A 72,089-nucleotide genomic window follows, 5' to 3' on the forward strand; every position below is an offset into this window, starting at 1 on the left:
AATACAGAAAACGTTTATTATTTATCATTCTTTCTATGCAACACGACTTTTTACCTAGTTTTTATACAGTTGTTATTGATCACTGTTGAGACACATCAAGCAGGCTCTCTACCATCAGAACAAAGAATAAATGTCAGTCAGTTTTAGGGATGTCAGCTGTGAACAGACAGTAGACTGTTCTTTATTTCTGCCCTAATACCAGTTTTACTGTTTAACAGTTGGGTTGGACTTGCAGTAGTCGAAATTGTCGTCGCTGCAGAACCAAAAGTCCAGGGGGTACGGCTGGATCTGATCCAACTCCTCCTACGTCGTGTTTTAATTGGTCTGAACTAAATCAGACTCCACACTGCCTCGCTATACTTGCCCGTCAGATTCAAGTAAAACATAATTAAGTGCGAATGTGAAAGTAAGTACATAACACACATTTTCTCTATCTTATGAAATTCCAGGATTTAGTTGATAAAACACAGTTATGTGGGTTATTTTGACCGGTCATAAGTGCATTCTAGTGTTTAAAAACGTTCAGTGTTTTCAACTAGAATTCGTCTATCATCAGTACAGTTGAGATGTAGGCCTACAGAACGGACTTTGTACTGGAATGTGAAAAAAGCTTTTCGAGTTTTGATAAATGAGTGTGAACGTCGTGAACCATGAGCGGTTATAAAGGCTGTGTTGTGGCATTCAGGACGGAGCAAAAAAACAGAAACACCAGCAACACCTGCGGGTTTCCCACAGAGAAAAATGCGACAGGGTAGACCAATGAAATAAATAGTAGGCGGAAAACGTAAGAAACACATACTAATTTAAAGACCAGTAGAAATGTGACGATTTTAGATCAATGAAAAGAAGACGTGGGCGGAGTTGGATCAGGTCCGGCTCCACCCCTTTTGGACTAGTGGTTCTGCAGCGAGTGATAGTTGGGGGCAGTAGTCAGCTCCCAGTGTGCTTTTTATCATAAACACTAGAGGGCAGTGTAGTGCGGTTTTGTAATGTGTAGTTTTCTCCTAAACTGATCTCATTCCCAGAGTTGTGTAAGCAAATGCAGGGGATGACTAAGAAACTGCTGGAGCATTAACGTTTTATCATTTAGTCCCTGCATGCTTGGTTTTTAACGACTAAGAATGGCCAGGTTTAGGATAAGAATATCTACGCCTGATGAGTAATGGAGACAGACTGGCTGGTGTTAGAAGGCTATACCAGGCCTACATGACTAATATGTGAGAAGCAGACATCAGATAAGAAATACTTTGAAATCAAGTGATGAGTAAAATATGAAAAAAAAATATAATGTAAGGCCACATGTAACTACATGAAAATTGGCCTGTTAAATGTTTAGAACAACTTCCCATATGCAAAAGTATCTGGACACCTCTCCTAATTATTGAGATCAGGTGTTTCAGCCACACCCACTGCTAACAGATGTATAAAATCAAGCAAATAAATTATAATGTGCAGCGTTGACGCCATATACCGACTAAACGGGTCGTACGCTTGCTTGCTTGCTTGCTTCCTTCCTTCCTTCCTTCTGCTGCTGCTGTTACTGTTACTCTTAGCTTTTTAAATTTTATTTGTAATCTTTCAAGCTACCTTCTTTTGCTGAATATTTAATAATTGCCCTAATTCCTTAATAACTACCCTTCTAATAACAGTTTGCAGTTAGTGTTTCGGTCTAACTGACTTGTCTTTTCCCTGAGGACGCTGAGAATGGCGGTCGCCGCGGAATGTGAGCTGTGAGCTCCAAACGCTGAACAGAGAGCTGCAGCAGCTGGTTCGGCAGAGCAGGGTTCTTCTGGAGCGGCAGGCCGAGCTCCACCAGCGGAAAACACGTCTGGAATCACCCCGGGAAGTTGTGTAACTTACTGCAATTTTGGGGTCCGGTGTTGTACCGAATTCCGACTACCCGGCAGACGACTCCCCCTCGTGTGCATGCGCTTCACATAAACATGTGGACGTTACGGACTGCACTCAGGGTTTCTTAGGTTATTTCTGTGTGTAAATAACGCTTTATCTTTAATTTTCCTTCACAGCAAACAACACAGCAGGATCTAAAGCCAAACAAAGACTCTAACCTGATGGTTTAGTTTAATATGAAATAAAAACGATTGTTGTTGTTGCAGTACTTGAGAACTGGTGGGACTGAATGTCTTTCAGTCATAACGATAAGTATTACGACACATTAAACACAGCTTTAAACCTCTGTCTGGATCAATAAAGTTCACATCTAATGACCTGACGTTGCAGTATTAGCTGACTTTTTTTTCTCGTCATTATTCAGCAACGAGACTTTCATTGCTTTCATAGCTAGGACAAATTAACGAATTAGTATACATTACTGCATAAAATAGTTGCCTATAATTAAAATTTGTAGTAATAACAATTGTAATGGTAGTAATTTAAGATTAATTTTGGTTGAAAAGTCAGCAGCTTTTACATAGTCAGAAGGTGTGTTGTGAACCTGTCAAAATTATGCCCCTCTTATTTCTGGGGATGCGTTATAACTGGAATGATTAACTTGCTGACTTCTGGTTCATAGATTACAGCATATAAAGCATATGTCTCTAAATTCAACTCGGGGGCCAAAATTATACTCCCCCTCTGATCTCAGCACTGAAAGGTCTGAATGACCTCTCCTTTATTTTGCTAGCATGTCCTGGGCTGTAGATTATGTCCTGAAATGCATTTTACTCTAGATTCAACAGGGGGGGATTTTATTGGGGGGGAGTAGAATTTTGGCAGTATTATTTTGACACCTGCCAAAATTATACTGCCCCTCTGATCTCAGCACTGCAAGGTCTGAATGACATCTCCTTCATTTTACTAGCATGTCTTGGCTGTAGATTGTGTCCTGAAATGCAATATAAATATACTCAGATAACCCTGAAAAATATAATTTAGTAATGTTGTAGCCTAATATATATTTGTAAGTTTATTTTGCATACTCATTCAGTGTTTTCATATTGTATTTATGTTTAGCTTCACACAGCGCTTTGAAACTTGAAAGACATCACTTGTAACATTTAAAGAAGACATTGAATACTGATCAATTAGTCAATCTGTCTGTATGTCTATATCGAAATTATAGCATCTCTTTTACATACCATCATCTTACATGTGTTTGTGTGTGTATATATATGTATGTGTGTGTGTGTGTGTGTGTGTGTGAGTGTGTGTGTGTGTGTGTTTCTTGGGGGTATGAAGGACAGAGAAACAGACAATACCTCAGGAGAAAACCTTTTATTATTTATACTATATATGTTTGTATGTAAAACACCCAGACAAATAAAAAATCTACACAACTGCTTAATGCAAATAAAACATAACATCTCCCGCTACAAATATCCAAAAGAACATAAAATAAAAATGTAAATTATATTTTGATAAATTTTTAAATTAGCTACTTAAATATGCTCAATATTTACACTATGTTTACAGTATTTACAGTGTATTTTACAGCTGTCACTGCATTTTTTCCACTTCTACTAGTTCTACTTGTAGTTTAATTTCTACTACAAGCATCACAGATGTAGTCCTTGCCCTCTGGAGTCTTTTTAACACAGCTGTAATGAAACCACCGTGGACAATGCTCACAGCCAATCTAAATGTTTGAATACAGACATATTCATCAGCATTGTTGGTTATTAATCTAACTAACATATAATAATCTGTCAGATCTGAATTTGACTGTAAATGAAACAATACAATTTTATGATAAAGTAATTACCCAGTTCATGTCTTCTTGGATATTTTGCCCAAGAAGACATTTGCGTTCAAATGTATGATTTATGACCCTGATTTATGACCCTTCTGATTTATGACCCTCTGATTTATGACCCCTCTGATTTATGGTTCTGTGATGGACAGATTGGTAGGATTGACAAGGGGCCCTCTCTCCACTTTACCCCACCCCACACCTCCCCCTCACCTCCCTCATCACCCCCACCCCACCCCTCACCACTCCTCTCCCCAAAGTTTTATGACTGGTCTTGAGACAAGCAAAAGGTGATGGTATTTGGGTTTTTTTTTCCCAACCCCACTGCTGAGTTGGGTGAATGAAAGGTGTGAGTTTTGTGAATCAACATGTCTGAATGTATTTTCCTAAACTCGTTGATGTAAAAAATATATCCAGAACCAGCAGACAGTGTGTCTCCAAAGAACCATCAGAAGGTGTGCCCCCCAGAGGACCACCAGACAGTGTGTCTCCAAAGATTTTACTGCTTTGTGAGTTTTAAGAAGTGTTTAATACACTTTTAGGACTAATTTCAACTTTAAACTTTAAAACTTGTAAGACCATATAGAAGTTTTAAAAAGTGTTTATTACAAATAAACGTCTAATTTCAACTTTAAAAAACTGGTAAGATGACTTTGTGTGTGTGATAGAGGTTTTAAAAAGTGTTTAATACACTTTTAGACCTAATTGCAACTTTAAACTTTAAACCTTGTACGACCATATAGATGTTTTTTAAAAAGTTTTCAATACACTTTTAGGCCTAATTTCAACTTTAAAAACTGGTAAGACGGCATTGTGTGTGTGTATGTGTGTGTGTCGGGTGGGTGGGTCGGCTTGGGAGGGTGTGTTTCATATGACACCATCATTACATCTATCCAGCCAAACCGATCAAACACAAAAAAACCATTTAAAGTAATAACTAAAAGACTGTTACAATTTGTATTAAACAGGAATGTTCTTGGTCTAAGTAACTCTGAGCTTGAAACAATGGAAGCCATCAGAAGTATTGAAGGGTTATTGCAAATGTTTGATGGTATGTCACTGTTGTTTATAGCATTATTTACTTATTTGCTCATTTGCAGCTCTTGATGTTCATTAAAAAATATTTCTTGCATTTCTACAGAACCTGGTAGCACATGTGAAAACCATCTTGGTGAGACAAAGTTTATGTTTTGATTTTTGATTTTGTAGCAGAATGATATGTTATACTAATTCAGACTATTTGTTTTCTGTAGCAGGGTTGAACCGTTTAGTTGAGTCGGTTGGTCTCCTAACACCACCTGGATTTGACACTGTCCCAAGTACGTCTAAAGCAATTGAACGCCGTGTTGCAGTAGATAACAGTGTTGAATTGGTTGAATTTAACCCCAGCGCTACAAGCAGTCCAGGTGAATCATCGCGGGGGCAAATGAATAAGGCTCTTCCGTGTGTAGACAAGCCAAATACAAAACAACGCAGACTTGAGGAAATCCAGAAATCAACTGGTAAGAAAATACAAATTAAACACTATTTACTATATTTTAACATTAGTGATTATATGTAAATGTATTTTTACTTTATCTGTCTACAGATTTGGTGTATGTGAATACAGTGTTACCCAGAATTGATCCTGATCTGGATGTAGCCAGCTGGTCTGAAGACTTTTTAAACAACAGGAACATAAACAATTTTTCAGAAAATGAGGACAAAACTACCGTGGCTGTACCAAAAGTTGGATCTCTAAATAAACCAAGAGACACTGATTCACTGTCAAATCAAGAACATGAAGACCAAGACCAGGTAGGCCGCTGTACCATATTTAATAATTCTGGGGAAAATATAACATTGAGACGGCTTAATCAAGAGATAAAAAGATTGTCAATTGAACAACATAGACAAGCCGCTCTTCTTCGTCGGGGTGACAAAGACAAGGAGAAACTAAATGAAGAAATTTCTAAATTAGAAAAAGGGGTTCAGGAGTGTGACATAATTATTCAGAAAATAGTTGGTGATCTTAACACACATGCTAAATTGATAAAAGACAAGGCTGAATATGATAAAGTAACAAGAGAACTATTGTTTAATTTAAATAGATTCTTGCAGTTAAAACTATCACCATGGATTCCAGTTCCTGGACCATCTTCCAGGTCATTTTTGTTATTGGTTAAGGCTTGGGTTTTGTATTGTTTTTTATTTATTTTTATTGTTTAAGGTTGTTTTGTAATGTTGTGTTGACACTGTCACGGCTGGTTTGTATTGTGTTCAGTAGTTTTAAATAAACTAACTCATCGGCACAAAACTTGAATGTAAACACATTAGCGTTGTTTTAAATACGTAACGAAAAAATCTCTAAATTAAACATATAAAATGGCGTCTAATAGGTCTTGGGAGTCAGACAACAACCAGTATGTTAGTCAGTGTTGGGGGCAGTTGTCACCCATTGAACAATTGCAGTGTCTAAATGATGAGTATGTGACTGGTATTGATGAACTTATTAATGAACAGCAAGACACGGACACCTTACATAACGTACTTAGTAGTTTACAAATTACACTTGGCAATTGGTCACCAAATACAAGTCATACAGTACAATCCCCACCAACAAAACGTTGTAGAATCGGTGATTGTTGCAGCAATTTTGTGTATAACGACCCTATATATGAAGCGTGGGACTTGTTCACCATCGAGCAAATACATAGTCTAAACGATGAAATTATGATAACTATAGCATCCCTAGAAAGTGATGCACAAAATAATACACAACACATAAACACAGAACAGACAGGTACTGGCATGCAAACACATAGCTCCCCATCACTTGATCTAACGGCTCCTAACTTTGGTTTATCAGACGATGATATTGCACAGTTAGTAAGAAATGGGGGAGTTGTTGATGATTATACTGTAGTGCCTAGAAGTAGATTTAACAGCGTTGTGCTACACAGGACTTTGAACTTACATAATGCTCCATCTACAGATATGGATTCATATGCAGCCTATATACACAATATGTTGTCAGACATTGTATCTTTCTCCAGAGTGTTGGGTGATGATGGTAGTGTTATTGATATCACACTAAGAGTTAGTAGTTTAACATCTGACATAAATGCTTTGTTGTCTTCAAGAGATGGTTACAGTGTTGACAGATTTTCAGACGGTATTGAAAGGGTTATACAGAGTAACAGTAGCATTAAAACAAATGATAGTTTGGTTTTGACTGTTTCCATTGTAATGAGTAAAAGTGGTGGTGTTCGTCGTAAGGTGCGTAACCTTGCAGACAATCAGGTAATTGATAGGAATAGACTGAATCTTTTCTGCCCAACAAACATCTCAAATAACCTGTGTTTTCCAATCTGCCTCGCTCATTTTCTAAATCCACAAGCACCCCACAACACATTATGACCTATAGCCAAACAAATACAGACAAATGCTGGCTACACACATGACCACAGGGTTGGGTTTAATGATATTGGCTGTTTCGAATACAAGTATGGTGTTAAAATAGTTGTTTTCTACAAAGCTAGTTCGGGTAATTTAGAGAAGTATCAAACAAAAGACAAACCACACACCAAGACTGTGTTTCTGTATCTTCATGACGACCATTATTACTTGGTCAAAAATTTTAAAGCATTCATGGGCATGTTTGTAAGTTTTGTTATAAGGGTTACACCAGTGCCAGAGATCATAGTTGCAAATACAGTTGCGATGTGTGTCAAGATGTGTGGTGTTACAAGAACCCCAGACGTTTCAAATATTGTGACGACTGTTCACGCTACTGCAAGTCCGAATGTTGTTATATTCAACATAAGAAACAGAAACAACAACCTACAACATTAGTAATGGCATCCTCATGTGATCTAACCAAGTATTGTAAAAAATGCGGCTGCCGTTATCATGTTATTTTAACAAAGCCAAAACCCCACAGATGTGTGTCAGGACGTTGTGTTCATTGTGGAGAAGAGTTAATATCGGACACCACACATGAATGTTACATACAACCAATCAAATTAAAAGAACCCTGCAATTCATACATCTTTTTTGACTTTGAGACACGATTTGAAAACGGTAAACATGAGGCTAATTTTGTCTGTGCTATTACATTTGACGGTAGAGAGTTCACAGCTGAAGGGTCTGACTGCATAGAACATCTTGTTAAAGAGTTTAGAAGACCTAAATACCAGGAATACACATGGTTGGCGCACAGTGCTGCTGGATTTGACAATATCCTGTTATTGGAATATTTTTCTAAAGTGGGGATAGCTGTCAAAATTACCATGATGGGATGTAGGCTGATCTTCATGTATGACGAAACATTCAAACAACGCTACATAGACTCATACTCATTCATTCCAATGCGATTGGCTAAAACAGCATTAGCGTTAAATCTACCATGTTCAGAGAAAGGGTACTTTCCACACAAATTTAATCTAAAGAAAAATGAGAGCTATGTGGGCGAGTATCCTGACAAGTGTTTTTACGGTTATGATACTATGGTTGACAAAGACAGAAAACAGTTTGATGAGTGGTACAACACAGTCTCTGGTGGTGTGTTTGACTTCCAAAAGGAATTGTACATTTATGGCCGGAATGATGTCGTTTTACTACGTGAAGCGTGTATTAAGTACGTGGCGAGTTTATTCAATGTACAAAGTTGGATCCGTTTAACTATACAACACTAGCATCGTGTTGAATGGCTGTGTACAAAACACATTTTCTACCCAAAGACACGTTAGCGCTGGCACATAACAATGCGTACGTTAACCAACACAAGACATTCTCAAATGTTTCTGTTGAACGGCTTGAATATGTTAAAAGATGTCAAAGGTGTTGTGTGGTGAACTGAGGAAACAGTTTGACACCAAGGTTGAGATACTTGTTCGTGCATACAATCTAAATGTGGAAGTAATGTGGGAATGCCAGTGGGCGCATGCTAAGAGGGAAGATTTGTGTGTTAAGGCATTTATGTCTAACTATACAGCCCCCGAAATACTGAAACCAAGAGATGCTCTTTTTGGTGGTAGAACCAATGCATACAAATTGTATTACAAGGCAAAGGAGGGTGAGAAAAACAGATATTTGGACTTCACTAGTTTGTATCCATTCTGTCAAGCTAGAAAGAAGTACCCCATAGGTCACCCTCAAATATTTTTCAAAAAAGTTCGACCTTTTGAGAAGTACTACAGTCTAGTTAAAGCAACTGTACATCCACCAAGAAAAGTCTTACATCCTGTATTACCATACCGCGTTAATGGCAAGTTAATGTTCCCACTCTGTCATACTTGCGCAGAACAGGAAAACCAACACCAAACATGTAGGCATAGTGATGAAGATAGATCTCAGGGACACAGATAGATGAAGTGATGAAGATAGATCACAGGGACATGGGTAAGTGTTGAATTGCAGAAAGCTGTTGAGAAAGGGTATGTGGTGACAAAAATCCATGAGGTTTGGCATTTTCCAGACAGTTCAGAGACATTGTTTTGTGATTATGTAAAGACATTTTTACAGTACAAGCAGGAGGCCAGTGGTTATCCAGTACAAGCAGTCACTGAGGAAGAGAGGGCAGAGTACATCAGGGATTATTTTGAAAACAAAATTAGACAGGATTAGTCTTAACCAAGCACGACGATCTATCAACAAATTGCTGTGGGACCGTTTTTCAATGAGGGAAAACTTACCAGTGTCTGAACTGTTGACTGTTGATCTTTGGCGATGGATACGATGTTAAACATTTTTCTTTTGTGAAACCACAGCACTGATTCAGTGGTGCTATTCTGCCAGAGACAGTTGTCCAACACGTGACATTAATGTGTTTCTCGGTGCTTTTACAACTGCACACGCTCATTTGGAACTGTACAATCTGATGGATAAATTAGGTGACAGACTGTTGCACAGCGACACTGACAGCGTTATTTTTGTTTTGCGTGAAGGTGACTGGGAATCACCGCTGGGGCCCTATTTAGGGGATTTGACTGACGAGACGGTGGTGATGACGATTACATTACAGAATTTTGCTCAGGAGGTCCCAAGACATATAATTATCATACAGCCGGCGGTAAAACATGCATCAAAGCAAAAGGAATCACACTTAATTTTGAAAATTCTAAAGTTATTAGACTCGACACTCTCATCGGCCTTGTTGACCATTATGTAGTTCATCGTGATAATAGTCATCACATACTTGCAAAAATAGAAAACATAGTGTACATTTATGATTGCTGGCAACCCCTTTATGATGAAATGTTGAAAATAAGAACTATTCATTTTGTTCATGGGGGGCCAACGATGCTAAATGATGATGCCCTACCACCGCCTAACAGAAATAATTTGTTAATTATTGACAATGTTATGAAAGATGCCGGGAATAATTCTGAGGTGGAAAAGGTATTTACACAATATGTACATCACCGAAATTTAAGTGCCATTTACCTAATACAAAATTTGTTTTTTCAAGGAAAATCTAGTAGGACTATTAGTTCAAACACAAACTACCTCATATTATGTAAGAATCCTAGAGATACCAATTAGGTTGGTGTATTAGGTAGACAAATGTACCCTGGTAATACAAAATTTTTCATGGAGTGTTTTCAAAATGCTGTAGGCAAACCATTCGGCCACCTCATGATTGATTATAAAGCAAAGATTCCTGAAGACTTTTGTCTCACAACGGATCTGCTTTCAGACGGTCCTGTTGTATATATGTCTGACCGGCTTAAACTTTTATTTAATGCTAAACCATCACAGAGATGTGTTATTTTGCAGGCTGCATCTGATGAACTCATCTTAACCCTGTGTGAAATAGCTCTTAATGTGCTTACTGATAACATTCCTCTTACACCAACGCAACATTGTATGTTAAAGAAGAAGAAGACGACCATAAAAATATTTGCTGATAAAAGGGGCAGAGTTTCACAAAAGAGAAAGTATTTAATCAGAGAGGGGGATTTCCTCTACCATTGCTAAGCATCGCAATACTGTTTATAACAAGCTTGATAACTGCCAAATAAACTCAAGAGATGGAGTACGCTGAAAAAATGTTTTTGGTACCGCAACACCAGCTGGATAAGTTAAAGAGTGAGAACTCGGGGGGGGGGCATTCGACAAATTGTTTAAAATTACTTGGATGAATCTATCAGAAACATCTTGTGCAGAAACGACCTTGACATTCATGACAAAGCCAAGCTTTATACAACTCTCTTACAGAGATATTTAACCATCACTAAACAGGGTGATATGGAGACCAACACTTTAACATTGTCATTACCATCCACAGATAATGTTAATAAGGAAACAAATATTATTGATCAGACTGATGACAAAATAGAAGTAATCAGCGATGTTATTAAAAATGTACCCTTGCGAAGCAGACGGAAGTACATTTTAGATAAAATGTCAAAATCAAAAGATGTGTCATCCTGGAATGAATTGGGTGAATTTGCGCTGAATAGTCACATTGTTCCAGGTTCACATATTCTGGACTTGGTAAAAAGTATAACAGCTCCTCACAGCGTTCGTGACAATTGTAGGCCTCAGGGATGGGGCGAGTTTCTTGAGGCTTTTGCTGTTTTAAATATGCCCCTTTCTACCATCCCAAACAAGCATGTCAGACAAAAAATTGTTTTGTTAAAAAACAAAAAGTCTGCTGGTTATGCTATGCCTAGGGGGGACATTTCACGATCGCCCGATGAAACCGGTGAAACCGGTGAAACCTTTAAATCACCCATCATTGACAGAAGTAAATGGCTAAACTTTTTTTTTGTGTGTATATGTGTATCTTGATTGTTCACAATGTTGTGTACATATTTGTTTTAGAATTGTATTATTTGTATTATTTTGTTAACGACATGCTGAATACTGATGTTGAATATTGTGTTGTATTTTGTAAATAAATGACACAATGCTGAAATACATTTTTGTCTGTTTTTATTTTAACTGCAACAACAACAACAAAGTGGGGTGGGTTTACAAACTACACATTAAACATTTGTCCTGATTGAACATGCTGGACACATTTAAACAACTTGTTCTTACAAATACATGGATAATAATTTCTTTACAACTGTTGAAACCATACTGATTTTTTATCAAATCTAAACAGTATTTAGACATCACATCTTCATAACTTAACCCTTTGGTGACCACAGTGTTGGTCGCAAGTAGTTGAAGCAAAGTCTTGTACTTGTCTAGTTGAGTACCGCTATGTTATGCATGATGTTTTAAGAAAGTCACTAATCATTTCAGGGAACCTCTCTGATGTGTTTCCAAAACTGTCAAAAAAGCATCCAACAAGATCTTCAGTTATGTAGACAGCAAGCCAGTGTTCACCCGGAAGGTCTGATGGTATGCGTATTTATAATAGCCATTGTTGGTAATTTTCTGATGGCGTTTGTTGGCAAATGGTCGCATGCTAACACCCCGAGAAAATGTGTGTTGACAGCTACTTTGTCCATAACAGCGTTTAACTTTAAAGTATTCATTAGTAAAAATCAACCAAAACTTGTCTTCGATTAGACACTTCAGTGATACTGTCAAAAACAGCATATACAATCAAATTTATGGTCTGTGGAAGGGGATGCCTGAAACGAGCCTCCAGTCTTATATTCCCAGATTTGACCAAAGACACATGTTGACTACATTCTTCATCAGGTGTAAGATTAAATGCATACAGAGTGTAGCCCTGTAGGAAATCCGTTCTATCAAAAGGCAATGCCTGGTTTTTCAGATGTGTACCAGATGCTAAAGCCAACTGATATAATTCACGCACAGCAGAACCAGACTGGAAGTCGGGTTGATGTGGTTTAGCAGGATACTGTTGCCCATCTACATAGACAGCGAAAAACTCTAAATCATAATGTTTGAATGCAAATGGGTTTTTATTGTATGTACCTGTGAAAGCATCATTGTCAACCATTGCTATTATCATAGACTTTGGTAGTGTTCCCAAGAACAAATTCTCTTGATTAGAAACTCCCGTCCCTGCTGGTATAGAGAAATTTTTTAGACACACTCTGTCAACTGGGTATTTAGCAGTTGTTGACAGGAACGCCTGTGCATGACCTAGCCTTACAGCTGGTGATACAGACACTTTTTTGACAAATAAAGATGCCGAGAGAATGCTTACTTTGTAAGCTAATGCATCATGTCGCATTAGACAGAATTCATCCTTACAACGGGTCATGCAGATTTTTATGTCAACGCCGTTAAGCATCAATTTCTCCTGAAAAAATATGTCACTATGAATCGGTGCCAGCAGTTCTACCAAATTACTAGCATTTGTAAATGCAGCCCTCTTTGTCAAGCCTAGATTGTTTCTAATGGGTTTATCTCATCCATATGTCCAGCAGTGTCCAGATAAAAGACCATAATTGGAACCTGCAAATAAAATATATATTTTGTCTTAAACAGCACTGCAGGCATTTGAACCAGCTTTCCAACAACCAACAGCTTCAGTGACAAACTGCCCAGATATGTGATCAACCAGATTTTCTCTTATTTCATGCAACTTTTCCACAATGTATGGCTCACTCCGTAATTCACAGACAACTGTTTCAGCACATCCTTGAATTTTTTGAAGAGGCAGATATATTCCAAAACACTTTAGAAGCCGCGCGATAGCATGTTTCAATCCAGGCGTGAACAATGTCTGTGTTATATCATCATAGACACGTTTCCTTCAGTTTGTCGTTTATGATGTGTTGTAACATTACAATGACAGCAGACTTTATACGTTTTAAGCTGGTAGCACATACTCAGCCATCCACATCTTCGGTTAGTGTTGGTATAGGCCTGTATTCAGGAGCTTTGATGAGTGTTTCATCATCTTCCATGCATGCTGGTACCGGTGAAAAAAAACAGTGTATGCAGGAAAGTCATATTTGCACATGCAAACACAAGTGGTCTAACCAGTAATAATTTGTTGAATTATGCTCTAACATTCATTATCAGTCCTTCCTTTATCCTTCATCATTATTGGGGTATCATGCAGATGGATGCAGATGGACCCAATGGAATTGCCTATTTTAATAAGCAACAAAAATGTACTATATATAATAAATATGGATCATATTCTTATGAATAACATTATTTGTTTTGTGTTTAAATATTGACATAAAAAGCATGAGATTGCAAAATGAAGTGTAATTGTGTTTTGTTTACTCTGTTTTATGTTTGAATATTTTGCTGTATGTAAGCTATAGCCTCTTGACATTGAACCCCCCAACAAGTCTGACCAAATTTGAACCGTCAAGTTTTACTTTAAAATACATGGTTTATTGGTGTCAGAATGTGCAGTGCATAACATTGATTTCCTCAGTGAACAAAACCTAATTCTCAGTCACAATAAAAAATTCATTATGTTTTTGTTTTACAGTTTGCCGAATGCATCCTGAGAGACAAGGCTATTTCCTTTTCCACAAGTGTCAAGGGTGTGGAGGACATAAGTGTAACGCTATTGACGAGCTGAGCCAACTGCGCCTGCTGCTCCGCTTGTTGATGAGCCAGCGATTCCAGAGAGTGAGTTACTCCGGAGAGCACATGCTGATGTCGTCCCAGAAGCTGTCCTTGTTCAGCGAGAGCTTTTTGCAAAGCTTCCTGGTCCGCCGTCTGCATAGAGGCGAGGTATTCTGTAACGCTCGGACAGAAAACCAGACGTGTGCGGATGGTGAGTGCAGGTGGTTTAATATAAACCAAGCGGCTGTAGTCAAAAGGGGAAAAACAGAGATCGTAGTCAAAAAACAGTCCGAAAGTCAGAACACAGATCATACACACAAGCGAAAGTACCAAAGGAATAGGCAATAGTCAAAAACGGAGTCAAACGAAGCAAAAAGGTCAAACACGGTAAACAATCAGAACAGGAAGAAAAACCGCTCAGTAGTCTCAGAGAAACAATACCTCGCAGTGATTCTATCTAAAGCCCGGGCTTATCTACTCTAAACTACCTGTCATATGATCATCAACACAGGTGCAAGCAGTCAAAACTCAGGGGATTGTGAGCGCTGATAGGAGCGCCTGTGAGAGTCTGAAGTCACATGAGACTCCATAGTATCCTGGGAAATGGAGTTCACATCCGAGTCGGATTCCGAGTGCGGCTTCTCAGTCACATGATCTCCCAGAGAATTCTGGGACATGATGTCCGTTTCCTCCATAGAGGGAGCTGAATGCATGACAATAAGAAGGAAAATAGCCACTTTGCTCCTTCAAAAAACGGATAAGGGTACCTCTAGGCCTACTAGTTTAAACTAGTAGCAAGCAGTAATAATGGAAACAAGAATCTGAAACGGTTTAATACTTCTGTTATTCTGAGGTTGACTAAACACCCCTATTTATCAACAATGATAACATCTATGTTTATGTTGCCACATGGCATGATGTTTTATTAGATGACCAGAATGATTTGTGTTACTTCTGAGGAGAAAGGCAAAATGCCCAAGACATGAACTGGGTAATTTATCATAAAATTGTATTGTTTCATTTACAGTCAAAGTCAGATCTGACAGATTATTATATGTTAATTAGATTAATAACCAACAATGCTGATGAATATGTCTGTATTCAAACACTTAGATTGGCTGTGAGCATTGTCTGTGGTGGTTTCATTATAGCTGTGTTAAAAAGAAGTAGAGATTAAACTACAAGTAGAACTAGTAGAAGTAGAAAAAATGCAGTGACAGCTGTAAAATACACTGTAAATAGTGTAAATATAGTGTAAATATTGAGCATATTTAAGTAGCTAATTTAAAAATTAATCAAAATTTAATTTATATTTTTATTTTATGTTCTTTTGGATATTTGTAGCGGGAGATGTTACGTTTTATTTGCATTAAGCAGTTGTGCAATTTTTTTATTTGTCTGGGTGTTTTACATACAAACATATATAGTATAAAGGTTTTCTCCTGAGGTATTGTCTGTTTCTCTGTCCTTCATACCCCCAAGAAACACACACACACTCACACACACACACATACACACACACACACACACACATATACACAAACATATATATATATATTAGGCTAAAACATTACTAAATTATATTTTTCAGGGTTATGTGAGTGTATTTATACAATAATAAATAATGAAATAAAATTCTATACCTAGAACCTAGAGTAAAATGCATTTCAGGACACAATCTACAGCTCAGGGCATGCTAGTAAAATTAAGGAGATGTCACCTTGCAGTGCTGAGATCAGAGGGGGAGTATAATTTCGGCAGGTGTCAAAATAATACTGCCAAGATTCTACTCCCCCTAATAAAATCCCCCCTGTTGCACCTAGAGTAAAATGCATTTCAGGACATAATCTACAGCCCAGGACATGCTAGCAAAATAAAGATGTCATTCAGACCTTGCAGTGCTGAGATCAGAGGGGCAGTATAATTTTGGCAGATGTCAAAATAATACTGCCAAAATTCTACTCCCCCAATAAAATCCCCCGAGTTGAATTTAGAGACATATGCTTTATATGCTGTAATCTATGAACCAGAAGTTAGCAGAATAAGTTAATCATTCCAGTCATAATGCATCCCCAGAAATAAGAGGGGCATAATTTTGACAGGTTCACGATACACCTTCTGACTATGTAAAAGCTGCTGACTTTTCAACCAAAATTAATCTTAAATTACTACCATTACAATTGTTATTACTACAAATTTTAATTATAGGCAACTATTTTATGCAGTAATGTATACTAATTCGTTAATTTGTCCTAGCTATGAAAGCAATGAAAGTCTCGTTGCTGAATAATGACGAGAAAAAAAAGTCAGCTAATACTGCAACGTCAGGTCATTAGATGTGAACTTTACTGATCCAGACAGAGGTTTAAAGCTGTGTTTAATGTGTCGTAATACTTATCGTTATGACTGAAAGACATTCAGTCCCACCAGTTCTCAAGTACTGCAACAACAACAATCGTTTTTATTTCATAATATTAAACTAAACCATCAGGTGAGAGTCTTTGTTTGGCTTTAGATCCTGCTGTGTTGTTTGCTGTGAAGGAAAATTAAAGATAAAGCGTTATTTACACACAGAAATAACCTAAGAAATCGAGTGCCGTCCGTAACGTCCACATGTTGATGTGAAGCGCGTGCACGCGAGGGGGAGTCGGATTCTGCCGGGGAATTCGGCACAATACCGGTCGTGACATCCATTCCTCTGGACCCACGGCTACGTCCGCGGCTAACGCCCTAGTAACGAGAGAGAGAGAAAGAGAAGGTCTCCACCGCCTCATCATCCGGACTTCACCTTCAGTAACCAGTTCGGAGCTCTCAACTTTCCGCCTGCCGCAGTGCTTTGGACAGAAATACACAGCGGTGTTTTACTCCATCTTCAGACATCTGAAAGTAGCTGTCTCTGGAGGCAGATCCTCACCTACAATAATGCGATGAAAATATCTAGTATAAGTGTCACAAATGTCACTTTTTCCACCATAGATCGACTAATTAACCCTAACTTTGTCTTCTAGTGTGCTGGATGGTGATTTAAATCTGTTATTCATTTCAAACATCAAAAGTAAAATAGACTTGATAAGAGCATATATGACATCAGTGATGACATACAAGCCCACACTGAAAGAGCAGCATGGATCCGTCCATACTAAATTAGATCAGTTTCTAATCTTCCTTTTCCTAATATCTAACATCAAACAAGTTGTATGAAGTTTCGTTCAGGTTTTTCTTCTAACCATTGTACTGAGACCACATTGGTTCGCCTTGTGAATGACCTCAGGCTCAGTGCTGATGCACAAAATTCTTGGGTCTTATTGGATCTTAGTGCAGCTTTTGATACCGTTGATCACAAGATTCTAATCCACCGCCTCAAATCTTTTGGGTAGGCCTCTCAAGTAAAGTTTTAGAAAGGTTGAGCGTGCTGCAATATGATTTAAACCAATCTCTCCTCTGTGATTGAAAATAAGAAATCTTAGATTATAGTACAATTTCGAAATTAACTAAGAACCAAACGGCTACAGAACCCTAGATCTGATAAGCTTAAAGCAGCAATGACTATGAATTTCTTCAATAAAAGTAGAAACAATCAGGCAAAAAAATTAAAAATCCATAGTCAACCTCCACAAACCTGCTGCCCTACAAAGCTAACCCAGATCTTGAGTACAGTGCAACTACTGCAGAGAGGCTGGAATCGTTTACCTTCAATAAACTTTGCTGGTTAAAATTATTTCCTCAATCTACTACTTGCATATTAGATCCACTTCCTACAAGATTACTCAAAGAAATTTGGCAAAACTAACCAAACCTCTTCTGTAAATGATGTTTAATTAAAATTGTATGTCCATTTGGTATTTCTTAACATGATCAGTCATTATCTTGTCTATTACTGTAAAACATGATCACTTGTCTGTAAAAGACTTGGAGCAACCACTGGTATGAAAAGTGCTCTATAAATAAAGATATTTAAATGTGGCACTGTCATAAGATGCCTCCTTTGCCGCGTCACTTTGTGAAAATTCTGCCTTGCAGGACCTGTCATGGTCCACTGTAAGCGCTATTCTTGTGGAAAAAGGAAACATCTAAGAAACAGCAGCTCAGCCACAAGGCGTTTGACCCCACAAACTAAAAGCGGGCTGTTGAGCGCTGAAGCATGTGATGCACAAAAATCTTCTGTCCTCCGTTGCATCCCTCAGAATTCCAGACTGCCTCAGCACAAGAACTGTGCGTCAGAAGCTACATAAAATGGGTCTCCATGGCCAAGCAGCTGCACACAAGCCTAAGATCACTGTATGCAGGGCCAAGCGTTGGCTAGAGTGGTGTGAAGACCGCCCCCGCTAGGGTAATGTTCATGCTACAGCATACAGACATCGTGTAAAATTTTCTGTAAAAGTTCTGTACTATATGTTGATAGTAAATTATCTGGCCATATTCTTGTTTCTGCACTCATCCATTTTATCAGATCCACTTAACATATTGGTGCACTTTGTGCAATTACAGAACGTAGTTCATCTGTTTCTCTGCATACTTCATCCCCCTTTCACCCTATTCCTTAACGGTCAAGACCCCCACAGGACCACCAGAGAGCAGATATTATTTGGGTGGTGGGTCATTCTCAGCACTGCAGTGACACTGATATGGTGATAGTGTGTTAGTGTGTGTTGAGCTGGTACAAGTGGATCAGACAAATCTGTGCTGCTGGAGTTTTTAAACATCTCAGTGTCACTGCTGTGTCTGATCCACTCATACCACTCATAGCCTTCAACCACTCTGAATGACATTGGTTACATCTTAATGATTGAATTACACAGACATTTTGAGGGTTAAAATGAGAGTTGGAAATGGTCATATAAATGTGAATTATGTCTGTTTTTTGGTGCATAAAAATCACCAAAACGTCATATGTAAGTTGAATAAAATACAGTAAAATGTAGGAAATGATCCTGCTATAATCCAAGTAAGTTGTTCTTTAACCTTTATGTTCCACATTATGATGTTAGGAGTTTAGTAAAACAAGCATTTTGTGATTTAAACTTGCTTAAAGTGCCCATATCTTTATATTTCTTATTTTCTTCATTTTCCAACCTCTCTTTATCCCTTAGAATTAAACAGGCTGCTGTTTTTACTGTGCCTTTAAGGCTGATATATATATATATATATATATATATATATATATATATATATATATATATATGTAAAAAAATCTCTGTTCTGATTAGCTACCCTGTATTGTGCCTTATTTAAAAAGCTTTCCAGATGGAACAAGTCCTTAAAACTTTTACTGTGTGGGGTTAAACTGCTGTAGCATGAACAGGCAGATAAATGTAAATGTGTTACATTTTGTGACATCACAAACACAGTTACTTCAAAATGGGATGCTTTTGCTGTTGAGTTTGCATGTACGTACTGCGGTATGTTTTGAAACTTTATCCATGTTAACACACCACATCAAACCCCTTTTAGTGTGCAAAAGCAAGAACAATTTGATTTTCCTCACCATGAACTTTAACATTATAAGCTACGGTATTACACACACTTTTTGACAGATACAATGAAAAGAACGAGAGGTGGGTGATCATTCTAAACACTGTTATTTCATTGCCCAATCCTTTCAAACAGAGAGGATAAATAAAGCTTGGCCTTCGTTTGATGGACAGCAGTTCGTTTGGCCTCGAATCACCAGCAGTGTGGGGGTCCCTCGTCTGCACATTTAAATTGCAAACGAACAATTTGTGGTGCTGAATAGTTTCTGTGATTCACTGGTGGAATTGGCTTTGTCTGACAAATTCATTCATCTGCTGGTTGCTTTGAGACACTTCTTTCCCATCATTGGTATTCCAAGTCACAAAACTGCTGTTATCTCCAGAACAGAGCACTTTTTCTGGTATTATGCCTGAAGTTTTCCTAAGAACACATTCAAAGTGATTCTGTAACTTCAAATGTAACAGACTTAATTCAGTTTTAACAATAAGCTACAGCCTTTAGATTTCACCATCATGCTTTCTTACTAATTCAATGCAATGTGGATTCCAAATAAAGAAAATTGTATATGTTGTACATTCTCTGTAGGAAGGGGGTATTTTTGGCATATTGTACGTATTAAATCACCATATTAACCAAAATACTTAATCTTCCTCAGCCAGTAATGCAATTAAACAAATAAAAGAATCATGATTTGCATTTCATCTTACTGGAAAGGTTTCACCAAGATTGAATTTAGCAGGATTTGTGAATGGAGTCGACCTGATCTTAATGTGATCTCATTCCATGTTTGGTGCTGAAGATACATGCATACCACAACAGAAAAAGGCACTTTATGCAGCACATAGCTTAACATCATCAAATCTGTAAGTACACCCATAAAAAAAAAGGACGATGCCTTGCATACTTAAAAAAAGATGGTTCTTCAAGGGTTCTTTAGTAAAGACAATGGTTCTATATAGAGCTATGAACACTCAAATAACTATTTGCATGCTTAAGTGGTTCTATGGATTGATGGACAATGTTCTATATAGCACCAAAAAGGGTTCTGCTATTGTTACAAGCTTGACATCGAGCCTTCTTGGTACTATGCAGAATCATTTTCAAAAAGGTTTTATATAGAACCATATACAACACATTCTCCATCAGTCTGAAGAACCATTTCACCATGCAAAGAATCATTTAAGCATGAAATGGTTCTATACAGAACTCATCATTTTAAATAGAACCATTGCATTTACGAAAGAACCTTTGAAACACCATATTTTTAAAAGTGTAGAACAGAACCATTTACAATTACAGTGTTTCCAGAGCAGCTTACAAAAGAGCATTGTTTTATTATCATTATTAATGTAATTAATAGTATAGTAGCATGCTTTATTTCATGGGCTCAAGAGTGTGATGTAGTATGTAAACATTGTTAAAGATTCAAAACATGCTGTTCAACTTGCCAGTAGGGCTGAAACATTAAATCAATGCAATTTTCAATTTTCCTCTTCTTTTAACAACAGTCTGTAAACGTCTGGGAAGTGAGGAGACCAATTGAGTTTTGGGAGAGGAATGTTGTCCCATTCCTGTCTGTTGTAGGATTCTAGCTGCTCAACAGTCCTGGGTTTTCTTTGCCAGATTTTTCATTTCATGATGTGCCAAGTGTTTTCTATTGGTGAAAGGTCTGGACTGCAGGCAGGTCAATTCAGCACCCAGACTCTCCTTCTGCAAAGCCATGCTGTTGTGATGGATGCAGTACGTTGTCTGGATGGGAGCATATGTTGCTCTAAAAACCTTTATATACTGTTCAGGATTGATAGTGCCTTTCCAGAAAGCTGCCCAGGCCATAGGCATTAATGCAATCCCATACCATCAGAGATGCAGGCTTGTGAACTGTGCGCTGAAGACAAGCTGGAAGGACCCGCTTCTCTTGAATCTGCAGGACATGGTGTCTGTGGTTTCCAAAAAGAATTTCAAATTTTGATTCATCTGACCACAGAACAGTTTTCCATTTTAAATGAGCTTTGGCCCAGAGAAGACGGTGGCGTTTCTGGATCATGTTGACATATGGCTTCTTCTGTGCATAACACAGCTTTAACTTGCATTTGTGGATTGCATGGTGAACTGTGTTCACAGACAGTCATTTCTGAAAGTGCTCCTGAGTCCATGCAGTGATTTCTAGTACAGAATCATGTCTGTTTTCAGTGCAGTGCCACCTGAGGGCCCGAAGATCACGCGCATCCAATATTGACCATCAGCCTTGTCCCTTGCTTATGATTTCTCCAGATTATCTAAATCTTTTGATCTTTCTGAAATTGTTCCACAATTTGTAAATGCAGTTTTTCACAGATTGGTGAACCTCTGCCCATCTTTTCTTATGAGAGAATCTGCCTCTCTGAAATGCTCTTTTTATACCCAGTCATGTGAGTAAGTTGCAAATTGCTCCTCCAGCTGTTTTTTCTTAGTACCACTCACTTTTCCAGCCTTTTGTTGCCCCGTCCCATCTTTTTTGAGATGTGTTGCTGCCATTAAGTTCAAAATGAGTTCATGTTTTTAATGAAATGGTAAAATGTCACTTTCAACAGCTGATATGTTTTCTATGTTCTATTGTGAATAAAATATGGTTGCAATCTGTTTTTATTTACATTTATTTACATTTTATACAGCACCCAACGTTTTTGGAATTGGGGTTGTAAATAGCCTGTCAAACTAATGCACGATCAGCGGTGCCATATTTATTGCTGGCTATATATTTGAGAATACTATATATGTAGTCACACTGCTAACCTTTACTTAGTTGACTGAAATATATATGAAATATATTCAAAAGAAAAGATGCAACAGTTCAACAGGGGCCTCTACCAAAACAGGTGGAAATAGCCTTTTATGGCTGCTGTGCACAGGGATCACTAAACACAGGCTGGGAGAAAGAGAGAAAGAAACAGTAGTTACACATTAAAAAAAGGTTATGAGCCCTTTTTTAAGTTTTGTAAATTGTGCTATACTCCATCCACTTAAGCTGGGCTGGTTATGTACTCTTGGACTCTTGGCGTCATTAAGATTTGAACTGGCCAACTAGACAGTAGAGCAGATCCTCTGACAGCTGTGCCACTTGAGACCTTATCCTGAACCTCTTTTTAATTAAATACACAGTTGTTCAGTGTTCATTAGTTATTTAACTTCTCTATCTGCCACTTCTGTAGCATATGGTCACTCAGACAATAATTTCTCTATACTTACAATAAATATAGTATATTTCATTCAAATGTTGAGCCCCTGCCAATAGGCTTCTATTATATACATGAGTTAACAGTTTTTAAACAGAAACGCGTCAAAAATGATTATGGTCATCAACCATATGCTACTGACAGAGATTAAGCACAACATTAAAGTATCTCTTTAACATCTTAAACTCTCGGCTTATTATTCCGTTATTCATTTTAAGACTTTTGGTTCACTACTTTATGAAATAGCCTGTAACTACTATGAAATCAATGAGTGTGTTTTCACGCACTTAATAATCCGATAACTGCAGAAAATCAGATTGTCAGTAATTTATTTCATGTGTTTATATAAACTTGGGTAATCAGATTATGGGAAAGCTCCAGGTCTACATGAGTCAAGCAGTAATTGGATTTCTGCTTTGCAACCCACAAGTAAACTCGCAAAAGACATGAGGTAAAAGTACCGTAACTCTGAGCTCCCTTGGTAATAGTTGTCCTGTTGTTGCCTCCATTTTTTTCTCTTCTTTTTCTTTTTGTTGCAACTTCTGAAACATTTTGGTGATGGCCAAAATACAAAGAGAAAAATGAATTATCTGAAAAGTGCCCCTCACAATGAAATACGATATTTGTCTTGTTGGACGGCATTTGGAAAGTTGAATGAACCCACCTTAGTAGCCTGTAATAAATCCAATTAAACATGCCTAATTAAGCTCTAATTATTTGTGATGAAACCTGTAGGTAGTCAGTGTTCATTAAATACTGACAATACCCACAATCGGAAAAGTGTGTTGTAACCTTTTATCATAGATGACAATAAAATATCATAATATTGCATACCCCTAGAATTAACTGTGTTTCAGTCTGCCAGACTTTTATAGCTTCTGTTACAGCAGCCACTCTGATGGTTACAATAAACCCTGGTAAGTTGTGACGTTTACAATCACTCTACTTTCAGCTGAATTGTTCATAAATGGTAGGTGCTGGATGAATGTTGGATTTAATTAGTTTTTTAGGTTGCTTGTATAAAACAATATTAATCTTCCTCAAATCATTTTAAAATTACTTAGCAAAAGCTAAAATGTGTTGGGTTGGGCCTAGTAGTGGACAGTACACTGGTTCACACAGTATACCAGTTGAAAATCTTCCTCAGGTATGAGTTTTGTCAAAACCGTTGTGCCAGTATGCCACAAAAAAGCACAGGTAACACAAAATACAAGAAGTGTAAAATAAGCTATTTTTAGCACAGATACATTAGTCATGTTAAAAAGGAAAATGAAAATGCAGCAGAGCTTTGATCACCTCTGTCTAGTCCATTTCATCTTTAGTAGTCCACTTGTTTTCAAGACAGCAGACATAAAAGAATGCCTGTTTTTGGGGGGTTAGCCTTAGCCTAAGATGGACATCAAAGCACATCTTCTGCATCAGATGAAGCTATAGTGAATCAACTGGTACTAGTAGCAGGAATGACTGGAACGGAAAATTCATACAAAAAGCTGGTGAATAAGAAGCCATATTTAGCACTATTTTTGGCCTGCAGAACTAGTGTTAAAATCAATACTGACATACTTGTATTTGTTTATTGCTCAGTTTTGTTTTTCGCTATTAACTACAAAAATAGTTTTACTTATTTGGTTTTATTTGCAAATATATAAAAAAAGACTTATAAGAAAAGAGTTAGAAACGTTAATTATACAATGATATAAACTTTTGACCATAATGCCCACTACTGGTTGTGCCCCCTACTGATGATACCCACATACGCTCAGTGAAGTTCGTTATAATGTCATCGATCATGGTAATGGTCAAATATTATTTTGTCTACCAAGTTCCCAAGGCCGTACAAGACAAAACGATTAACAATTAAGCGACTAAGCACAGCACACCAGCGGAAATTGTAGAAAGACAAAGTACAGTTTGTAAGAGATGTTTAAATGAAATAGATTTAGCTAAATAGCTAACTAAATAGTTTTGGTTCATCTTTGGTATATTTGTGTCCCACATTAGTTTTCATTTTGTGAAATATGTACAAATGATTGGGTACTCTTATTTTGATATTACGCATCTTGTAAAGGATGTGAAGTTCTCGCAGCCTACAATTCCTGCAGAACAGAGGCAGCAGTTTCAGGGACTGCAATTTTAGAACCCTATGTTTTTGCAACACTGCCCCCTAGCGAAGTGGATGACCAATGCTCCTTTCTGTCTACCTGACTACTTACAGTTTTAAAGGCTCATTTCACCCGAATACTACCTCATCTAACTTATAGTTTTAAAGGCTTATTCCACCCACATACTACTACTTCATCAAACCACTTACATTTTGAAAGGTTTGTTCCATTCAAATACTACTTTGCCTCAAAATTAAACTCGTTTACTAAGAGTTGCATTTTGTGTAATTGTGTAAAAATAAAGCAATGCAATGCAATCAATTGCACGTATTGCTTTTACAGTCACTAAATCTCAACCAGATTACTGAGACACGAGAAAGATTTTGGAGCCATAATGTATTTTTAATATATTAACAACAACCACCAACAAGATTCAACAAGTAAGACACACACACACACATGCAAATGGGTTAAAAAGCGACATCTAAACTTGTGGTTTCTTAATTTGGAGCTGAATAGACCACTGTAGTCGTGTCGTCATTTAGTAGTCTGCGCCATGCTCTTATGCCCATATTAGTCTAAGCGCCATTTCTCTATGGCCAGAATGAATGGGGTTTTTGAAAAATCGCCTCTATCGCACCTTGTGTTAAATAAAAATGTCCAGAACCTAATACGTTTAGTCCTATGAACATTCGTCTCTCAAATACCACTGAAACCTCTGAATTACGAGGTCGTTAAAGAGTTGAAATGTGGATATTGCTACATATGAGCTAATGCTACTGTGCACTAAATTCATGTCATTAGACTGGCAGTCTTCTTAAGCAGGTTTTGGCTTACATTTCCATTTACAGAGGGCAGATGAAAAGAAGTTAGAACAAAATCAGCAGGTTTCCCTGCAGTTCTGTGTTCTGATCAGATCTGATGCTCACTGAAACGACAGATCTTTCCTTTTAGCTTGATTTGAAAAGATCTACAAACGTACCTGCACTCAGGCTAATCCAGTACAGACTCATCTTAATATTACTGCTGACCCCCTGATAAACTGAGGCTATCAGAATATCCTAATTATTATTTTAATGCTAGTAACATTTTTGAGGACAGCTTCTTTTTCGCCAGCTTTTTGTTCGACTTTTCCTGTTCCACCTTAAATGGTGCAGCCGTCACACTCTGAACTGCTGCGCCATTTAAGGTGGAACGGGAAAATTTGAACAAGCAGCCGGCGAAAAAGAAGCTGACTTCAGCTTCATGGATGGGTTGAAAGGCATGATATGACTTTATATTAACTTATTTTTGCTGTTTCTCAGAACCGGGTCAGTATTTTGTCTCGGTTGCTAATGTTTGTGATAGTCACAGCTGCTGCTCCTGTAAGGTGGAACGGGAACATTCAAACAAGAAGCTGGTGACAAAAGAAGCGTAATTCTCGTAGTTTAACATGGGTAGTATTGGTAAGGAGTTTTAGCCTCTCAAAATATCCTACCTAGAGGTTTTATTTACGGATATACCGTGCTACGGTAGAAGGTTTTGATCAGGTAGCACAACTCGTCAGAGCATCGCCACAACCCGCCTTAGTTTCGCGTAGTTTAGTGACATCAAATTGATGCCTAGTAGCTTTAGCTCGCATGTTGTATTATTAGCATTATAGCTCTTTAACGACCTCGTAATTTGGAGGATCCAGTGGTATTCAGGAGAAAAATGTACACAGGACAAAAGGTATCGGATTCTAGACATTTTTATTTAAAACAGAGTGCGATATAGGTGATTTTTCAAAAACCCAATTCATTCTAGCCATAGAGAAATGGAGCTTAGACCCGGAGTTCATAATATGGGCATATCGAGGACTACAGAATGACACACGACTACAGTGGTCTGAGACTCGTGCAAAAGAGAGAGTGATGCGAGAAAACCTAATGTTACTTACATTTGACGTTTCAATTTCAATACTCAAACCCCACTTTGTATATTAGGTAATTACACTACTTACCAATTGAATGGTCTCCCTTATTTCTTCAGCTGGTTATCTATTACTCTGTTAAATTCCTCCACTTTACCGAAATAGTAAAAAGACAACATATTCACTGCTCGCTTAACAGAAATATCGCTAACACTTTAAAAAATGGTACATTCATTGACATTACTACTTTTTAATTAAGGCATCGACCAATCTTTTATGGCATTATGTAAAAACAATTACATTCTCTACTCTTACCTCTGGTGATAAAGTCATTATACATAGGTCTGTAAACACATAGTACCATGGTAGATATACTGCTTATATATGCTAAGTTTTGAAAGTGCAGGAGCAGGAACAATCACAAATACATGTTCATTTTGAAGCAATCTATCATAAGCTAACATAACTGTGTATAGTGCCTTTTAGACTATGTAGTTTGCTACTCATACTTTGGCTAGTTAACATTAACTTTGCTGTCTAATACAAAACACCAGAACGTTTTAATGTTAATTATATAAAACTTGATTTACCCTTCCATACTCACACTCCGACTGTCAACATCCATCTTTTCCACGTTAAATATGGTCCTTATATACTTATATACTCTACTCCTCGCAGCGGGGTCACGGGCGCTGGTGCGGATGCTAGAAAAAACTGGAAACTTGGGAAGTGTGAAGTGGAAGAGAAGAACGGCAAATTGAGCCCCTAGCTATTTTGAGTTGGGTTTTGTAACTCTTTTTCTTTCTTTATAATGCATGTGTTTTTTATACATATTCTAATTCATGTTTGAAGCTACAGTTTTAATGCTAATTAGCTGAAAGCTCTGTTTAAACGTGGATCAATTTCACACTGTGGTAGTGCTAGCTACTGCAAGTTAGACTTTATATTGCTGTGGAAGCTGAAACAGTTCTGACTATCTAGACTCGTATATATGCGAAATGCTGTATTGCTGACTTTGTTTTGTGGCATATTATGCAGGTTAAGCTTAAGTTTGTGTATGGATAAGTAAGATGCGCTGTTATATGTATAGTTCTTAATTCACTTAGCGCATATGAGCTGAGAGACTGCTTGAGCAAGCTAAAATATAGCCTTGTTTCCTTATTACAGTATGAAGTGTTCATATTCTCATTTTAATAGAGAAATTGAACTTTATTTTGTTTTCTTAGTGAAAATGTTTTTCTGTTTTTGTTTTTCCATAGCTCTTACGGTGTGTTTTTGATATCACACGGCATTACAATCTTCATAAACCATCAGTCAGCTTTACTACTTTCTGGCTGGGTGGCTACAGTAAGAGCTTCACCCTCATTGATCTTAGTGGCCTGCCATCTACCTCAAGGACATCTACGCTGAAGGATCTTCATCATACAGTGAGCTCTTCATCATGCAGCATTGCATATTCAGTGGTCACTCCTGCAGTGTACGGCGGGACAGCAGCCTAAAGGACTCAGTGTTACAATCGGACATGGACACAGTTACAGCAATTCATTCAATGAGTTAAAAGCGTCAGAACTGTAAGTAACATTGGCAAGGTGAGGAACTTTTCAAGGCAAACCACATTAAATGAAGTAAATGTTGAACATTTCACACTTGCATCTCCTACTCAAGTGAAAATACTGAAAGTAAAATACATCTGCAAGCATAAATGGACATTTAAGATTAAGGACATCATTGCAAGTGTCTAAGGTTTGTTTTTAATTCAGCTACAGTTATCTAAGACACAGCATTACAATGCATTTTCCAGTACTAATGTATAAGTGTTGTATAATTGTATAAGTGAACCTTTTTACCTTTGTCCTGTTCAAGCCTGTCTCTTCCATTTCACAGTAGATGTAAGGCAAGATGACTGACTCAGCAGTAGATTATTCAAATGTAGGAGAGTTTGAGGAGCAAGTCAAAGATCCAGTGGTTATGTCTCTGAAAGCTACAGAGACATCTGAGAGGCACTGCTGTAAAGGAGCAACTTAAACCAAAGAAAAAAATGATTTTCAACAAAAACTTCATGAAGCTGATAAGGAACCTCCACCCCCTCAACACTGTGAGCGAACATGGTGTCCTACTGAAAAGATGCTTGTGTTTCAAAAGGAAGAAGCTCAGAGAAAAGAAAAAAGACTGCTCTCCCTGTATGATCAGTGGAAAAGCCATGCATGTGTAACGGGTTTACTTCTGCGTTGTGTAGGGTTGAATGATGAATGAAGTGATGACATCAGCACACCAGCTTAACCTGAGGGAGCATTTATTTTCTCCACCTGCACAGAGATTACAAAAGGCGAAGAAACGGGCTTCAATAGCTTTTCTCTCTCTCGTGCTCTCAGCTGCGCCTTCTCTCACAGTGGCGTTTTCCAAAGAGGAATTTCATCAATCACACATTAAAAAAAAATAACAATAATAAAAAAAAATACATACAAAGCGAACTGTAAGCTGTACACGCTCCCCATTTACTGAACAATAAAAGATTAACATATATTTGACAATATAACTCAACATACCTGCACAGAGTTTACAAAAGGTGAATAGGCTTCAATAGCTTTTCTCTCTCTCGTGCTCAGCTGCGCCGTGCACTCAGATCACAATAAAGCTGTTACACTACACGAACTATACAACCCTAAAATTGTGAATAAAAGTTACAGCTCTTGTTTACAAACAACCAAATGCATGCACTGTCGGTTTAATCTTGTCATATTGAGCAAAAGAAATACGAAATATCCTGTGAACAATTAGCATCCATACTCTAACTTCACGATTAGCATTCCACCTTAACATAACTCGTGGCCAACAGCGAATAAAAAGTACGTTAAACCTCATAAAACAATGTTTTAACTCCACAACAGCATAACCAGTGTGTGACAATGTTTTTGTGACGGAATTAACTCATTTTATGTAGAAAGCTGAAAAATACAAAGTGTGTTTTAACTCAAAATTACGGAGCTGCGCCAGCACATACCTTCTCTCACAGTGGCGTTTTCCAAAGAGGACGAAAGGTGGGGCTACAGCTTACTTCGTACTCCACTCAAGTAAAGGCTGCTAAAACTCCGCCCATACTGAACTTGCTCTAGTAAATCAGACTTCTCTCTTACATATTCCTCAAGCTAAATAATTTGCAGTAGACAAAAGAAATAATAAAATAATTAAAACTAGAAGAATTTTACATTTAATAGTCCCCCCTTTCTCTCCTCAATGAATAGCTCCAACAGTTAAAAGCCCTTGCTGATTTCAAAATAAAATCCCTGAAGTGAATAATCTAGTGTAACAACATCACATTGCCACACATGCAAGGCAAGAGATCAGCTAATGTCAGATATTCCGGAGAGTCAGTTAGGACTTCTCATCATCACACTGGAAAAGGGTAAGGAAGACATCATGAAAATGTATTCTGAAATCCGGAACTTTATCACACCACCAGCTGAGTTAAGGTGACGGATAGATGCTTGTGAAGCTGTCACAATGGATATTGTCAAAATATGAGAGAATGGTAGGAATTAATGGTGAGTTCAATGCAGAGCATGAAAAGGATTGTCTCCAAGAGCTTCTTGATCGTGATTATGCACATTCAATCTGTGGATCAGTCGTCTCGCAGAGATGTTCTAGATCAAGCCTTTATTCTGCAGCGTCATTGGTGGTGGCAAAATGGGCAGATGCAGCAGCTGAACTGGCAGCAAAAGAGGCTGAGTATGGAATGCTGCTAGAAGAAGAGAAACAAAGGGATATTATAGAACAACAGTGAAGAGCTCTAGAAGCTCAGCAGCGAGAATTGGAGCGACTGCAGGCAGAGAAAGAACCAAAGACAGCAAGAGACACACATACTGACGCGAACCATAGGATCAAAAGTCAAACGGAACGTAACACCACATCTCCAGCCGTTGTTAGTCAACCCAGTAGCACAGCATCTCCCCTTGTAGAGGTTTCCCTTCTGACCCAGGCCCTTCAAGATAAGCGTAGCATTAAATAGACTTCCTGTTCCAGAGCCAGTTGTGTTCAATGGAGATCCTATCCAGTTTATTGAATGGAAATCAGGTTTTCAGTTCCTCATTGACAAGAGGTGCATCTCCCCTGCTGAAAAGCTGTTTTATTTGAAGAAATATGTGGGTGGCCCAGTCTGCAAGGTTTTAGGTGTTGACCTTGAAGCCTTTTGTGATGCATGGTTCAAGCTGAATGGTCAACCATTCATCATTCAAACAGCATTTCAAACAAGACCTGTAAATTGGCCAAAAATACAGCTGAAGGATGCTGTAGGGATCTTTCTGACTTCCGGAATGCTTGCCAAGATGCTACGCCTTATGTCAAGGGTCTTGAAATACTGAATGAATTTGAAGAGAATCAAAAAATCACTCAAAAACTTCCCAACTGGACGGCTTCATGATGGAACAGACAAGTTACTCAAACCTTAACTGAGAAGCAAGAATTCCCAAGTTTCAAGGACTTTGCTGCCTTTGTGGCCCTGGAAGCTGAAGTTGCCTGCAACCCAGTAACTTCTTTTCACGCTCTCCATTCTTTGGATTCCTCCTCTGATAAATGCAACCCATGAGAGCATAAGAAAACCAAGGCTAGTGTCCTCAGCAGCCAAACAGCTACAGACAGTGAGAGTCAACAATCATCGAAGAAAAGTGTAAAACCCCCCCGTATGCTATGTCAAGGTCATAGACACCAGCTTCATGGCTGCCCTAGATTCACAGCTCCATGTCCTTGGAGGAGTGACAAAACTATATGAAAGAAAGAAAGCTGTGCTTTGGGTGTCATCTGTAACACTTTTAAAGGAAGGCATCCAACATGTCTCCATGACAGTCATGTGAATAAGGCAAATTCTGCATTCTCTTCTGACTCACAGCATAGTAAGGCAAATAAGGCAGCGATGTCAATGTCACTCAGCATGGCTGGAGAAAGTTCTCCCAGCACATCCATGGTTGTGCAAGTGGGTGTCAATGAAGAGTAATCCTTATATGGAAAGGCTTGCGTACGCTCTTCTAGACACTCAAAGCGACACCAATTTTGTTGACCAGGGAGTAAGTGACATTTTGCAAGCTGAGAAGTATCCAGTGAAGCTCAAATTGACTACTATGAGTGGAAATGGCATGATTCTTCCAAGTGAAAGGGTATTAGGGCTTCGTGTGAGAGGCTATAGCTCAGCAAAGCACATAGAACTTCCACCTGCCTAAAAGGATTGCATACCCTTAAACCACATGCACATTCCTACCTGTCAGTCAGCCAGGCAATGGGCCCATCTCTCAGAAATAGCTGATGAGCTCCAGCCACTCAAAGACTGTGAAGTAGGCCTGTTCATCGGCTACAACTTCTCGAGAGCAGTAGTGCCAAAGCAGGTTATTCTGGGAGGAAATGACGAACCCTTTGCCATTCAGACAGACTTCTGTCAAAGAATTACCACCTGTAACTCCTGCAGATGTCATTCGTATTCTAGAGTCTGACTTCAAGGATGTAAAGGAAGACAGCAAGACAGTTTCTCAAGATGATGTCATGTTCCTTGACAAGTTAAGTGAGGATATATGGAAGAACAGTGAGGGTCATTACGAAATGCCTCTCCTCTTCAAGAAGAGACCCTTGTTGTCTACCAGACAACAAGAATTTAGCTATTCTGCAGCTTAACCACCTGAAAAGGAAATTGGCAAAGGACAGCAAGTATAGGGGCATTATGTCAATTTCATGAAGGAGGTTATTGATAAGGGAGATGCAGAGGAAGTCCAAAACTGGGGCGTTGAAGGTGAGAGATGGTATATCCCGCATCATGGCATCTACCACACAAAAAAGCCAAATAAACATCGAGTAGTGTTTGACTGTTCAGCTAGGTATAAGGGAACAACCATCTTCTCACTGGTCCTGATTTGATGAACAACATAATTGGGGCTCTTATTAGGTTTCAGTAACACACCATTGCATTAACGTGCGATGTCGAGAAGATGTTCCACCAGTTTCTTGTACGTGAAGCCGACAGAAACTTGCCATATGAGAGTACATCTATTCGGCGCTGTTTCCTCTCCTGGATGTGCCAATCACGGGCTGAAGTATCTGGCCAAGGAGAACAAGGACCTTTATCCCCTGGGTGCCCAGGTCATCATATCCCATTGTTATGCACCAGATTGATTTGGAAGCATTACCAAGACCAAATTGCATCATTTATCTGGCACTAGCATATTAGGGTATGGCCAGTGTTCCTACTTGAGGTTTCATAATGAAAATGGGGATGTGTACTGTGCTTGAGTCAATGGGAAATCCCGAGTAGCTCCAACAAAGGTTACAAATGTTCCTAGGCTGGAATTGACAGCTGCTGTCATTTCTGTGAAGATAAGCAACATGCTTAGGGAGGAGATGGCATTTCTTCAGGCAGAGGAGTTCTTCTGGACTGACTCCAAGGTGGTTTTAGGGTATATAAAGAACGAAGACGTTTTCACATGTTTGTCGCAAACCGAGTCCAGAAAATACACCTTAGCTCAAATCCTCAACAGGGGAGGTATGTTTCTTCTAACAAAGAATTCTGCTGACCATGCCTCCAGAGGCCTGGCCCTCAATGACCTTCTGACATCTACCTGGTTCACGAGTCTAGAGTTTTTATGGAAAAGGGAATTTCAGCTGCCGGAAGATGTTACTCCAGAGCTGGAGATAGAAGATCCCGAAGTCAGAAGTGCTTAAACTTTGAGAAGCAAAACGACAGAACAAGTAAGCATAGTTGATCATCTGTGTAAGTTTTCACGGGTCTCGGGTGATTAGAGCTGTAGCATGGATTCTTAGATGCATCAGCAAAAATAACTAAAGCAACCTCACTACAGTGGAGGAGAGAGAAAATGCTGAGTGCCTTATAGTTAGAAACAGTTCTGTTATGACTGTCTAGACTCAGGGGTGTATTCCAGAAAGCGGGTTAAGCGATAAAACCGGGTAAGTTAACTCAGAATTCACAACAAACTCAAGGTTTTCCGTTCCAGAAACTGAGATTAAAGAAAACCGGTGTCAGTTACTATAGCAACTTACACTCTGAAGCTAACCTGCTCGCTGGCAGGTTAACTTAAACATAACCCGGGTTCACACGCACTTTTCTCTAGCAAACATGGCGTGTCCTTTCCTCGAGGATCCAGTTGATATTGAAGCGCAAATCATTCATCGAGCTCTTCGTCGGGAACGAGTCATTAGACCCAGATTGGACATACTTTCATTACCCAACGAGTATCTCCGTGAACGTTACCGTTTTTCCTCACAGTCAATTAGATACTTAAATAATATTCTAAAGCCATACATTTCCAATATCACACATCATGGATCCGCACTTACTTCTTTGCAAACTTTATGCATTGCTCTCCGTTTTTTTGCAAATGGTTCCTTTTTATACAATGTAGGAGACGCTGAACACATAGGGAAGGCTACTGTATGTCGGTCCGTCCGAAAAGTATGCCTAGCATTAAAACGTTTGATGTACAGTTTTGTGGTGTTCCCTGGGCATAAGCCTGTAATGAACATCAAAGAGGAATTCCACAGAATTGCAGGTTTGTATTTATTAACAAAGATTACAAAAGGATAAAATAATTGGGAAGTGGAAATAGCTCTGCATCTTTTAATATTTCAGGATTTCCAAGAGTCATTGGCTGCATGGATGGAACCCACATCCCAATCAAAGCACCTGCAGAAAATGAAGGGGATTATGTAAACAGAAAATCCTTCCACAGCATTAATATACAGGTAGTGACCATTTTAAATGTACTTTGTTAAATTTATTTAAATAAAAGTGTAGCATTTAATTTGTTACATAAACTTACTGTTATCTTCCATGAAGATCATATGTGATGCTACAAACATAATTACAAATCTTGAAGCCAAATGGCCTGGCTCTGTGCATGATGCACGGATTTTTCGTGAGTCTGCACTATACAATAAATTTGAACAAGGTAAGCCTGGGAAACGTTTGCTGTGGTTCACATTCAGCGTATGGTTACATTGTTTCAGTTTAAATCACTGCATCCCCCGTGTGCTTACAGGACAATACGATAGTCTCCTCCTTGCAGACAGAGGGTATCCCTGCATGCCATATGTGATGACACCATACAGTCACGCTACAACCTGGCCCTGTCCAAAACAAGAGCAAGGATTGAAATGACAGTCGGGATTCTCAAGGCCAGGTTTCAGTGCCTGCGGGGGCTCAGGGTCACTCCAGAGAGGGCATGTGACATTATAGTGGCATGTGTGGTACTGCACAACATTGCCACCATTAGAGGAGAGCAACATCCTGCCATACCCTAAGCAGATATTGAGAAGGAACCACATCTTAATCTACCTGACCACAGAAATGGTAGAATTGTCCGAGATGCAATATGCAATCACTATTTCTCCCAATAATTATTTCCTCATTTCTCTCACCCATCTGCCCTTTAATTATATAAATAAGACTACAATTTATGTTCATGATTTCTTTATTTCCTGAAAATAAAAAAAATGGCAAGTTAATTTCCTTGTCCTTATTCTTTAGTAAGAACATTCACATCTATACACTCACAGCAATTACCCCCACCTTTAAATTATATTCCAGCAACTCAATTTCAAGGCTTGTCTGTTTTATTTGGAGTTTTATGTGCTCCATCTTAAGATCACAGTTCTCAATTTGCTTCTGGAGGTGTATCTTGTATAAATCCTTTACAGGCAGCTTGGAAGCAGAGAGGAAGAGAGAAAAATACCATGATATGGTCAAATAAATAACTTTGCGTTCTAAATATTTCAGCTATTTGGTGAGACATTAAACTAATCTTACTGTTCCAAGCTGAGCTCTGGATGTTGATGGTCCCTCATTGGGCTGTACATCTCCTGTCATGTTCTGTAAGAGGGCAGTCACACATTATCATGGTGGATCACATGAAATGCCATGGTCAATATATTCAACATATGCAACACATACTGTACATCCATAGGCCTCCCAAGAGCATCATCCCACTCTGAGACAGCAGAGACAGTTTCTTCATCCTGAAACAATGATTTTTTTGTTTAAAAGAAAGGTATTTGTACACCTCAAGTAAGATCTAGGGACTTTAAGATCATTTACAACTGCAGGAGGCTCGGTTGTTTGAACCACACCGCCTATCACTGGAGAGATGGAATTAAAATTGTTCAGATAAATGCAGTTCTCCACAGTTTATGCACTATAACAAATAAATGTAATGAATATACCTTTAACATAAACAGTCATGTCCTGGTGGGTTGTTGGCTCTGTTGAGCTTCCTCCAGGGATTCCATCAGTTATAGGCCGGCCACTGTTCTGTGACAGCGCCAGCTCTTCTGCCTGGGTGAAAGGCGGTGGTGGTGGTCCCCCTCCTGTTTTCCGTGCCTCTGCCTTTTTCCTATTAGCTACAAAGCCATAACCAACTGTAAGCCATACCAAGCTGGTTACAAGTAAGAACATTAGGTAGTTATGTACAAGTCATACCACTTTGCACTGTTTTTATATTTCATCTTTATTTGCTGCCATGTGCGTTTCACCCCACTTGGATTACACCTATATTATGTAAATGAAAAAAGAAAAAAAAATGTAAAAATCAAGACAACCATTACAACTGACATTAAAATTATTTTTGCCATATCCATTTGCTAAATGTTAAATTATGTGTCATAGTTTTATTTAAATATAATTTAATAATAACTCACGCATTAACTTGGTCTGCAATTTTTTGCCATGCCAATTCCCTTTCTTTTGCAGCTGCTGAAGTATTACTTTTACGTGTAAATATGTATTCATTTTCTGCATATGCAGTCAGTAATATTTCCTGCTCTATGGGTGTGAAATAAGATGCTCTCTTTTTTCCATCATTGGTGTCCATAGTGAATCGGTTTTTCGCCACTCCATTGCGAATGCCTATTTACGGGTAACAGTGAACGCGCTTCAGCTGGGTTCAATCTACTCAATCTTGACTAAACTAACTCTGATCAGCTGTTGTGGAACTGGAAACTTTGACTATGACACGGCGAGATAAGTCAACTCTGAGTTCCGGCTTAGGTTTAGAGTTTGTTAAACCCGCTTTCTGGAATACACCCCAGGTTAAGCACAAGTTTGTGAATGGATAAGTAAGATGCGTTTTTATATGTAGGTATAGTTCTTAACTCACTTATCGCATATGAGCTGAGAGACTGCGTGAGCAAGCTAGAATATTGCCTTGTTTCCTTATTACAGTATGAAATGTTCATATTCTCATTTTTACTGGAGAAATTGAACTTTATTTTGTTTTCTTTTGTTTCTCTATTTTTGGTTTTCCATAGCTCTTACGGTCTGTTTATCTCACGACATTAAAATCTTCATAAACCATCAGTCAGCTTTACTACTTTCTGGCTGGGTGGCTACACAGTTCATGGTCAAGGACAGAGAACAGAAAGATGAAGCAGTAATTGCTCCCTGAAGCATGAAAGGAAATATTAAGGTGAATGAGAAAAGACGTCTCTAGACACAGAAGACCAAAGAGCATTTTGTACATTCAGAGCATGAATTTAAATAATGTCTTAAAATAATTTTAATGGATGTCTGGAAATAATATTTCCATCTTAAGTGCATGAGCCTACTAAACCATAATTGTTATGCTGTTTCGCTATTTTCGCTATTAGAGAGAATGAACTGTCACATTTAATTTGAAATATTAAGTGTTTATTTACTGAAGTTTACAACACCAGTTGCTGCCTGTTTATAGTTGCATTTATAAATAAAAAAGTGCATTTCCTGAATAAAATGTTGTGATTGCGCAGATTCTGCTTGTTGCTAGGGTGTTGCTAGGGAGATGTTATGGTACCCCAAGTGGTTGCTAGGGTGTTGCTAGGCAGATGTTATGGTATCCCAAGTGGTTGCTAGAGTGTTGCTATGGTATCCCAAGTGGTTGCTAGAGTGTTGCTAGGCTGTTGCTATGGTATCCCAAGTGGTTGCTAGAGTGTTGCTAGGTTGTTGCTATGGTATCCTAGGTGATTGCTAGGGTATTGCTAAGCGGTTGCTATGATATCCTAAGTGGTTGCTAGGCTGTTGTTATGGTATCCCAGGTGGTTGCTTTGGTGTTGCTGTGAGGTTGTTGCTCAAAACATCAGGGAATTACCACTAAAGGTAACCAAGACAGGCCTTGTAAATTTCAGATTAATGCCAAAACTTTGAAAAGTCATGTTAGCCTTTTGTTCATTTCAGTTATTATTAATTCTTACCCCTGACCTTGATGTCTCATTTGCACTCTAGCATCAGTCCATACCCTAAGGGGAAATGTGTGAACAAACCTTAACTTGGCTTGGTATCAGGATCTAATTAAGAATAAAAAAAGAAGAGGAGGGCCTTTTGTTAATGTGCAAACAAACTGACAAATGCCTGACGTTAAACATTGTTCTACTAAAGCTAACAAGAGCAGCTCAAAAGCTCCTTCACTTTCATGAGAAAAATTAGTTATATTTTATGTCCTCCTGTAACATAATGCTACCAAACTTGAGTCCTTCATAGCAGTAAGTCACTGGTGAGCAGAGTTGCCAAGTTGCTTCTAGAGTTTTCAGGCCACAAATGTTCAAAACTCACCAAAAATGCATGAAAAAGTATGCATCAGAAGCAAAAAGGTCATTTTAACCACAAATCAATATAATCACCAACGTGACATCTATAATGAGCTTGTAGGTATGTTTTTCGCTGATGTCTTGCCTTCGAAAATTTGCACATAGGTTTTCAAGTGGAAGACTTGATGGCATTGTTGGTCTCTTTAACTAATGTGTTTATCACTGCTATGAAGAACCAAAAGCTGTTCACATAATTATTTTCCCCGCCAGACCAAATCCGCCCAATCTGGGTGCCTACCCAATCTGGCAACACTGCTCATCAGTATCTCAAGCAGTGCCTCTTAAATTAAAATCTGTTAATTAATTTATTTATTTATTTGTAACCCTATAACACAATTCCAAACCCGAGAGTGAAGGCTAGCACCAGCTTCCTTAGTCACGTGAAGCACTACGGCATCTTTCTGAACTGCTAAGCACAACATCATTAGACAGCTCAGCGTGCTTGAAGGAGAACACTAACTGGCAATTCTGTCATGTCAGCTAACAAACACCCGTACAGGCTAGAATGCCTCTGGGTGATGGGGGAAGAGGGCCATCCTACCATCCATGGGCCAGACTCGATCTCCTGATGACAGGGCGAATGCTTAGACTGTTTGTTTTCTGAAATCTAAATATCATTCAGAGCCACACAGTTAAATATAAAATTAAAATATATGAAAATCCTGGCGGTGAATTCAAAAAGTAAGAAGAGGCTTTACTGGCTTTGGCATTCTCTTTGTTTTCATCAGTGTTGTAGTCAAGAACACTGGAGACAAGTCAAGACTGAAACCTGAACAAAGTGAGTCCAAGACCAGATTGAGACTAAAATTAAGATAAAATAAAATTAAGATAGGGATTCTTCTATAAGAAGAATATTAGAAAGATAAAAAGGATATAATTCTAATAATAATATAAAATTAATATGCATATTTATATATGCCAGTCATGAGCCACCAAGCATTAGCTTAGCTAAGAGTCTTCAGACACTACACAACAGGTTTAATTTTGGCTTTCTGTACCTCTAACACCAGCTGCTTGACTTTGCATAGTGTGCAAAGTTTCATGAGCACTTTCTTATTAAAAATATAAATGTGTATAATAATTGATGTGTACTTTGTGTTTTTATATTTCCCTTTGGAAAATGCAGTGGAAGAGGATGAACACGTCGACTGTGCTGCAGGTCTCTGCAAGAAGCGAGTGGGTCACTTCTCTCATAGCTGGAAGGCCAGAGGTGCTCTTGAAAAAGCCCAGAAGAACTCTACCATAGTCTTCCATAACATTCCCTTGTATCAGAATGCCAGATAAGATGGGATTCCAGACAGAAGATGATCAGCAGGATTCTTGAACAGCAGAAAGCTTTAACTTGGGTCCTGTTTAAGCTGTGGCCAAGAAGGTGCAGCGTGTAATTCCAACCTGGCAAGATATAGACAGTTGTTCACCTCTTCAACACTTCAGCGCTGCCAAGACCAGAGGAAGACACAGACCTTACCAAGAAGTAGTACCTTGTTTGGATCCTTGGTTCAAGATGTACTACATCAGTGCCGACAACAAGCCCCAAGTCAAGGCCAGAGTGACATCAGAGATAATGGAAAGCCAGAAGACATCACTGAAGTGGAGCCCAAAGTTGCTGACATGTTCCAGGCAAAAAAGCCAAGAAGTCCTTGGGAAGTTTCTTTGAAAAGAACAGAACGCAAAGGGTGATTCCATTCTGACCGTTAGGCTATGTTCACACAGCAGGTAAAAGTGGCCCAAATCTGATTTTCTCACCGAATTCGATTTTTTTTTGTTTGGCTGTCCACATTATCTTTTAAACGTGACCGACATGCGACATTAGCCTGAACAGGTTACGCTCCCAAACCGACCTGTATGCGCAAAAGAACAATGCTTTACGTTGCTTCATGTGGTTCATCCAGAGGTAAACAATGACTTCCAACGAACACCAGTAACTCCTGGAGCTTTCAGGAGCCGGCGTCACAGAAGCGATCATGAAGCTTCACTGACTGACAGCTGGGCTCATGACCCAGAATGTGTTCGAACATTTTTCGGCCACGGTCACTTCTTTGGTTCGTGTACTCGGATTCTTTAAACTTTACTTTCAGACTTTTAACTGTTCTTGACGCTGCAGCCTAGGTCTCATGCGGCTGCATTCGGCCATTTCTTTCAAAATCTCATCAAACATGGAGGATTTTGGATAAGTCTCTTTTAATTTTTGTACAGAAATATCTCAGCGGTACTGAGGTCTCAGCAGTGCGAATTTCTGACGAATGTTGAGTTGGATTGACATAAAAGGCGCGTGAATACTGAACTGGCTGTTCAGACTGAGTCGCACTGCTGCAGATCGGATACGGATCGGATTTCAGTACCACATATGAAAGCGCCTCAAGTCAGAATTGAAAACGTCAGACTCAGTGTTTTTTTTTTTCACACTGCCACACAGATGACATAGATCTGTGTCACATGTGAAGAACAAAAAAAAACGGATTTGGGCCACTTCACTTTTACCTGCTGTGTAAACATAGCCTTAATGATGTGTAGAAGCAGTTAAACAACTACCTGCTAACACCTTCCATAGACAAAAAGGAAGATCCACTTGCATGGTGGAAAACACACAAAGTAAACTTTCCACGACTCGCTAAGCTTGACCGCAAGTATCTATGCAGTCCTACTACGACCTCCCCTCAAAGAGGCTTTTCAGTGCAAGGGGCCACATCATCACTTGCCAACGTTCTTGTCTCAAGCCTGCATTGGTAAATAGGCTGGGATTCTTAAGTAAAATATTATTGTCTTATATTATTAAATATAGGTATTCTTGGTCCGAAACTAGGACTGCTTAACATAAAATCTTTTATATCTAAGTCCGTCACTGTAAATGAAATTATAACTGATCATGATTTTGATGCTCTGTGTCTCACAGAAACGTGGTTTAGACCTGATGAATATTTTGGTCTAAATAAAGCCACCCCCACAGTCTAGTTATGCACATAGCACTCATTTAAGCAGCCGGGGTGGAGGTATAGCAACCATCTATACAAAAGCTTTAGAAGTGAGCCAGAAAGTAGGCTACAAATTCCCTTCTTTTGAAATTCTTTTTCTAACATAAGTGATCATGAGACAAATAAGAATTCCTTTTCAATAATTACAATCTATAGGCCGCCAGGGCTGTATTCTCAGTTCTTACAGGAATTTTCTGACTTTCTGTCAAGTTTAATAACGTTTTCGAATAAAGTAATAATTGTCGGAGATTTTAATATCCACTTTGATAAACTACAAGATTCACTAATTATGGAATTTATATCTATCTTAGACTCTATAGGTTTCACTCAAAATATAAAGGGGCCCACTCATTATTGCAGCCACACTCTAGACTTAATTTTGACCTTGGATGTAAACATAGATCATTTAGCCACTCTCCCCCAGAGCACAGCAATCTCAGATCATGACCTAATCTCATATGAATTTCGATTTAGTCACAATAAACAGTCATCACCATGCTATCGTGTTAAGCAGACTATAACTTCCTCCACAGCTGGTAGCTTTATCAGAAACCTCCCACAATTATCAGCTTCTATCAGCTGTCCGTGTAATCCTACCGAATTATATACAGGTGATTCAAAAAGATTCTTCCGGTTTCAAAATGATTTATTTCACTTGTAAATCATTACAGAACAATGCAGTTAATTGTAAATGGTTTAAATGAGCATAAAGTTTATTATGTAATTTTACAAGCTCAATATGCCCTACTCCAGCTGTACGGACAACATCAACACCATAGTCAAATTCATCCCATACTTGATTGAGCAGGTCGGGTGTCACTGTTCCCACGGCTCTTTCAATGCGATTTTGGAGATCATCCAGTGTTGTGGAACCAACGAGAAATGCTCTGAGCTGTTGGAGGTTCACTGTCGATGAAAATCATGTTGCACAATTATGACGGATTCACTATTGAAGTGGAGAACGCAAAACGCTTTCTGCTCAGGGGTCGCCATTTCCTCGCAGACTGCGGGGAGCCATCTTCTGGTGACAGAAGTGTTCAGAAACTCTGTAACCCCCTCTTTCAATTGGTATGTGATTGGTTCCTAGGCGCCTAACGGTTGTAAAAATATGGCGCTTTGAAATCGGATGCATCTTTTTGAATCACCCTGTGTTTTGACCAAGTGCTTAGAGGATACTTTTCATTCTACTCTAGATAATGTGGCTCTTACTGCAGCATGCTCAACCTATCTGTCCTCTCTCATTGAAAACAATAAAAATAATCTTAGATTATTATTTAGCACAATTTCTAAATTCACTAAGAACCAAACAGTGACTGAACCCCAGATGCCATCAGCCTACAGCAGCAATGATTTTATGAATTTCTTCAGTAATAAAATGTAAAACATCAGCCAGAAAATTCAGAACGCACAGTTAAACTCTACAAACCTGCTGCCGTACAATGCCAATCCAGATCTTGAGAATATTGTAACTACTACAGAGAAGCTGGAATAGTTTACCTTACTTCAATAAACTGAGCTAGTTAAAATGATTTCCTCTACAAAATCTTCTACTTGCATATTAGATTCAATTCCTACAGGTTTACTCAAAGAATTTTTCCAGAAATAACCAAGCCTATTCTGTCAATAATAAACTCTTCTCTTAGCCTTGGCTATATTCCAAAAACTCTTAAACTAGCAGTAATTAGACCTCTGATTAAGAAAGCGAATCTTGTGAACTATCAAATTATAGACCTATCTCGAATCTTCCCTTTATATCAAAGATCTTGGCAAAACAGTTGTGGCAAAACAATTAAGTTCCTATTTGCATAGGAATTATGTACATGAGAACATTTTCAGTCTGGTTTTAGGCCACATCATAGTACAGAAAAGTGTAAACAATCTCTTATTATTCTTTGACCAAGGAAATGTATCTTTGCTAGTCCTCCTTGATCTTAGTGCAGCATTTGATACGATAGACCACTCTATCTTACTAGATAGACTAGAAAACCTTGTAGGGGTAACAGGAATAGCTCTTTCCTGGTTCAGATCTTACCTGACTGATCTAAAGTAAAGTATCGTGTTCCACAAGGCTCTGTTTTAGGATCTATACAATTCACATTATATATGCTACCACTGGGTACCATTATCAGTAAACACGGCATCAATTTCCACTGCTGCATTGATGACAGACAGTTATATATATATCAACCAAACCAGATGATAAACTTCAACTTAACAGTCCAGTCACTCTTTACTGACTCTCTGTGTGTTTTCTTTTTCTTTGCTGAGTTACAACTGCCCAGCCTGTGCGATCTGTTGCTGTTCTTCTTCTTCTGCCTTGATCGTGCCCACTGCTTGCCAGCCTTCTGGACCGTTTTGACCACTATGAAACTTCTCGCTGTACAATGCTGTGCAAACCTCACCTGCAGGAACTGACCTTTCTGATGCTGCTGCTGCTGCTGCACAGACTCAGAATATTTAATTATAACCATTGCTTCACCTGTTTTACCCTGTTTCTGTATTTTAATATTTTATACAAATTTTGTTTGCTATCCGGTGTCGACCAGAGGAGTCTTGGTTCCTCTCAAGGTTTCTTCCTCTTGCATTTAAGGAGTTTTTCCTTGCCACTGCTGCCATTTGCTTGCTCATGGGGGCTTGGACCCATTTTTTTTTTTTGTGAAGCTGCTTTGTGACAACACCTGTTGTAAAAAGAGCTATAAATTTTTTTTTTTAATTATAAAATACAGTTTTTGCTTGCTTAAGCAAAGCATACAGATGCTAAAAAAATTAAATAATTATATTTGACTAAATTATGCAACAGTTGTCAGAAAGAAATGGTAAAATATATTTATCTGCTAGGTAGTCTATTAACAAAGAAACCATATTTTATATAATTGAAAAGTTTCATTTAATTTTTGGGCTAGCCATGATGACCAACACTTTGTTTTACTCTGGCAGTGTTGCTAAGAAAAGTTGATTTTAATAAAATGTTTCTGAGTCAGTATTTGTTATTTGTTACAAGTTGATATTGTTATTTATGAGTTCAATTTAGCTCTTTACAAGTTATTTGTCCTATAAGAAATTATAACTTATTTTTAGTTAACGATTCAGGAGGCTAGTGTATAGCCACTCTTTTATTTTTATTTTTATAGTTTTGTTTAAAAGATGTTTACTTTACTTGCTTTGCTGTTCACAAAAAGGAGGTTTTAATTGTGGATTAAAATGTTAAATGGCCTACCTTGGTACTCATGCTAATTCCCTAGTGTGATAGTGAGGCTTCTTTAGTTTAATGCTCTGTTTTAGCCTGGAGTACAGAGATATGGCCTCCTGTAATTTCCTGGATCCCTTTTAGACAAGACCTTTCTTCTTTATTTACAGTCTTCAGAGTAAAATGCTAGTTTTAGCTTTTTTCAATCATATCTTTTTCTATGCAAATGCACTCCCCTGTAAAATACCCTAATCATTCTAGAATGATTCTTTCCAAATAGAGGTATTTCTGTATTTTTTTATATCGCAATATGTATCACAGAAAAAATATTGCAGTGTCACTTTTTTTTCCAATATTGTGCAGCCCTAATCCACTATATAAAATAATAACTTACAAACAGTATGACATAAGAATTTACATCCAGTATGACATAAGAACTTACACACTGTATGACATAAGAACTTAGCCACAGAGTATGACGTAAGCACTTAAGCGCAGTCTATGACATAAGAACTTAGGCACAGAGTATGATGTAAGCACTTAAGCACAGTGTATGGCATAATAACTCGTGAACAGTGTATGACATAAGAACTTACAGATAGTATAACGTAAGAACTTAGGTACATAGTATGACATAAGCATTAAGCACAGTGTATGATGTAAGAACTTAGGCGCGATGTATGATTTTCAGTCTAGTCTTGTCTTTCTCTCACAGTTTCAAAGAAGTGCATTACAGTTCATACAGTAACAGGGAAAAAGAAAGCACACCCTCCTTCAGTTCTGTGTTTTTATTTATCAGGGGCTAAATAATAATTGTGTCATTCTTTTTAACTTTTATAAGCATACAAATTACCTCAGGTGAGAGCAAAAACACACAACAGATTTCAGTACGTAGTCATTTTTCCCAAAAGTAAACCAACATTCAGAAACCAGGTTGTAGAAATAAGTATACTTTTCCTACTTCCACAATCATTAAGACAGTTATTAGAAGCCAGGTGTCACTAATCAAATGCACAAGATTAGTCAATCATCAAGAAGTGTGACCTCTGTAAAAGCAGAACTTTTGGGAGTTTGGTGTTATGAAGCACTCTGAAGGTTCTGGAGATGTGTGTACATCATGCCAAGAACAAAGGCCAACAGCCATGGCCTCAGGGAAGCAATTGTTGCTTCTTATCAGTCTGGAAGGGTCATAAGGCCGTCTCCAAACAGTTTGAAATTCATTCTACAGTGAGAGAGGTTGTTTACAAATGGAAACCCTTCAACACAGGTGCCAGTATTCCCAGGAGTGGGCATCCCAGGAAATTCAGTCTAAAGTTTAATGTTCAGAGATACAAAGAAAAACCCAAGAGCTACATCATGTGACCTACGGGCCTCTGTAAGAACATTAAATGTTTATGTTCCTAATGACACGATTAAAAAAAGACTGAACATGTATGGCTTTCATGGAAATGCTTCCGCACTCCAAAAAGAAAATGGCAACATGACTTAGGTTTGCAAAATTGCATCTGAACAAACCACAAAAGTTCTGGAACAATATCCATTGAACTAAGACGACCAAGGTGGAGATGTTTGGTCATCATGCACAGGGCCATGTTTGGCAAAAAACAAATGCAATGTATCACCTCATACCAATTGTGAGCATGGCGGTGGTGGAGTGATGACTTGGGCTTGTTTTGCAGTCACAGAACCTGAGAAACTTGCAGTCATTGAGACAACAACTCCACTGTTCACAGAAAACCACAGAAGACAGATATGAGGCTTTTTGTCTAGCAGCTTAAGCTGGGATGAAATTGGGTCATGCAGCACACCAGCAAATCAACATCTGAATGGCTAAAGAAGAAAAATATCAAGGTGTTGGAATGGCCAAGTCAAAGTCCAGACCACTACCCAACTGATATGCTGTTGTGAGATCTTAACTCTCCTGTTATGTTCAACTGTAAGGAACAGCAATAATGTTCCTGGGTCAAACTGACCTGATGAATGTTTAATCATGAAATACCTGAAAGTAGTTAAAAATATATTATTCTCCATAAACATTATATTTAGCTCAATTTATAACAATTTAATCAATATTTAGTGTTTTTCACCCATTACTGATCATGGTCTACTTATAATAATTTAAAAAGTTATAAGCAAAATATGGCTTTGGTTAATATCTATGCTCCTAATCAGGATGATCCAGCCTTTTGTGTAGATCTTGAGGGAAAGATACATGCAGCAGGGGTACAGAATATTATCCTTGGGGGAGACTTCAATTTGGTAATGCATCCAGTCCTGGACCGTCGCAGCAAAATGGGATTGAGATCTCCTAAAGCCCTGTTAACTGTCCAGAGGATGTGTAAAACTGTAGGGCTAACTGACATTTGGCGAATCATGAATCCATCTGGGTGTGACTATTCTTTTTTCTCACCAGTGCATAAAATATATTCTCAGATAGATTTTTTCTTAATTTCTAAATCATTGGTTACCCTAACGTCTAGGTTCTCTATTGGTACTATCTTAGTCTCCGATCATGCTTGGGTGAGATTGGAATTAATACCTCAGAATGCCAGATCTCGAACATCGAGATGGAGATTAAACTTGTTGCTTCTTCAAAAGTCCGAGTTTCGAGAGGCTTTAAGAACACAAATGAATTCTTATCTTGAGATTAATTTGGCTTCATCGTCCTCTGCCGGGGTAGTTTGGGATGCTCTTAAGGCAGTTCTAAGGGGATATATTATTCAGTATGCCTCACATATTAAAAAGCTAAAAGTTCTAAAAATTTTAGATTTGGAAAGTAAAATTAAAAAGCTCGAAACAGAGTTAAACGCCAGGTTTCACACAATAGCTTGAGGGAGCTAACTCATTTAAAATATCAGTATAATAGTTTATTATCCCAGCAAGTAGAATTCTCTCTGTTCAGGGCGAAGCAGACATACTTTGAGTCAGGGGATAAGGCAGGAAGATTGCTCACTAGATATATAAAACAGAAAGAACTATCATGCATTATTCCCGCCATTAGATCTCCAGGAGACACCATTTTAACTGCAACAACAGATATCAATACAGTTTTTATAGATGTTGATCTTTATCTATCACCTTCTGTCTCCACTGAGGAGGAGGTATCTAGTTTTTTAGAGCCATTCAGACTGCCCAGACTGACAGAGGAACAAAAACAGTGTCTGGATTCGCCCATAACAATAGAAGAGATTATAAAAGTTATTAGGGCCTTGCCTTCTGCTAAGACTCCAGGACCAGATGGATTTACTGGAGAATTTTTTAAAACCTATGCTTTAGAACTAGCCCCACTCTTGCTTGACATGTATACAAAGGCTTTTGAAAAGGGTGAACTGCCCCCTACTTTGTCACAAGCACTGATTACCCTTGTTCCTAAAAAAGATAAGGACCCCTGTGAATGCAAAAGTTATCGTCCAATTTCCTTCATTTCTTTAGATGTAAAAATTTTGTCAAAAATTCTAGCAGTCCGTCTGTGCAGAGTGATTACTTCTCTAGTACATACCGATCAGGTGGGCTTTATTCATGGCTGGACCCCCACTGATAACGTGAGGTGTTTTATCAACATTATGTGGGCAGTAGCTGATTCCCATTCTCCAGTTGCTGCTATTTCACTTGATGCCGAAAAGGCATTTGATATGGTGGGATGCAGCTACCTGTTTAAAATACTTGAGGTGTATGGATTTGGGAGTGTCTTTATAAAGTGGATTAAGCTATTATATCACCGACCTGAAGCAGCTGTGCAGACTAATGGAGTAATTTCTAAGTATTTTTCTCTTGGTAGAGGAACGAGACAAGGGTCACCGTTATCTCACCTCTTGTTTTGTTTGGCTTTGGAGCCACTGGCCGCGGCTATAAGAATGGATAAGGATTTCCCAGGAGTCTCTGTCGGGGGGTCAATACACAAATTGATGTTATATGCCGATGATATTCTTTTGTTTGTGTCAGACCCAGGTAGACCAGTCCCTAGTTTGCTTAGAACCATCAATTCGTTTTCTAAGTTCTCAGAATATAGGGTCAATTGGATGAAATTCTTCCTCTGACTGCCTATTGCCCAAAGTCTGCATTTCAACCAGGGCCTTTCCAGTGGCCCCAGCAAGGTGTTTGATATCTTGGCATTCTGTTTCCCCCACAGTTAAGGGATCTAGTGAAAGTATATTTTGACCCATTAATGCAAAAAATCTCCTGTAATATTGACAGGTGGTCTTCTTTGTACTTGTCTATGATGGGCAAAGTGAATGTTCTGAAAATGAATTGCATTCCTAAAATTAATTATTTACTACAATCAATCCCAGTGGAAATCCCTTTGATATACTTTAAGCAATTTGATAAGATAACTAGTTCTTTCATTTGGAATGGGAAGTGCCCTCGCCTGCGTTTGGGTAAATTACAGATGCCTGTTGATAGAGGGGGTTTAGGCTTACCGAAATTATTGCTGTATTATTACACGCCTTGGTATACTATCAAGTGCTCTGTTGTTGGTCCCCTCCCACCACTTCAATGCCTGTCTATTAAATTAACTCAGAAAGCTAAAACACATCCCATTATTTTTCACTTACACTAAGCATGGTTAAAAATGGCTAAAATGTTCAATTTAAATCCCCACTTAAATAGGTGTTCAAGTATATGGTTGAATCCAAAGTTGTGTATTGGAAGGTCTCCTTTCTTGTGGAAAGAATGGGTGGAAAAGGGTATCTATACTCTGGCCGACCTCTACAATCAGGATGGTCTGAAAACTTTTAACGATTTGATTCAACAGTTTGGGGTCTCTGAATCGCAGCTCTGGACGTATCTACAGCTACGTCATTTACTATGGGGGGTCTTTGACTCTCAACATCAAACTCCATAGGCTGCTGATATTATTTCTAGGGTACTAACGATATATGGGAAAGGTCATGAGGCCTCAGCGTATTATTCTATGCTTATTCATAGCGCTGGCTTTGGTAATCTTATGGCCCTAAAAAAAGTCTGGGAAAGAGACTTAAACTTGACACTGGAAGAGGATGAATGGGCAAGAATATGTCAAAATTTTAAAATCATGTCTAGAGACCTTAGAGTACACCTTATACAATTTAAAATTCTGCAACGGGTCTACTGGACCCCTACCAGATTGCATAAGCTTGGTTTAAATGATACAACTGAGTGCTGGCGTTGCAAGTCTGAAGAGGGGGACCTTATTCATGCTATGTGGCATTGTCCTAGAGTTCAGGAATTTTGGAGGGCGCTTTATGATTTTATTTGTAAAGTGTTAGGTAGTCAAATTCCCTTCTGCCCAAGACTGTTTGTCTTAGGAGATCCCTCGGGGCTAGAAACAAGGGGCAAGCATTTAAAGGCATGGATTCAAACCAGTCTAACGACTGGGTGGCAGGTTATCCTTAGGAGGTGGAGGGAAGCAGCCCTCCATCGTTTCAAGAATGGGTTGCTGAGATCGGCAAAGTAGCTGCATATGAAAAACTTTCATTTAAATTGTTCGGGCGTTTAGAAGTGTACAGACGTGAATGGGACAAATATTTAAGATTTATAGAGAGCTCTTAAAGAGGAGTACCGTGCTTTGATCTGCTTTGTTGGTATTGCCATTTTTATTTGTATTTATTTATTTTGTCGTTTTGTTTATTTGTTAATTGATTTATTTATTTTTATGGCTTGTGTGTTTGTTTGCTTGCTCGTTTATTTGTATGTTTATTTTATTATTTTTATTATTATTATTATTATTACTATTAATATTTTTATTGATATAGAGCCTTGTACTGCACTGGATTAAATCAGGTCATGAATGTAGCACCGACACAGCGGGGGTGGGATGGGGGAGGGCAAAGGGGGTCATGTTGTTACAAAATACAAATATTTGTGGTTTTGTATTAATCTAAGGGAAAAATCAATAAAAAGTGTTAATCATAAAAAAAAAAATTTCAAACTTTTTTTTGTACATTGGCAAAAACTAGACATTCAACACATTTGTTTACTTTATTCTTTAATTGTTCAATATATATTATATTAATCTGTCATTGGGGCATATTCTGTCATTGGGGCAAAAAAGGTATCATGCTCCAAAACCTCTGAAAAATTTTCCTGTATTTTTAATCATTGAAACAGGTCAATTTGACCCACAACATAAAAGGAGGGTTAAGAGGCTGGGCATAAACAAATGCCTTCAAACACCAATGAACTGTAAAGCAATGCAGTAAGTAAAAGTGGACCAAATGTCTCCAAAATGATATGAGAAACTAATGAACTCCTACAGAAAACATTTACTTTAAGTTTTTTTTTGTTTTGCTTTTTTTTGTCACCTGAGGTTATTTTTTTGTGTACAGAAGTTGGAGGGGGCCACACAATCCTTATTTAGGCCCTAATAAAAAAAAAATGTGTACATCAGTTCCACATGAATGTATTACATTTACATAGTTATTGCAAAAAATGAACTAAAAGACAACACTGTGTTGGTGTCATATATTAAAATGCTGGTCAAGTAAATCCAATGCATTCTCGTTAGATCCTGAAAGCATAATTTTTTTTTTAAATGGTCAGATGCATTTTTACCTTCACCTGATTATTTCTTTTTTTACACTTGTACATTACAGTATCCTTCACTGCTTTAACCATGTCTGGTTACAGTTTCCTGTAATCTATCATTTTCCAGTGAAAAGTGCTGCCGTCTCCAGAAGCAGTCTGGCACTGTTTGTGAATTGTAGGTTTGAAAGAGATGGAGAGGAGAGATAAGTTGTGATGAGGCAGTCCCTGATGTGTGGAATAGGGGAGATTTATTTGTTCAGAATGCCTCACATTTTTGCCAGTGAGGAATTGGTGGGCAGTAGCAGTAAACCACACATCCAGACTGAGCATCCTCAGCAGTATTATTAATCCCGTGCCAGTTGGCATCCAATTTCCTGACCATTTTGTTCCATTTTCACTTCTTTTGCATCACATTGCCTAGCTCATATCACATTTAGAGGCATCTGGTACCAACATGATCTGAATTTGAAACAAATAAATATATATTGTTTTTACTTTTTACTTTGTTTACACAAGCAATTTCTTAGGCTCTGACCTGAATAGGCCTGATTTGCAAATTAACAATGACAACAGTATATACTGTTACAAGTATACAATATCTAAAATATCTAAGGTAACGTCTCATTGCCACAGGTTAAAGTTGCCACCGTTTAAAGCCTTTTTGGAATGGAAAAAATTCTGTATCATTCATTACCAAATTTCAATACCTAAGTAGTCTTGGAATCTGTAAGCCAATAAGCTTGCTTGTTCTAAAATCATTACATTTTCCATGCATGTTATTAACATCACGCACTTCTTGATTAGTGTGTTATCCATTGTGGAGGGGAACTCCACTGATTTTGCAAAATTACTTAATCATTCAACAGTTTATTCAACAGTTGAAAATCATTCAGAGTAGTTGGGTGTGAAATGCACCTTTCTAGAGAAATTTACAGCGTCAAAATTGTTCACCATTATAGTACTAGGAACCAGACATCTACACATCTATGTCTACACTACAAATATCACCATTTTATCTGCTATCCAAAATGACCAGTGAAATTAGAAATGTCTTACAGGTTTTATATGTCACGCTGATAATGGTTAAATAGTGCCAAATTAAAAAAAAATATGCTTTTTGGGTACTATTTTTTCCTTACAAAGCCCTGCATGTACCTCTCCACCCTGCACGCCTTTTGTGTTGTTTGGGTTGGCGGCGTTGTGTCACACGGTGTCACCACGGTGTTATATCCGATTCAGCTCCCCTTCAAATACACGTTTGATGAATCAGGTCCTCGGGTGCGCGCATTCACTAAACAGAAAACAACGCCAAGCAACACTAGAACTATCGAAAGTGAAAAAGTTCTAAAAAAGATTGAACGGTCGCGTGTTTTCAACCAATCTCCAATATAAATCAAGATAAATCAAAGACAACACAACATAATTGAGATTCTGTGATGAATATTATTTTCAATTTGAGTAAACAATCGTACTGATAAATACTTCTTGTGTGCTCCCCAGGACCTAATTTGTCAAAGGGTATGTAAATTTGAGGGGGAACTAATTCAGATACAACACTGGTGTTAGCTGTATTGAATGGCTGTAGCTAAAGGCTAGAAACTACAAAAGCACGTTAGCTGGCGCGCATTGATCAGAGTTAAGAATGCGGTTTTGACAGGAAACATGGAAGTGATCCTGGAGTAATATTTTTTGATAAAAGTACATTTTGTACGTATATATATATATATATATATATATATCAAAACTATCACAAGACAATGATTCAGTTATTAAGCAACGTGGTTATAACCATTTTGTGTAATAACTTATTGAGATGTAGCTTTTAGAGCCATTAAATGCTTTGGACGTCTGGTTCCTAGTAGTATAATGGTGAACAATTTGCACTCTGTAAATTATTTTGTAAAGGCGCATTTCACACCAAACCACTCTGAATGATTTTGTTCACATGTAAATCATTGAATGATTAAGTAATTTTGCAAAATCAGTGGAGTTCCCCTTTAAGCCACGTGTTTCTGCTTCAAGACATACCTAATTCTAGCTCTTCACACTGATTTCTGTTTTAAGCCACAACCACTTCCAGCACCTCACACCAATATCTTATTTTAGCCACACCCACTTCCAGCACCTAATTCTAATTTCTAATTTTAGCTATACCTACTTCCCCCCGTACTTTTTTTTTAGCCACACTCACTTCCAGCAACTCAGTCATTTCTGCTTCAAAATGCACCCAATTCTGGCACCTCACATTCATTTTTGTTTTAAGCCACACCCACTTCCAGCATCCACTCAATGAACCTGTTTAAATGGGTCAATAGGTCTGTGGGTCAATGCTGTGAATGAGGTCAATGAGTGAGAAAATATATTTTTATTATAATTGGATATTTTCCACACTTCTAAAGTTTTAGAAGTCTTGGAAGTTGGTAGCATTGTCTTCTTCTCATGATCCAAGCAATTCCTAGCGGATTCAGTGATGCTGAGTCTGGACTCTGGGGTGGTCAGTCAGTTGTTCAGAGAACACCAGCAGCTTCTTTGTTTGATTAGCAAATTTTGTTTTTTTTTTGTCTATTTCCTTTTCTCATTGAGGGCTTCTTGACAGCTACACATCCTTTCAGCCCCATAGTGCTGAATTGTCTTCTCACAATGGAAAGATGGAGAGAAACACCTGTGGAAGCTTTGAGAACTGCTTATCTGATAATGACAGTTTTGGTGGACTACAAGGTCTTGCACAGATGGCACAGGTGTACTATTTCCAGCTGGCAACATTTTGCCCACCTTGAATACTTGTTCTCCAAATCACACAATTTTATCTCATAATCTATAATTGTACGTATGTTCATTAGTGCACTTCAAAATATGCTGCCCCTCTGAACGTGAGGAAGACCACCCTGGAAGCAGCAGCAGCATTGTTGTTCCCCTCCTCATCCCCTGCCAGGACTCATCACAACAGACAATTTTGGGGCTCTGAGCTCACTGGTTTTAGTGTAGGCATCACCAGAGCCTAATGGTACTTAGATAAGTGTCACAATACTTACATATTTGAGAGGGCTAATCAAAGTTGTTGTGCCTCCATACCAACATCTTAGCATAATTTTTTATTGTCTAATAATTTGAAGTGTTGCCACATCCTGCTCCTGGCATCTACACTTTTGTTGATAACATATTCCATATATTGACAATCACTCTCCTTTCTAAAGGCCTTTGCTGGTGAAATGTGTAAAAAAGACCACACTTTTGAAAACTAAATAGAATCAAATACCTCGTAACAAACAAATTCTTTTTTTTTTAAATTTCTCTATATTTATCAGCATTAAGATTTTTATATAACACCTTTTATATTTTTGCTCTCAGAAACAATAAATGCCCCCCCACCCCCTCCACCATAAGAAAACTACTTTTAGTAAAAAAAAAAAAGACATTCTAATTCGCATGTTTATTCGCTATTGTTATGTCTTAACTAAGTTGCTGCTCTCAAGACATGCCTCTCCACCCACTAACATTTAACGTTAAATGTTTTACGTTAGACCAAGTATTTGGTTTGCTATGTAAAACTGGAGTAAATGCAAATAAACACAAATATGAAAAAAGAATATATTTGGCAGTAATTTATTATGTAGATTAGGTGAATACAGTTAGAAGAACCCAAGTTTGATTCCTGACCTGCATTGCAAATTTGGGGGCTGGTGGCCACGGGTCTCAGTGCAACTGTCCCCTGTGTAGTTACACCACTGGTTTAATGTAAAAATGGAAGCAATTAAAGGGTGCATACCATAGAAGACTTAATTTCACTCTCTTTTAATGAACAAGTTTGAAATAATATGTAAACACAGTTAACCTCCCAGTCCATACAGCCCATACGTGCAAAGAATTCATTGTTTTTGTTATGTCACAAGAACCAACTCATTTACATAGCCTGTGTCTGAAACTGAGGGCAGGTGTCTTGATGCCTCATAAGTTAATGCCTTAGTTGCAGCACTGTGATGAAAGTAATGCAACCGAATCACATTCGAGACGTGCTTGGAAGGCAGTGAATTTGTCCTGTTGCTGTCAAGATATGACAGCTCACTGCTAGCTGTTAGCGTTGGATGCTAGCATCTTTTACCCAGTAAACAACAAAATAAAGACAAACTTGATGCCCATATCTGATAATAAGCAAATTCAGTGCAGCACCTTTTATCCCCTATGTATAACTAGTCTTGTTGGAGCTGCTGTTGACAGTATATCTGTCTGCTCAGATTGAGGGATGTAATTACAGCTAATATTCCTTAAAGCTCAAAGTCTGAACCGCAGCTGCTTGAGTTTTCCGTAAAGCTGTGGTTAAGTAAGTTGTGAATCATAAAAATTAGACAACATAATGTTTTCACATTGTATGTTTATTTCTGTCTGCAATACTGCCAATTCAGAATGTAGATACTTTCACTCGTGGGGAATTTTGAAGGACAGTTTGACTTGTGTTTTTCATCCAAATGTCCATTGAGGAACTTCAGAAAATAAGATCCGAACCAATTCACAAAATTAAAAATAGAAAAAATCATATTTTGCTAGAAAACTTTTGCAACTGGGAATTGTAATTACGTAACTGTTTTGGAAAAGGAAAGTTCATTTGAAATCTTCGTTAATAATGTATATTTTGTTTCGTTCTGTGTAGCCCCCTAACTTATTATTTATGTCATACATCACTGATTTCTAAATATCTGCATAATTCAATTGCTGAGATGTAAACAAAGTCATTCAAAGTGGTTTGATGTGAAACAGTTCATTGTAGAGAAACCTACCTCAGATTCTTTAGACTCAGATTTCTTTACAGTGGTAATGACAGGAACCTGTTCTAAGTGTATGTGTAATGTTGATGGTGGTAAAATAGTGGTAAATATTGTACCTTACAGTGCACTGCATGTGCCTCTTCACATGAATGTTCTTTAAAAAATGTTTTAGGCCAAAGTCTCAGGCAACAGGCAACACATCTGTTACCATGTCATGTAATAATGCTCCATGAGGGAGCTTGTGAGGCATTAATCACTTTAGATGTCTGATTCCCATTGCCACCGCTTTGAACAATTCTGACTCCACAATGGATCATTTCATATTAAACCACTCTGAATGAATACTTATATGGACATTTTGAAAATCTGAGGAATTTCCTTTTAAATTAATATTTACATTTATTTACAAACTCTGGAGCCTCACCACTCAAAGCTGTTTCTGGTGTTTTTCAAATAGATTTGTGCTGCACATGAAGGATCTTGATTGAAGCATACACTATTTGAAAAAAGTAGGTCCTGCAGAGATTTATCATATTGCTGCCTAACTATGCCCATTTTTGGAGCAGCCCATAGCATTGCCAAAAAAAGTGCCTCCTGGGCCAGTGGGGTGCATTGCCCAAGGACACAACCAGGTATACCCAGTCAGTCCTGGGACTTGAACCCACAAGGTTCTGGTTGCTCACCCACTTCACCTGCCACGGGTCCACTAGCTACCCCATCTGATATGGCTTGTAGATTTTTTGTCTTCCCATGATGAAACATAATGAATAGCCAAATAGTGATTTTACTATTCAAATACTGGCACCTCGAGTACCCATGCACATCTCTGTTACTTTTTAGCTTGATAATGAAATAGAAATACTTGTTTTTCTAAAGCGGCTGAAAAGACCAAATGTACAGTACAAGGAAAAATGCGCTGCAAAGTCATAAATGCGATACAAATTCAGAAGCCAATTTCAATTTCAATTCGACTACACCTGAGCTTAATTTTACAAACACACTGCAAACTCAGGAAACACTTTCAGCAAAATGACTACACTACATTTCTCAAATGCACTGCAAAGACAGAAAACACTTGCTTTCTGTGTGCTGTCTGTTCAGTGTGATCCCTCAAGAAGGCAATCATGTGAAAAAAGCACACATATATATACACAAACCCATACACACACACACACACATTTTATTTATATACACACATATATATACACACATATATATATATATACACATATATATATATATATACATACACATATATATATATATATATATATACACACACACACATACACACACACACATACTATATTATATATATATATATATATATTATTATATATTATATATATATATATAGTGAGTAAAGAAGCATGTTACACTGTCAGTTGTTATTTATTAAAAGTAATTTTCGTATGAGGGGGGCATCACCACTGATGATGAAAGTGTATCTATTAAATGTTTTTACTATTTATGAGACAATTTCACCCATTTACCTCAAATAATATAAATAAATTGACTGTTTCAAATCAGTTAAACCTTAATATTTCAAAATATCACATGGCATTTCATATAAAAAAAAACCAATAAAAATAATAATTGAATTCTAACTACATATGCGGAATTTGCTCTAATTCCCACACAGACAGATCCATGCAGTCAACACACTAAAAACCTGCTGAATGAATAGAAACAGTGTTGAATTATCAACTGTATGAACAGCTATGGTGTTGTCTCTGAATCTTTTACAGCGTTGGCATACAATCTGAGCTGAACTGGATGCAATAAACACTGTTTTGTCTGAAAAAGAGTTCCCCACCAGGAGGTACCAAATAAACCACATAAATTAAAGTACAACATGATGCAACAGGAACAGGCCGAGTTGTGACATCACCAGTTTTATCAACACCATTTTCATCATGGCAAACGGAATAAAGTCAAATAACACTTTACAAATGGTAAGTAACCATTGTAATATGTAAAATTAACCCACATTGTGTTTCTACATTTGTGTTCCAAATTATCTGTGAAATAGGTCAAACTTGATGTCAGCTGACTGCTCAGCTAATAAACTACCAAATGTGTGCTAGCTGGCTGGAATTACCATGTAAATTTAGAAAGCACTACTACTTAATGGGAGTGTCTTTGCTTCCTGAAAGTATAATAAAAAAGCAATAAATGAAGACCAGTAATAAACTTCTATTAAAGTCCTCAATTAACGTTTTTTTTGTATTTAAATGACGTTGTCATTCCAAAGTAGCTTACAAGTAGCAACTTAACACTGCAACATGACATCATGCCATCCAGTTGGTACAAAACAGCGCAGTATGTTAATATTTTATTTACTAACCTGTCAAAATCGTATGCTATTAAGATTAGCACACAGTATATATTGTTGTATCCAAATGTTTTGGCACCACTTGTCACATGACGTTTTGTTGAATATAAGTTAACACATCCTCTACAAAGAACACACTTCTGCACATTTTATTGCACAGTTACTGCTTATCTGATGAATTTAGCATACTGGAGAAAAAAATAAAACATACAATGTGTCCTGTGCAAAAGTAAAGGCACATTTGATATTTGTCATTTTTTCCAATATGTTAAACTCAACATATAAATAAAATTGGCAAAACAATGCCATATTTAAATTTGTTCATTTATAACGATTTTTGCATACGCCAGGTGAACTGGGACAAATAAGCTTCATGCTGCATTGCTCTTTGACTGTCAGAAGCCAAACAAATGTAGCTATCATAGAGAATTACCATGATGGTGTTTGTTATTCAACAGTTTCACTGGTATCATTGTTTGGGCGTGGTCATAATCTGAACTCTTCGTGCATTTATCAAATAGAGACCTTGGAGCCACCTGCATGCCCCACTTGCCCTCCTGATGAGGTTGGATAAGAGTATGTTTTTCCTTAAAATTAGCTATAGTTCTTTTCAAAAACTTGCTTTATTAAAAATGGTTACAAACAGATATACAGTGACTTGTAATTAAACTCTTGAAATATATTTTGAATTGAACTGATGTTGCTTAGTTCACTCTATTAGTGTTCAGCACAAGCATTTATTCATCACTGTAGGTGTTCATTTAGCACTGGTCATTCTGCTGTATTAAAGGGGAATAAAATGTCTGCATAATTCTACCAATTCAATCATTCACAGTGGTTTGATGTGAAGTGGTTCATTATAGAGGAACTTACAGACTCAGACTTCTCACAGTGGTGGTGAAAGGAATCAGGTGTCGGAATACTTACGACACAAATATAGACATTTAATATACATATTCTTAAAACATTTGCAAAACAACTTCTTACATATTTGCAAGCATTTCATATGCTGTCTGTGAGGAAGCTTTTAAAAACATCTAACTCTTCAGACTTCTGGTTCCTTCTAGTTTCTCTACAACAGATCATCAAATCACTCTAAAACACTCTTTGAAATCTGTGACTCCACCAATTTTTCAAAATGTCTGCATAATTAAATGGTTAAGATGTGAACAAAGTCATTCAGAGTGGTTTGATGTGAAACGATCTGTTGCAGAGAAACTTACACAGTCACCTCTAAAAGCTCCCTCACAAAAAATTATTACGTGAAATTCTTATGAATATGCTTCCTGATGTCTGGGACAATGTTTCATGATAGTTACAGGGTAGGCTTTCGATGTAAAACGTAATTTTTTAATCTATTCATGGTGGAGAGCTACATGCAGTCGTGAGGCAAAATAGTCTCCAAAGAATTTTTTTTACCATTCTCAATATTACATAGAAAAACTCAGAAGACATGTGTAGGTTCACTGACATTAAATAAATGAACTGTGTTGTCTAAGTAACTGGTTTATGTAAAATGGACAAAATCAATGAAAGTACATTTAAATGAATGGAAACTGTTTACATTGATCCAAAGAGAATTTAATTCCAATGAAACGCAAAAGAATTGCATTGCACTGAAACGTTTCAATTTAGACATCAACCGTTGAACTTTGTGTTGAGGTACACTCTTTAAAAAGATGGTTCTTCAGGAGTTCTTTAGTAAAGACAAGAATAGTTAGCATAGAACTATGAACACTCAAAGAACCATTTGCATGCTTAAATGGTTCTTTGCACGGTGAAATCCTTTTGAGTGTAGACAAGTGACCCCTGGCTCCTATCACCACCATTGTGAAGAAATCTGAGTCTGTAAGTTTCTCTGCAACCATTTCATAACAAACCACTCTGTATGACTGTTTACATCTCAACCACTGAACTATGCCCATATTATGATCGGCGGAGTCCCCCTTTAATTATGCAGACATTTCGAAAAATCCTCCTCTAAGTCAAAACTCTTCATCCCAAGCACAGTGTCACACACAGTCACTTCCACAGCCGTTTTTGCTCTGCGAGCTCCTGGCCTTTGCGAACAGGCTGGTCACTCTCTCCCTGTAGCCGGCGGTCAGTCTCCGGGCGCAGCGCCTGAGCTCGCCCACGAAGCAGTAGCATAGCGGATTGAGCGCAGAGTTGGTCAGTCCGAGCCACTGCGCGAACGGCCGGCTCTGCAGGACCCACTCGTGCTCCACGCGCTCCGGCACGCGCCCCCTGTCCTCGGGCATGTGGAAGTCGAGCCAGATGTCCACCACGTAGAGAGGCAGCCACGAGAAGGTGAAGAGCAGAACGAGCGCCAGCACCATCTTGGCGATCCTCCTGCGCGTCTCCAGGCGCGCGCCCGAGCGCGCGAAGCCCAATGCCCCGGGCTCGTCCTTGGCCCCCCAGAGCTTGCGCACGGTCAGCGTGCAGATGACGAGGTTGAAGAGCACGGGAAAGGCGTAGAGCGCGCAGAAGAGAAGGAAGTTATAGCCCTGGCGCAGCCGGGCCTCGGACCATCTCTCAACGCACAGGGTCACGGAATGCGTGCCGTCCGGGAGCTCGAGCGTGCGCGTCTCATTGGTGAAGAGCAGGGGCAGGCACAGTCCGGACGACACGGCCCACACGGCGGCGATGACGGCGCCCACGCGCACTCCCGTGAAGGCGTGACGCGCGCGCAGCGGGCTGTGCACGCCGCAGTAGCGGCTGAGGCCCAGCGCGGCCAGGCTCAGCACGCTGGCCGCCACGGACACGGCCTGCACGAAGGGAACAGCGCGGCACAGCAGCTCGCCGAAAGGCCAGGCGCGGTGCACGTGGTGGCCCAGGTTGGCCGGCATGCATACGCACACCACTAGCGTGTCGCACGCGGCCAGGTTGGCCAGGAGGCGTCTGGTGGCCGACGACGCGCTCCTCATCTTCAGCAGCTTCATCCTGCTCCTCCTCCTCCTGCTGCTGCTGCCGAGCACCAGGAGCGCCGTGACGTTCCCGGCCAGGCCCGTGAGGAAGGAGGCCACGTACATGAGCGCGAGGAGGACGGTGCCCGGCTCGCGCCCGGAGAACAGGACGTCCACAGGAGCACGAAGAGGAAGGTGAGGAAGAGGAGGAGGAGGGCGAGGAGCGCTGCTGTTGTGGCTGCTGGAGCTCCAGAGAGACGCGTTCACGAGAGCTGGGGGTCCAAACGTGGCGAAGATGCTTGAGAAATTCATTATTCACTATACTTTTTCATCCAAGTTGCTTTGGATACACGCGTGTGTTCAGTAAATAAACGCAGTTGCTGCAGAACTTGTCCAGTTTCCGAATACAAGAAGAAGGCGAGAGATTTGCTGAGGAGAACAAATAAAACCATTCCAACCGCTCCTCTTCCATCGTTAAAGTCTGCTCGCTGGAAGCGCTTTGGAGACTCACTGTTGATCCACTCAGGACAGCACGGCGCTTATCCTTCCACCTGCATTCCGAAAGCCCCGCCCTCCTGGCTGGCTTGGCTGGTAGATTTTTGTGGGTGGAGTAATATTATATACTTTATACTACACTACACTATACACTATGCAATACTAAAAGACGGTTCTTCAAGGGTTCTTTAGTAAAGTCAGTGGTTCTATTTAGAACCCTGAGTTGCATGGTCACCTGCATGGTGAAATGCTTGAATTGATGGATACTATGTTTTATATGGTTCTATACAACACAAAAAAGCGATCTTTTATTGTTACACGCTTGACATCATAACAATAGCAACACCCTTTTTGGTGCAGGGTTCACTGCAATCGATTATGGTACAATTATGTTCCCTAACCAAAAGTACTGAAATGTACCCAGTGATAAGAGGGGTACAGGAAAAAAGTTTAGTACCTGGAGAGAGTGAAGGAACCAGGGCAGGGTTCAACGATAAAATTTTTTCCCAACTTGCCCAGTCGACCTGAAAATTCACTGTCCTGAACCAAATTTTTATTGTCCCAAACAAATGCTTGTATTTCAAAGTGTTATTCAAAAATAAATAAGCACATATAACCTGATTTATTTAGTTAAGATTATTTTTTCTTAAAACATGCATGCACTGTCACAATATACTTTCACTGAACTCATTTTGTTTTTGCTGTAAATAGGTTTTCATTAAAGCAGTACTGTGCTGCAGCTCCTCCACAGCCACAAATGTGTTTATTATTATTGGCTCTTTTGAGAACCTCATTATCAGCCCTTCAAGGTTTCTTGTGCCAGCATCACTAGAGGCATCAGCCAGAAAGCTAATAAAAGCTGTCTTTTTGTATGTTTTTAAAAATAAAACCATTTTGATGCTTAAGTAAACTGCTTTCCAACCCTACTGAGATAAAGGCAAGCGTATGTAAAGCCCACAGCAGCTTCTCTGAGCGCAAAACAGTGCTGATTGTTGTTTTACGTCCGAAAGTCATTTGTCTCATATGTGCGTCTTTTACACCTGAGCTTGAATCTATGAGTGTCAGATGCTGCTGGAGTTCAGTAAATATTTTATTTGCATACTGGTGTAATGGTAATGACAAAACTAATACCTTAAAAAGAATTTCAACTGGTGTACCAGATGAAGTGGCATGTCACCCACTACTAATCTTAACCACTTAATTATACAGATTTTTTAAGATAGAATTTTAAGACAGAATTCCCCTTTGAGTTCCACAGCCCCTGACTACTCAAATGCAAGTTTGTATAAATATGTTTTTAGTCTTGATTTAAAAACAGCAATTGAAGGTGCTTGGCGAATAGTGGGCGGGACAATGTTCCATAGTCTCGGAGCATATAGACTGCAAATGCACAATCACCCTTAAGCTTCAAATGAGCCCTAGGAACAGCCAGCAGTTTCTGCAAGGATGATCTCAAAGCTCGCTGTGTGGTAAAGAGAGTAAGCATACTGCCAACATACGGCCCTGACCATTAAGTACTTTAAAATGTCTCCTTAACCAGATGTGGGGGCATAACATCAATTGGAGAGTTTGTCGGCTTTGTGTTCAGCACTAAATCTGTTAATTCAGAGAGTAAGCATACTTCCAACATACGGCCCTGACCATTAAGTGCTTTAAAAACTAAAAAAAAGCACTTTGAACTGTATCCTGAACTGGACAGATAGCCAATGAAGTGAAGCAAGGATTGGAGTAATATGGTCTCTTTTTTCGGTACTAGTCAGTAACCTAGCTGCTGCATTTTGCACTAATTGTAAGCATTGCAACTGAGACTGGTTAATCCCAATATACAAAGAATTAAAGTGGTTAATTCTAGAGGAGATGAGGGCATGAATAACTTTCTCTATGTCAGAAAAACAGAGAAAAGGCTTAAGCTTTGCAAGGTTTCTAAGCTGAAAGAAGCTCCTCCTTACCACTCAGTTGATTTGTTTATCAAGTCTGAGGACCGAGTGAAAGATAACACCAAGAACACAGAAGTGTTGACACATCGGGACAAATGACCAAGGCAATTAGAGACATCATTAATGTGATGAGGACCACCAAAAATAATAACCTCTGACTTGCCTTCATTCAGCTGGAGGAAATTGACAGCCATCCACCTCTTAACGTCCTCAAGACAACTGCTGAGAGACATTAAAGAGCCATTGTCATTAGGTCTAATGGGAAGGTAAAGCTGTATATCATTAGCATAAAGATGAAAGCTGATATTGTGCTTCCTAATAATATCACCTAATGGTAGCATGTATAGTGAAAAAAGGAGGTGCCCTAATATGGGCCCTTGTGGAATGCCACAAGAGACATCAGCAGAGGAAGAGAAATAGCAGGCAGTATTCACTGAAAATGTTCTGTGCTTAAGATAAGATGTGAACCAACTCAGGGCCTCTCTCTCTCCTCTCTGTAACCCCACCCACTTTTCTAGGTGACCAATAAGTATGTCATGGTCAGCCGTATCAAAAGCAAAGCTTAGATCCAGTAACATGAGGATGGCGCAATTTCCTTCATCAACAGAAAGCAATTTCATTTTTCACCTTAAGGAGGGCAGATTCAGTGCTGTGCATAGCCTTAAAACCAGACTGAAAAATCTCAAAAATTCTATTACTACTTAAAAATGATAAAAACTGAGAATATACAACCTTTTCCAGCAAAAAAAAAATGGCAAGGTGTAACCACTGCATGTTTAAAACAGGCTGGAATGGCACCAGTGGTTAAAGAGGTATTAATGATATTCAGGAGAGAAGGTCCTAAAATATCAAATGTCTCCTTAACCAGATGTGGGGGCATAACATCAATTGGAGAGTTTGTCGGCTTTGTGTTCAGCACTAAATCTGTTAATTCAGAGATTGAAACTCTAAACACAGCTAGACCTAATAGTCTCAGTTTTTCCAACAAAAAAGTTTAAAACTGTTCACATAAGCTAGGAGAAGGATCAAGTCCAAACTCGGGTGAAGGTTTAAGTAAAGTATTAATTGTGCTGAACAAAACTTTAGGTCTGTTGCAATTTTTAGCAATGATGTTTAAAAAGTATGCCTCCCTGACGGACTTAACAGCTAGCTGATAGTCAACCAGGCAACATTTAAAAATATCAAGACTTACTTGCAGTCTATCTTTTTTCCATTACCTCTCCGCTCTTCTACAAGCTGTCTAATTTCCTGAGTGGCTGCATTTAACCAGGGCTGAACTTTTGAAGTGTTTAAATCTCATAGGAGCAACAGTATCTAGAACAGCTGAACAGTTATGATGAAAAGAAGTGACTAAATCATCCACATTATGATGAGCCTGACCATCATTAAGCGATTTTAAATTGTCTGAAAAGGCTCTGGAAAAATCATTAGCCGTGGGCGAACTAATATATCTTGACCAATGCCCTAAAACAGCAGCAGGGAAGTGCGCAGTACATGTTGAGCTAAACACTAAAAACCAGTTGAAAGCACCAAATCAAGTGTGTGACCTTGCACATGGGTGGGTTCATAAATATGCTGAATAAAACTGAAAGAATTCAGTAGCTGCATTAAATCATTGACCTGATATTTATCAGGGCAGCAGACATGAATATATCACCAAGAAGCAAAACTCTTGCCCTGGTGCTGCCAGCTTGCACAATATAACTCTGGCAAGGTTGAGTATTGCTGACTATCAAGCAACCATGTGCTTATTTTCCACAAGTTTTAAGGTCGTAGTTAAATGTTAATGTAACAGTAACTTACCGACATCATAATCTGTAATGAAAGCGCTCGCATGGTGTTTTAGGGCCACGAATAAAAATAAAAATAGTAGACTTTGAGAATAAAGTCGTAATATTTCGTGACAAAAGTCGCATTTTTAGAATAAAATCTTTATTTTGAGAAGAAAGTTATAATATTTAGATGATAATATATTACGATATTAATTACGACATTAAAGTGGGATATTACCAGAAAAGGTATGCAGTAATGTGGCCAAAGGCTTTGCAAAGGCAGCACCTGGTGTTAAATAATGGGTGTTGAGTTGTTCGAGTTATACTTTCATATCGATTCACCCATAAAGAAATACTCAGTCTCCCTGTCTTTCCTGCACATCAGCACCAGCCTGTTATTAGTTTAAGAAACGGCTGAGCAGGAAACTGTGTTTATTTAGAATAAAGAGCCAGACGGACTCGGAGGAAACTGCCTGTCTGTATTGTTGAAGGAGAATCGCAGGCAGGGTCGTCTACACGGCCATCGGGTGCTACATCTCCGCGCCATTCAAAGAGGGCATGAAGTTTCACAGACAATGAGAATGATGATCAAAATGATCGATCCACAAGGAGACAGGAGTGTGAGGAAATCCGGCGCGCTCGGCATCCTCACAGTCGCCAGCCCAGCAACCGAGACCCCATGGCAGCCCCCCACAGTTAGCACTTAATCCTCGAAATATCGCGATTTTACTCTCGTAATTTTACGTCTTTAATCTCTACATATTACGACTTTATTCTCAAAGTCTACTATTTTTATTAACAGCGGCCCTAAAACACCGTCGTAGTTATGTGTACTCAGCAACGTTACTGTGGCTTTTAGCACTCCAAAGCCCACCTGCCCCTGACGTCACGTGATGGGCGTTCTGGGGGGCGTGTCTGCATCACGACCCTCCTCGATTCACCAGCTGTGGCCCATGTCTCAGTTAAAAAAACATGTCGAAACCATGACAAGTAAATAATTCGTTTAACATAAACGTCTTACTGTGGACAGAGCGCGCATTTACAAGTGCCATATGGATTGACAAAGACTGAGACTGCAGTAACGGTGTGTGTTCCAGTGTGATGGGGTCAGTAAATCTGTCCCATCACCAAGACTGTGAAAGGACACCGGGGCATAAAAAGGGGGACAATGACTGAAGTGAAACTTAAATTATTGTAAAATGTACATAGAAGATATACTTACCTTGTCCTGTCCTGATCCTGGGGAGTGCGGGCGCTTTCCAGGGCTTCCCTTATACTGGCCGGTAGAGCCCACGGCTGTGTGTAGAAGGGGGGAGGTGGGATCCGAGAACCTGTGGGGAGAGACAGAAAAGGGTTAGGACTAAATTAATATAAATGAGTGTGATTACCGGTAATAGGAAGCTTCTTGTCATGTGTATTTTTTGTATTGTGTTTATTTGCCTGAAGTTGTTTGGTTATTGTTTGTTTTGTGTATCCCCTCACTAGCCCTGGGGAATGGTTTGGGTTAACCAGAAGGGGCGGGGCTAGGGTGTTAAGGGGGTGGAATTCATTTGAGGGGAGGAGAGAGGATGTGTCTATATGGCCTTGCGGCCGCCGGCACAACCTGGCTGACGCCTAGCCAGGAGTATCCGTAGTGGACTGCTTAGATGCTTGGAAATAATCAATTTCTGTCTTAGTCTTTTTAGTTGCACTGCAACCCGTTTATTTTATGCTTTCACTCTTTTCTTTCACTTTTTGCGTGCTTGTGTATAAATAAAACATTACGTGTGTGCAAGTCGAACTTTGGAGCCCCGCCTGATCTTTTCGAGGGGAACTCAGCCTCTGAACCATCACGCTACACATAAACTAGTGCAGTCCTGCGATCCCTACACCCCAACATTCCCACATCCAGTGCTCTGTGATTAAGAGTATTAACTCCTCTGTTTCTGGCTCGGAGTCTCAGCCGAGGTTGAAGGTGTATAGTGCGCTGTTCAGGAAACACCGGTACCAGCCAGTTGTAAAACCGGTTCGAGGTTACGCAGAGATATTGCTCGGGAGTTGTGGCCATTGGGCACAAACGGCGTATGCCGTGATAAGCCCACTTTGCCATCCGAACAGTTCCTTAGTCTCAGTAGGACGCCTCCACGTTTTCCCCTTTTCTACGCCTCTTGCATCTGTGGATAAAGCAGGGATAGCGGCAAACCTCCCAGGGCCAGGGAGATGAAAACCAGGAATAAAAGCTACTCTGTCCCTCCGGACTCTGGTCCCAGAAATCCACCATAGGGGTACGAATGCTGAGTAGCGTTTGCCGATCATATACAAGTAATAATGGAGCAGTATAAGCACACCACAATAATAAACACAACGCCACCATAAATTTCTCATCAAATATAAGGAATTATCATTAAAAATGTAAGAAAGTCATCAAGTACTAAGATATACTAAGACGTATTGTGTTTTTCTATTGCAGTTCTTTAAAGAACTCAATTCTCTACAGAACTGCAACAAAACATTTAAGTACATCCATCATCTTTCAGCACTGAAACATGTTTGGTACACTATTCTTCTCTTTTTCTGATCTTTTTGGTCTAAAAATTAAGTACCAAAGCTATAAAGTAAGAGGTGTGAGAAACAGTAAATCAGCCCTGGAGCCGAATCAACACAGAGTGAAACTAACCCCAGCAAAAAGGAATCAAGAACTAATTGTTAATGACTAAAATGGAAATGAAGAAGATTTCCTTCTTGAGAATCATATAAAATATGAGCATTTTAAAATGCTTGGAAAATTACAAATCCATTAAAATTGTACTGTACATGAATCTAAGTAAATGGAACTGCTATGATTATCAGCCAATCTAAGCTTGCAAAGATTAGCAAATAGCTAATCTTGCTAAAATCTCACCATTAACTTATTTTAGTCAGGGACAGGGCTTGTTTCAGAATGGAATTTTACAGGGGAATTCCACAAGTTTTTGAGAATTTCTGCACCATTCAGTTGTTGAGATGTTTACAAAGGCTTTTTACCTGCTATCCAAATTGACCAGTAACCTATACACTTCTTCTGGGTTTTATATGCATTTATATAATGCATATAACTATTTATATGTATTCCTATTTTATATGATGGCAGTTTTCTTTCAGTACTATTTTGCTTTATAACTCCCTGTATGTACCTCGGCCTTAAAATATAGTTTTGGTCAAACCTAATCTCGGTGTCTCTAACTTTCTGTGAGGGATTAACCATTTTAGACTTGTTCCTTTCACCCCACTGTGAACAATTCTTTGTAAAGAATTTCACATCAAACCACTCTGAATGACTTTCTTTACGTTGTAAAGAGTTAATGATGCAGAACAATCAGTGGGAATCCCCTTTTAAATAATGTCCACATTGTCACAGCTGTACATACCAGCTCCCAGCAGTATTTTTAGGATCCATACTGCTTTAGATGTGGGAGAAAAGAAATCAAACTAGGACGGACGTACATTGTCATCAGTCTTATATTGTTGTTGACTTGAATAGAAGAAAAGTTGAGTATAGCACGCTCAGACAGATGGGCTTTATCTATATCTGTTAGAATATTTCATCTGCTGTATAAAGGAACAGGTCATTTTGAAAGATCGTGTTCTTTCATCCATTCAACCATAAAAAGCCCATTTGATCCAAACAAAAAGGACAATTTTTCAAGATATTTAAAAGTCATGACTCAAACTGGAAAGTTATTATTTCAGCATTAAATCGTCCTTTTGAAGGCCAAAAAAGACAAAGTATTAATTGTCAGATGAATTTAAAGGGGCTTTCTGCTTTAAAACTAGCATATAATAAGTTATTCGTCATATTATGTTATATTTAGTAGCACAGCACACTGTTAGAGGTTCTGTGCAGGTATCTTTTTTGTTCATTAAGGTAAAAACAATGTAAATGTTCCCTCAAAGGTACAACAGTGGTTTTAAGGTCCTATTGTGTACCTTAAATAAGTTTTTCCCACGTGAAAAGTATGTATTTATACCTTTTCATAACCTAATGTTATAAAACAGAACAATGAAAAAGCCTGGAGATGAGACGGAGTGTGGTGTGGGGTCAGTACAACTTATTAATATAATTTAATGGATTTTTGGTACAATTATGTTCCCTGACTAAAGGTACTGAGGTGGTACAGTGGTGAAGAAATCCACTGATGTAGAAGCTCAGAAATACAGATGTGATATTAGGCTTCGTAGCAGTACCTTTAACTATCAGGCATTAGCTAGAGCTAGAGAGGAACGAACATTTCAAACAGTCTGCCCACATGTATCTGCCCCAAAGCACTTGTATTTTTTCAAAAGTTCCTCTCACCGTCAGGGCACATCATCGGAAGGGGTTTTCTTAGACTTTAAACCTGAAAATGTCACTAGTAGAATTATTGTGGCACTGCTAGAGGACGTAAGCAGGCATGTTCAGTAGTAATGGTTATATTTTCCTTTTTGGCTGGAGTGCTCCTTTAACCTAGAAGCCAAAATAACTTGGCTTTTGGGAAAGATTTTCCTTTAACACAGCTCTACATGCACTAAGCTATCCCTGCGCGTTGTGTTGTTTGGCCAAGAGTGGACAAACAGTCGTGCACAACATATTTGTATTTTAAGTGTCTTATGTTTTCCCCCATTTTTGTTACAGTTGAAGCAACAATTCTCCTGATTCTGTACCACTTAAAACTATTGCAAAAACACTTCAAGCACTGGTCAAACACTGACCTGTGTTAGGGATACATGCAGATAAAGTGTTCAAGATGACTATCTCCTCTGCTTTTCTAACCAAAGGAAACATAACAACGTAGTAGTAAATGCCCAAATGTAGGAGTTGCCTTGTTGTTTTGTCTACTTATTCTGTCAGTGATTGTCCCTTGAGATGCACAATCAAAACGAAAGAGAGCTTTTAGAAATTCTGTACTGTAAACAGAGATGGGCAGTAAATACAGATGGCATGATACCACTTTTTCTTTTCAGATGGGGCAGGGTAGCCTAGCACTAGGAGCAGTGAGCATAAGGTTGTGGGTTTAAATCCCAGAACTGACTGGTTGTGCCCAGACTGGGCATAGTTACGCAGAAAAATGAAAAATCTCCCGTGTAGTAGCAAAGCTCATCTAAGTTATCAGAATCTTCTGGGTAGTGCTGTGTTTACATGTTGCACAATTATGCATCCTGAGTCTTAATGTATTAACATCACACACACAGCCTCAAAAAGAAGGTCCATCTCAATGTTTAGGTTTCAACTGCAAACATTACACTGACGAAGATATGATGACTCACTTCCATCCTAAAAACATCTCATCTACAAATTTTTGTCTGAGTTATCTTTGATTTCTCTTTCAATGAGGTTGCAAACATGAGATTCATCCACATGGGGAAGGGGTCTGAAGCAAAACTAACACAAACACAAAACATGTTGCTTGCAGTTACAGATTTCCACCAGAGAGATCTGCTGTGTCTGATCCACTCGTACAAGCATAGCATACACTACACTAACACACCATCACTTCGTCAGCGTCACTGCAGTGTGAGAAGGATCCATCATCCAAATAATACCTGCTCTGTGGTGGTCCTGTGGGGATCCTGACCATTGAAGAACAGGGTGAAAGGAGGCTTACAAAGTATGCAGAGAAACAGATCGACTACAGTCTATTGTAATGCTACAAAATGCATCTACATGGTAAGTGGTGCTGATTAAATGAACAAAGAGTCTGACAAAGAGATGTCCCAAATTTGAAAATGACCAATTCAGAAATCCATCAAATGCATATATCCTCACTGTCTGAAAAAAAAACAAGTATCTCTTAAATGGCAATGTTACAGGAGACTTTCTTTTAATGTAATTTAATGTAAAGAGATTTTAAATCCAACAAATTTTGAAGCATTTCTATTAGCCCAGCCAAACTTAAATGTGACACAGTGTAAAGATACTGTTTGAATGAAGTAAAAAAAAATTGCAAAAAATTAAGATAACCGGGGGACACCGACAGCATGTAAATTTATTTAGTCATATACACTCACCGAGAGCTTTATTAGGAGCATTATACTGATACTGGGCAGTTCCTTCCTTTGCTCTCAAAACTGCCTCAATTCTTCATAGTATGGATTCCACAAGATCTTGGAAACATCCTATTGAGTTTCTGGTCCATCTTGACATGATTGCATCATGACATTCCTGCAGATTCTGTGAATTTCCCGTTCTACCACATACTAAAGGTGTTTTATTAGATTTAGATCTGGTGACTGAGAAGGTCATTGAAGAACACTAAACTTGTCATGTTCATGAAACCAGTTTGACAACTTTTGTTTTGTGACATGGTACATTATCATGCTGAAAGTAGATGTTAGAAGATGGTAAATTGTGGCCACGAAGGGATGCACGTGGTCAGCAAATGTGCTTCAAATGGGCTGTGGCATTCAAGCGATGATTTATTGGTTTTAGTGGACCCAATGTGTGCTGAGAAAACATTCTCTACACTATTACACAACTTCCAGCCGGCCTGGACTGTTGACACAAGGCAGGTTGGATCCATAGATTTATGTTGTTGGTGCCAAATTCTGACCCTACCATCTGTGTGCCTCAGCAGAAAGCAAGATTCATCAGGCCAGGCTATGTTTTTCCAGTCTTCAGATGTCTAGTTTTGGTGAGCTTGTGCCCACAGCAGCCTCAGCTTTCTGTTTCTGACTGACAGAAGTGGAACCCGATGTGGTCTTCTGCTGTTGTAGCCCATCCATCTTGAGGTTCGATGTATTGTGCATTCTGAGATGCTATTCTGCTCTCCACAATTGTACAGAGTGGCCAGTCT

General features: G+C 38.7%; 1 protein-coding gene and 1 long non-coding RNA gene across 6 annotated transcripts; both read right to left on the reverse strand.

The window, feature by feature from the left end:
• Positions 1–32,081: 32,081 nt before the first annotated feature.
• On the reverse strand, positions 32,082–40,090 carry LOC118809201. Of its 5 annotated transcripts, XR_005007348.1 has the most exons (7): positions 39,918–40,090; positions 36,043–39,828; positions 35,774–35,838; positions 35,630–35,692; positions 35,393–35,524; positions 34,861–34,950; positions 32,082–34,507 (listed from the first exon to the last, which is right to left on the reverse strand). It is a non-coding gene; the product is annotated as an uncharacterized LOC118809201 (long non-coding RNA). The 5 variants fall into 5 exon arrangements; XR_005007347.1 differs by lacking the exons at positions 32,082–34,507; positions 34,861–34,950 and having other exon boundaries at positions 34,957–35,524; positions 36,043–36,219; positions 36,299–39,828; XR_005007350.1 differs by lacking the exons at positions 32,082–34,507; positions 34,861–34,950 and adding an exon at positions 35,282–35,301.
• Positions 40,091–59,713: 19,623 nt separating this feature from the next.
• Positions 59,714–62,020, reverse strand: LOC118809200 (QRFP-like peptide receptor). Its single transcript, XM_036572279.1, has one exon. The coding sequence runs from the start codon at positions 61,407–61,409 to the stop codon at positions 60,207–60,209; it is 1,203 nt and encodes a 400-aa protein (XP_036428172.1). The 5' UTR covers positions 61,410–62,020; the 3' UTR covers positions 59,714–60,206.
• Positions 62,021–72,089: the final 10,069 nt, after the last annotated feature.

This window comes from Colossoma macropomum, unplaced genomic scaffold (assembly GCF_904425465.1).
Source record: "Colossoma macropomum unplaced genomic scaffold, Colossoma_macropomum, whole genome shotgun sequence".
Classification (NCBI taxonomy): Eukaryota; Metazoa; Chordata; class Actinopteri; order Characiformes; family Serrasalmidae; genus Colossoma; species Colossoma macropomum.

Bases quoted from the DNA above. Each gene is read 5' to 3' on its own strand.
- LOC118809200 (XM_036572279.1), bottom strand. From the start codon at position 61,409: ATGAATTTCTCAAGCATCTTCGCCACGTTTGGACCCCCAGCTCTCGTG.